Source organism: Podarcis muralis, chromosome 16 (assembly GCF_964188315.1).
Source record: "Podarcis muralis chromosome 16, rPodMur119.hap1.1, whole genome shotgun sequence".
Taxonomy (NCBI): domain Eukaryota; kingdom Metazoa; phylum Chordata; class Lepidosauria; order Squamata; family Lacertidae; genus Podarcis; species Podarcis muralis.
This window is the reverse complement of record NC_135670.1, coordinates 14,391,806-14,460,619: the sequence shown is the minus strand read 5'-3', so window position 1 is coordinate 14,460,619 and position 68,814 is coordinate 14,391,806. Positions and strand designations below refer to the sequence as shown.

Here is a 68,814-nt window from a genome sequence, read left to right as displayed (position 1 = left end):
GAGGGGCCAGCAGGAGAGGCAGAATCAGTAAATACAGAGAGGACCTGCGAGGCCGAAAGGACACCGGAACCAGAACCACGACTGAGCGAGCCGGTTGCGCCAGACCAAACAGCCCCATCACAGCCAGCATCCTTGGAAGACGAGCCAGAACCTGAACCTCGGACCAGGGAACACCCCAGGCCGCAACGCACACGTAGGCCGCCGGCGTACCTCAAGGACTATGAATGCGACCTCCCGGGCAGGACTGGAACTTAGAGGGGAGGGGTGTTATGTACTGAGTTGAATAGGATCCAAACTGCAGCAGTCTGATTGGTCCTAGAACAATAGGATCCAAAAGGCAGCAGTCTGATTGGTCCTAGAACAATGCAGCAGTATGATTGGTTGGCAGGAACTACCCAATCATGCTCCAGATAGAAGTGAATCCACAACCTGATTGGCTTACAGTAGAATTCCGGAATTAGCCAATCATGTGCAGCCCATTGTGTAAATAATGTATATAAAGCAGATACTTTGAGGGGACATGCATTCATTCCTCCTCACCACTATGAGCTGAATAAAGAGCATGAAATCACTTTGCGACTCTGAGTATATTTCAAGTTCCCAGGTTTTTTTTGGGGGGGTGCTGTGTGGTGTGTATGCAGTCCCTAGCCTGGGGATGGGGGACCCGTGGCCCTCCAGAAGTTGTTGGGACTCCAGATCCCAGGAGATATGGCCAGTGGTCAAAGACGAAGAAACAAGTCATAGGTTCTCCATTCATGCTTTTAATGCAGGGTGGTCCAACATGAAGCCCAAGGGCCACATGTGGCCCTCAAGACCTTTTTTGAAGGCCCTCACTCATATTTGACGCTTGGTGGGGGGAGTGATAATTCCCAGAACAGAGCACAGGGGGGGAGGGGGGGTCATTCCATCTAGAAAGCTGCCGTCCTTGTGGAGATGGAACGGTCATAACATTTGTTGACTGGAGTGCCCCACTGGGGGTGAAATCAGATTGCTGCATTAGCAGCACTGAAGGGCCTTCTCCGGGGCGCAAGCCTGGGCAGGGTGTATGGAGGTCCTGGGTTGCCCAGACGACAAGGCCCCCTCTTGGCCTCGCTGATGTGGTTCAAAGGAAAGCAGAGCAAGATGTTTGGCGCCAGCTTGACATCAGGAGTTGCTGGAAGGAGGCATACAAGGTGCGGTCCAACTGTCTTAGGGACTCTGCTCTGGATTTGTGTAGTGTTTACTCTTTAGCCTTTTCTTCTGAAGATATCCTTCAAGGCAGCAGAAGTTTAGGATTAGAGTTTTCTTTCTCCTAGATGGGCTACCTTCCCAGGTGGATGAGCCCCATCTGCCCCTCGCTTCCTTCTACAGCACATGCACAAACCGCTGCCTTCTTCTTCTTCTTTTTAAATAATTTTTTATTGGAAATTTTATTTACAACATAACATAACCCCCCCCCCAATACAGAAATCCACCCTCATTAAACGTGAACATAACATACAATAAGCATAACATACAGTGGTACCTCGGGTTACATACACTTCAGGTTACAGACTCCGCTAACCCAGAAATATTACCTCGGGTTAAGAACTTTGCTTCAGGATGAGAACAGAAATTGTGCTCCAGCAGCACAGCAGCAGCGGGAAGCTCCATTAGCTAAAGTGGTGCTTCAGGTTAAGAACAGTTTCAGGTTAAGAACGGACCTCCGGAACGAATTAAGTACTTAACCCGAGGTACCACTGTACAAACAACCAAATAAGACTTCCTTTATCCTGTATCTGGCCTCCTTATTTACCGTACTTCTTATAAGCTGTTTCCTTTATGAATAATTATTAAGATTTTTCTAATTATAACTTAAATATCCACAAAGCCTCCTGCAGACATTAATCGAAACAAGTCCAGGTATGTATTTTTAGGCACTGTTTTGTGAAGTATTCTCTGCATTTCGACACTCTAGTGTGATCTCTAATTGCCTGTTAATCTAGCCAGTTCAATATACTCGTAACAGTTTGTCTTGCCATTCCTTTTTTGTTGGCACAGTTTCTTTTTTCCAGTTTTTAGCAAACCGCCTTCTTGACCCTTGGACCCACTTTTGGTTCCGTCCGCTCAATCTGCCGGATCCTGTCTTCGCAGGCAGAGGAAGCCCCTAACTTGCTGGGTGCTTGAGAACCACTGGCTATCCTCACCCAGTTTAGCAGGCCAGTTGAAGCCGTTCCCAGGGTATTGCCACTGTTGCATACTGACAGCTTCTAGGAGCCACAAATGAGAGCTGCGTGCAGGATCAGGTCCAATGGTAAATAAGCTACCTCAGAAGGAGCATGGTGTGTCCCCCCCTCCCCAAACACCACATACACCCCAGTCGTCATATTGCATCATAGACTTCCACCCAAAATGTGCCGTTTGGGGAAAGCGGGGAGAAGACTGGATATGCAGAGTGTAGGTGTTTAATCAGTGCTTAAATGACAGGCAATGTCAGGAACGATATGTACAGTACACAGATTAGGTGAACTCAATATCCATACTTAAGCATTTACCTAGCCATATGAAGACACCTCCTTCTTTTTGGCCAGAACTTTCTCTGCTTCAGGTTACTCTTTGGGTAGGTAACACTTTGTCACCTCCAATTCCTCATTGTTTTTACTCCATAGGCTTGTCTCACGCTCTGCATGTCTTCTTCTGAAGCCGATGCAAAACAGTTGCTCTGCGATCCTGCTCAGGCCATGGTGCCATATTTTAATGGAATGGAAAAAGGTAAAACGTTTTCTGTTTCCATAGATAGGGGGGCCAAGTGTTTCTTTTCAAGCACAATGATGGCCCATCAGTGAAAACAGATACCTACCTTTGCTTCCTCAGAGGTGTGCTGCACTCACGATTTCCCTTTTATTTTCCCCGCCCCACAGACAAATACAAGAGACGGAGGGAGATCTTCGACTGGGTGTGAGAGGCAGATGAGATCCAGTTAGTGAGCCAATCCAGAAAATGACTACTAATTTATTTATCCCTTTGGGCTTCGCTCACTAAACTCATCCATCTCCTGGTTAGGCCTTTCAGATGGACCAGACCAGGCATAGGCAAACTCGGGCCTCCAGATGTTTTGGGACTCCCATCATCCCTAGCTAACAGGACCAGTGGTCAGGGATGATGGGAGTTGTAGTCCCAAAACATCTGGAGGGCCAAGTTTGCCTATGCCTAGACCAGACCAATCATAGACCTGGACTGAGTCAGGGGGTCTCTGCTTTGCCTAGAAAGCGTGGGTTTGAGCGGTTTCCATCTTGCCCCACGCCTTTCCAAGGGAAACCCTTCTGTTTTGTGATAGATTGGAACAAGTGGACCCTGAAATCATCCTCTGAGACCCTTCTTTGTGTGGCTCCTCCACAAGAGGTCCAGAGGGCAGCAACAGGAGAACGGGCCTATTCTGCAGTGGCTCCCCTTTTGTGAAATGCTCTCCCCAGGGAGGCTCGCCTGGTGCCTTCATTATACAGATTTAGGTGCCAGGTGAAAGTGTTCCTCTTCAACCAGGCCTTGGGCTCACTAACATCCTATAACCTTTTGATTGTGTTTGTGGGAGGGAGTGGAGAGGTTATTGGTTTGGTTTGTTCTTGTTTTTATTGTGTATTTTGTTTGTATTATGTGTCTTGTATTTTTATGCTGTGAATAGTCCTGAGATTTCCGGATGAAGGGTGGTATACAAATTTAATAATAATAATAATAATAATAATAATAATAATAATAATGGCAATCTGGGGGAAACTTGAATTGCCATTTGCTCCGACTGAGTGCTAAAGAGCGCTTTCCCCCAGGGAAATCAGCGGAACAAGATGAAGTGTTGATAAGCCTTGATGTGGACCATCTAGAAACCCTTTGGAAGAAAGCTTCATTAGTTAGCAAACTTGATTCTGCAGATGGCACACAATCCTCTGGCACAGGAAACGGAGCAGACCGTTTAGGAGCACTCTGTGAGGAACGTTTTTTGCCCCTGACATCCAGTCCTTGCCAGGGTATCTCCCAGGAGGAGCTTTTGAACGGCAAGTGTGATTCGTCTGCCAAAGATGGTTCCAAACAGTTCGCTTTGGGAAAGTTTGGGTTGAAATGGCTCCCTGTATACTGCATCATCCCCTGCGCATCATTATGCTGTTTTCACCCATATGGCTTTGCAGAGCTGGTGCTTCTGCCCTGATGGCTGCTAAAACAAAGCAGCGCAACAGGCTGTACATTGAAATCGACCTAAGATGCGCTCTGTCTTCCATGGTGCCCAGAATCCAAATGCTTGCAACAAGCACGAGGCATCAGTCATTTGGTGTAGTTTCCAATTTCCTGTGGATTTTTTTTTTAAATGTGATTTTTTGAAAAAAAACATTATAAGTATTTTGCTTCATCTTTATTATCAAGCTTGAAAATATAATTTCTAATTAAAATTCATTATATTGCCATCCTTTTGAAAATTCAGATAAAGTAAGTAGGAGAGCCAGGTTTGGAGCTGGAGGGGGGTGGGCATGGGCTTGCTGCATTAGCTAAAAGGGAACATGGGTTTTAAAAGGCTGAGGTGTGTCTATCTAGATACCAGGTGGGTCCCTGGTTGCCATATTGAACACAGCAAGACTCTCTCCATCTGCGATTCCCAGAAACTGGTATTAGGGCAGACTTTGGTAATATGGCGCCCTGAGCCAGGACAAAATTTGGCACGCACCCCCCCCCCAAAACTCTTATTTTCATGCCCTCTTCCCACTCATATTCCATTCTGCGCATGCTCTGAAGCACACTAGCTGTGGCAACTCAATCACCCATCTGACCAGGGCCTACCTCTGAGAAGGTACCCCTATAAAAACAGGTGTCCCTATTTTCCACAGACAGTCCCAGATTTACAGAAGCCGTCCCATTTTCTGATCTGATCCCAGAATGTCCCACATGTCCTTAGGATGCTCCTATTGTCACTGGAGAAATGTTGGAGGGTACGTAAATACAGTGGTACCTCTGGTTGTGAACTGGATCCGTTCCGGAGGCCCGTTCGCAACATGAAAAGAGCGCAACCTGAAGCGCCGTATCTGTGCAGGTGCGCAGCGCAATTTGGCACTTGTGCGCATGCGCGAAGTGCTTCTGCGCATGCACAAGCGGCGAAACCTGGAAGTAACCCTTTCCGGTACTTCTGGGTTGCCGCAGGACGTAACCTGAAAGAACGTAACATGAAGCAAATGTAACATGAGGTATGACTGTATAGGATGATGATGATTATTATTATTTTGTGCCCCCTCGGCTTGGCACCCTGTTGCAGGGAATGACCCACACCGTCCTAAATTTGGCACTGCTGTTATATGGAGGCACACTGTCTTGGCACAGGTTAGTACGCTCACAGAAGTAGGGAGGTACTGAGGAAGGAGCAGCTATAAAATTCCTGGGGAGCCACATCTCTGAGATCCGGTTGTGGAAACTGGCCTTGCAGCCTAAAGGGACGCTCAGATTTCCAGTTTGCCCATCTGCCCCCGCACCACCGCCACCCCCCAATAACATAGCCTGTCAGCAGGATGCGAGGCTTCCGAAAGACGCTGATCACGCCCAAAGGGACTGGCTGTGGCGCCAGTGTAACAGGTTCCTCCGAATACCGGGAGGAGGGAGGGAAGGAGAAACTAACAGGAATGACGATCAGGCAAAGTGTTACATAGTGGGCATCTTGGAAGGCGGAGAGATTCCTGGGTTGCTAATGTTTTGCTTGCAGGGAGCGGATAAAACAAAAGCTAGGATTCCTTTTCTTGTCCACCTTGCAGGAGAATCCACTTAAATGCTGAGAGAACATGAGGGAAGGAGGGTATTCCTCCTCCTTTTGAAGCAAGGCTCCCGAATTTTGTTCCAAGTTTTGTTGTTGTTGTGGAGAGGAAGTAGTGACTAATGGTTAGAGGAGAGAGGGAAAGAATGCCTTTGAGGGGGCGGCATGGGCAGGGTTTCAGATTTGTAATCTCTAAGAACGGGATTTATTCTTTTGTTTCATGGAAGTTTCATTGGTTTTCAACATATTGTAAACATAACCAGGGTAACCCTGCTAGTACAGTGGTACCTCAGGTTAAGAACTTAATTCGTTCTGGAGGTCCATTCTTGACCTGAAACTGTTCTTAGCCTGAGGTACCAATTTAGCTAATGGGGCCTCCTGCTGCTGCTGCGCTGCCGCCACGCGATTTCTGTTCTCATCCTGAAGCAAAGTTCTTAACCTGAGATACTATTTCTGGGTTAGCGGAGTCTGTAACCTGAAGCAAGTGTAACCCGAGGTACCACTGTATATGTTACAATTAAAAAAGTTACAATATTCAGGGCTTTTTATTTCAGAAAACAGGCAAGCTGTGAAAAAAGGCAAATTCTGTGCTACGGATCATTAAGAAAAGAACTGGAAATAAAACTGCCAACATCATATTGCCGTTCTACAAATCTATGGTGTTAGTGCTTTTGGTAACACTGTGGGCAGTTCTGGTCGCCTCACCCGGATATTGTAGAGTTGGGAAAAGTTTGTAAAAGGGCAAACCCAAATGATCAAGGGCACAGAGTGACTCCCCTATGAGGAAAGGGTGCAGCATTTGGGACTTTTCAGTTTAGAGGAAATGTGAGTAACAAGAGACATGATAGAAAGAGGAGACGTGTAAAAAAATTTTTTGCATGGAGCAGGGAGAAAGCAGATAGGGAAAAGCTTTTCTCTCTCATAACACTAGAACTTATGGACATCCAATGAAGATTCGGGACAGACAAGAGAAAGGCTTTCAAACAGCACACTGTCAAGCTATGGAACTCCCTGCCACAGGGGGCAGAGATGGCCACCAACTTGGATGGTTTTAAAAGAGGATTGGACAAATTCATGGAGGAGGTGTGGCTGTCAATGGCTACTAGCAATGATGGCTTTGTTCCTCCTCCACTGTATGCCTCTAAATCAGGGGTCAGCAAACTTACCGCACCTTGGGCCGGTGTCTCCAGTGCCGATTGTGCAGCGGGCCGGAGGGCGGGGGAGCACATGCCCGTACGCGTGCGCACACGCTATTTCCGGCGCACTTCCGGGTCAGAGGAGCACCAGAAATAGCTTGTGTGCATGTCATGGGCCTCTGGATGTGCACTGAAAATAATGCTTGCGCATGCGCAAATAATGCTTGCGCATGCGCAATATTTACTGTGCTCCTCCGACCCGAAAGTGGGCAGCCGCACAGTGCAGCGCTGCTAAGAGCGGGCAGTGGCAGCAGGTGGCAGGTTGTTGCCGCAGGCCGGATAAACGAGTCCCTCGGGCCTTAGTTTGTGGACCCCTGCTCTAAATAGTGAGTTGTGAGCAATCACAAGTGGAGAGCGTTGCGGCTGGGCTCAGGTCCTGCTTCACGGCTTCCCACCACGGGCACCTGGTTGGCCACTGAGAACAGGATGCCAGGCGAGATGTGCCTGATTCAATAGGGCTTTTCATACATGCCATCAGCATTGACGGCGTTTTCCAGAATCTGCTTACCATCTAAAATGGGCATCAATGACAGAGTAACCTCTTTAGTCTGCTAAAGTTGAAGCGTGTGTGTGTTTGTGAGAGAGAATGGGACTTCTAAACATCCCAACTTAGGGGAGCTGCCTTCAAAATCAGCAGCTTATTTTGAAGAGCGGGGTAGGCAGTTAATCCCCCTCCACAAAGGGGTGGGTGGATTTGAGGATCTGGTTTCATATGTGTGCCCCCCAATTCCCACCCTCCCCTGCCCTGCCCTGTATTTTGCCCAACCAAATGTGGCAATGCTACACCAAACCCAGATCTCATGGTCGGCTGAGGTATTCAGAGAGGGCCCCGTCTTAAGGCAGTGGGGCTGATGGGGGCAGGGGGAGAGAGTTGGAGCTAGGATTTCTGGGACACTGCCTTGCCCACAAGTCCATCTCCAGAGGGAGGCAAGCTTTGGGTGCCCCAGCCTAGCCAGCGCAACTTCTGAATGGGGTGTGTGTTTGCCAACCTGCCCATTAGCTAACTGGGAGTGCTTTCTTTGAACTGCCTTCCAGCCCAGCGCTCAAAGGGCTGCGGGGCTTAAGCTGCAGAGGCCACGGAGAGCACGTGTCCCACAGTTATCACGTCCCAGTTAATATTAATTTAATAACAGCCCGCCCTGCTTTTTATAATGTTGGATCTGCTGCTGCTTTCATCTCCACCGTGCAGGCATTGCCTCACCAGCATTCACTAGTGAAACCACCCGCCCCCTCCTTGGGGACAGGAGGAGTATCATTAACTTCATCCCGCAGAAGGGAAACTAAGGCAGGAGGAGGATTGCCGTTTGCAAAACGGGGTCAGAGGGAAGGAGTCAAGAATGTCACGATTGTCAGGCTTTCTTTCTTTCTTTGCATAATTTAGACAATAAAATCAAAATATGGGGAGGGAATAAGAGAGAGAACAAAACAAAAAAAAGATTCTCAGACTTGTTATTAAAATAGCTAGTGAGGCAAATCTGCTGGATTTTGCAGTTTTTGCACGAATAAGTGTAATTGGCTCTTGCCAGATGTGCTGAGGAACAGGACGCTATGGAAGGCACCCAAAGTGACAGTCCTCAAATCCTCTCTTAGCCATATGCATCTTAAGGACAAGAAACTCAAGAGAGAAAGTCATGATTGTCATGAAGTGGAATCCAGGGGTGATTCAAGGGCCCTTATGGCGCGGGTATGAAATCCCTTAAAATACGACAAAATGCAGCATGTAAGGCTCTCTGCTGTTTGTTGTGAAGAGAGCATCTCTGAGCATGTGCTGGATGCTTTTCTGTCACCCCTGGCCAGCATCCACAGTGGGCAGAGCCAAGCGTTTGGCAGGTGTTGCTGAGCACGTCTACGCATGCACCGTGTTGATCCCTGCTGCCGTAATCCTCATCCGAAACTGGGGTATGATCTCCCCTCCAGAACTTGGGTGCAATTGCCAGGCCTAACTTCTATAAATATATAAAAAGGGAGGTGCTGCCTGGCAAACATGATCTCTCTTGCCTTGGAAACCACAGAGGTGTCTAAAAATAGGCACCCTGTGGAGTAAATGGATAGGAGGGAGGTTTGCTCCTGCCCTCATGTCGCCAGAACTTCGGACGAGCTAAAGGAGGACAGACAAAAGGAATCCACCCAGCACATCCCAAAACTGGGGGATTTGTACCCACAAGATACAGACCCTCCAAGTGTCCCTAATTCCCAGGGACAGTCCTTGATTTTCAGAAGCCATCCCAGTTTCTGATTTGATCCCAGAATGTCCCGCTTTTCCTTAAAGATGTCCCTATTTTCATTGGAGAAACATTGGAGGGCATGGAGTTATGTGACCACCAAGCCCAGGAGATAACTACAGTGGTACCTCAGGTTAAGTACTTAATTCGTTCCAGAGGTCTGTTCTTAACCTGAAACTGTTCTTAACCTGAAGCACCACTTTAGCTAATGGGGCCTCCTGCTGCTGCTGTGCCGCCGCACAATTTCTGTTCTCATCCTGAAGCAAAGTTCTTAACCCGAGGTAATATTTCTGGGTTAGCGGAGTCTGTAACCTGAAGCGTATGTAACCTGAAGCGTATGTAAACCGAGGTACCACTGTAATTTAAACAACCTTTAGAAGACATCTGAAGGCTGCCCCACATAGGAAAGTTTTTTTAAAAAAAATGTTTCATGTTTTATATGTGTGGGAAGCCACCCAGAGTGGCTTGGGCAACCCAGTCAGATGAACAGGGTATAAATAACAAGAACAAAGCTGATGATGGAACAGGATGACCCTCTTTTCATTGGAGAACTTTTTGGAGGGCTTGATGACCAGCATCCTCCAACAAATTCATGGAGAATGGGTACTAGCCACAACGGCTGTGTTCTCCCTATACTGTCGGAGGAAACGTGCCTTCAAATATCAGTTGCTGTTAATTATAAGCTTGCTGTTGCCCTCAGCTCCTGCTTGCGGGATTCCCAGAGGCATCGGTTTGGCCGCTGTCAGAACGGGATGCGGGACTAAGTTTTAAACACCTTCTCTTTACCTCAGGTGTTTTGAGACTGGCTGTTTACAGTTATAGTATGGAGCCAAAACCCACGTACATTCTTTTCTTTCTTCTTCACCTGCCTAGGGGGAGAAGGGACTTAGAAGGCCTCTTGCCCAACTACCTGGAGCTGGTAAGTAGGTCAGGCTTTTTGCGAGGGCTGCCTGCCAAGTGTGGCATTCGACTCCGATAGTTAGCAGCTGGTGCAACCTCCTGCTAAATCACTGGGTAGAGGAGACAATTTACGCATGCAAATTGCTCCAGTCCCTGGCAGTCCCTTCCCAGGTGTCTGCCTGGAAGTGTCCAGCTGCCTGGCGATTGGGTCCAGCTGCTGTTGGACTGCAAATCCCACCAGCCCTAGTCAGCATAGCCCGATGGTCAGGGATGATGGGAGCTGTAGTTTGGCAACACCCAGAGGACACCACATTGTAGAGTCAGTCACAGCAGACAAGACTGGGATAGTGCTTTCAGTATGGGACGCGGGTGGTGCTGTGGTCTAATCCACTGAGCCTCTTGGGCCTGCCAATCAGAAGGTCAGTGGTTCGAATCCCCATGATGGGGTGAGCTCCCATTGCTCTTTCTCAGCTCCTGGCAGCCTAGCAGTTGGAAAGCACAGCAGCGCAGGTAGATAAATAGGGACTGCTGTGATGGGAAGGTATACGGCGTTTCCGTGCGCTCTGGTTTCCGTCATGGTGTTCCATTGCTCCAGAAGCAGTTTAGTCATGCTGGCCACATGACCCGGAAAGCTGTCTGTGGACAAACGCCGGCTCCCTCGGCCTGAAAGCAAGATGAGCGCCGCAACCCCATAGTCGCCTTTGACTGGACTTAACCATCCAGGGGTCCTTTACCTTTACCTAGTGCTTTCAGATGGAAACCTACTATTGCAAACAGGTTGTTTGGATTCAATTCACCTTTTCTGTGCGCACCTTTGGCAAATTAATCTCAGCTTAAAAAGTCTGGCAGGGAGGTGCTCTCTGGGGTTTCAAGTAAGGACGGTACAGGGAACTGAACCTGGGACCTTTCGGGAGTGGAGTACATGCTCAGCAAGCTATACCCATGGCCCTTCCTAGCTGATCCCGAGACTGGATTTGTTTTGATGCTTCAGAACTGTCGCCTGCTGTTGGAGGTGTTGATCTTGCCCTTGCCTGGGGCTGAATCCTGGAGGCAGGATGGGCGGGTACCGCTTGGGGAACAGGTCCCGGTGCAAGCTGGAAGGCGTGTTAGCTGAAACAGGAATGTGGAAGCCGAGTGGGGGCAGGTGGAGCGGACACCCAGGGAGTTCTTATCCCCAGCCACCAACCTCAGGCAACCTTTCCCATTTTGCAAAGGCAACAGATCTCTCATTTTTTTTATTTTTGCACAGCGGATGCTGTCAGAGCAGGATTTGGAGGCAGGGGCCCAGAGCTCCCCCCCACAAACACCTCACCAGACGGAATATGGGGGACTCCTCCAAACACAGCAGGGCTGGCTTAACATCACAGCCACATCATACATTAAAAACCACACCTTCCATCGTCCCTGACCATTGGCTAAACTGGCTGGGGACTCGCAGTTGAGCGCTGCTTTGTAGAAACCACTGCCCCTTCCAATCTCACACACAGATTAATTTCGAGCCACAGATTTGGTTGCTGTGAGCCTCTAAGCAGCTACAGAGTGCCACTTACTATTTGGGTATCTGCAATTCGTTAGCTAATCCACGTCGCGGACTAGGGGTGGTAACAGGATGTAGCTGATTAAGTCAACTAGAATCTGCGCAATTCCTTGGTTGGGGGTGCGCTTTCTCAAATGTTCAGCACTCTGCGTCTGGTCAAAAGCAGTCCTTTTTGTGCCCTTACAGTGGTACCTTGGGTTACATACGCTTCAGATTACATACGCTTCAGGTTACAGACTCCGCTAACCCAGAAATAGTACCTTGGGTTAAGAACTTTGCTTCAGGATGAGAACAGAAATCGTGCTCCAGTGGCGCGGCGGCAGCAGGAGGCCCCGTTAGATAAAGTGGTGCTTCAGGTTAAGAACAGTTTCAGGTTAAGAACGGACCTCCGGAACGAATTAAGTACTTAACCCGAGGTAACACTGTAGTTCAGAAGTCCCCTGGTGGCAAGAGGGCCAGGTCACAGGGTGTACTGTGTGGGGAGAGGATGAGCCCCAGCAGTTATCTCAAGCAATAACTTTGGCATGGGGGGCGTGGGGGGGTTAGGAGAGTCAAACTTAGACACTTGTTCCCCCCAGCCTTGTCCAATGCCTGCTTAAGTTTAGGAAGTGCAAACACCCTATGAACCCCTTTCTCCTGTGAAAAACTTGCCATGGTTTTTAGAAACAGAAACTTTCTAAACTGGAGGCTAGTTTCAGATACAAGAAGGGCAACCCCTCCCCTCCCCAGTTTTGGACCGGGGAGCTAACCTGGGGAGACAGGCTCCTTCTCCAGATAAGATCTCCAGAGCAACTAACGGAGGCGCTGCCGTGGCAGCTACGCCCGGCCCTGGGTGCGAAGGGAGGCTGAAGGCAAGAGCAGGCTTGCAGGAGTTTCGTTGAGTAAGGCCTGAGTAACAGTTCATGTAACCGCTCACTTTGCCCCCTCCCAAAAGGTGAGCCAACAGTTTCCAGCAAAAACTGTTTTCTTCCAACAGGCTGCTTGGGCACCGTGAGCCGGGCGCCCGAGAGATGCTCCCTGGAGCTGTTGGCACCTTTCCCTTCCCTGACAGCTGAGAAGCTGAACAAAGGCCTCCTCCCCTTTCTTTATTTTTTCTCGATTGTGCAGTTCCGGATTGCAGGAGAGACCTGTGCTCTGGCCTAGGAAAAGAAAAGGACCGTGTTTTTCCTGGGCCTGGCTCAAGATAGCTGTGTTTTTAAAGCAAGGATAGAGAACCTGAGGGCCAAATGAAGCCCTGCTAGGTCTCAGCGTGGAAAGCTATAGCATTTGCATGGCTGAGATGTAGTCTGCTGTAGTCTGTTACTCGGCCACATTTGCCTCTGGCACTGCACCCCCCAAGTATGTGGCCCCTGGGAGCTTTCCTATGACAGAATGTGGCCCTCGGGCGGCTAAGGGTTCCCTTTCCCCCTTTTAAAGGCTTGCACTAGGGATAAGGGGACCTGTGGCCCTCCAAATGATTTATAATTCCCATCCTCCCTGACCACTGGGCACAATGAATGTCTCAGGTACTGTACAGCCAGTACAGCCTCGGGTTGTAAGCTCATCTGTTGAGGTCCTGAGCCAAGTTCTAGCCTCTTGTGGGCTGCAGCTGTGACTTACCTTGCAGGTCCTTTTCTTTGGTGGCTCCAGGAATGATGGAACATGCTCTCCCAGGGACATAGGGAACAGCTGGTCCATCTAGCTCTATGCTGTAGACACTGGCTGGCAGCAGCTCTCTGGAGTTTTCCTAGTCCTACCTGGAGATGCTGGGGACTGAACCAGGGACCTTCTGTGTGTGCAAGGAAGGGGCTGTGCTTTTGAGCTACCGCCCATCTGTGTGTGTTCTTTCCTGGGCCTGCTTCAAACATAATTAAATAATAATAATCATTTTGGAATTGGTCTCAGAGCATGTGCAGAGTGTCTTTCGCCAGCACTCGTCCTCGGCGGGCTTCATAGGGGCGGGTTTAGAGGAGAGACCTCCCAGGACGGACAGCAATGGCTTTCGGAGGAGAACTTTGGAGCCTTTTGAAATAATGAACCCACCGCCGCTTCTTCCAATTGCTCCTCTCCTGCTCTGCTCCGCCGCTGCTCCGCTTCCCTCTAGCGGCGGCCGGCGGGATGGTCGGGAAGGGAAGTCGGAAGCGCCGCTTTGCCCGGGACCGGAGATCAGCTGAGCGGCTGCAATTGCAAAGCGGAGGTGGAGGAGCGAGCGAGGCCCGCAGGTACGCGTGTGTCGCGACTGGGAAGCTGTTGCATTTGCGTGCAAACGGTTCGAGGGGGTGGGGTGCGTTGTCCCACACTTTCCCTGGCCCCACAGAAGCCCCACCGCCCTGCACCTCCACGAGTCCATGTTGTTTGTAGGTCTCCCTCCAGGCGCACAAACTTTCTGTGGATCCAGACCTGGCCACCCCCCTTCCGTGGGGTGGGGCGGCGCACCATCCTTCCTACAGCACCCGATGGAAGTCACTTTCTCTCCTCCCAGCCCCTCCCAGCAAAGGGGTTTTCTCCCAGCCCCACACAATGCGGGCCCCATTTCCTGAAGCGGGGGAGTATGTGGCCCCCTAGATCCCTGGAGGATCTTGGGCCAGTCCTGCTTCCTCGGCCTGGTCTATCACACATAGTTGTTGTGAGGCTAAAATGGGGAAGAAGGGAACCGTGCACAACCAGCTGGAGCTGCTTGGAGGTGGGGTAGAAATGCATGATGGGAGTTGTAGTCCAGCAACAACAAGAGGCCACAGGTTCGCCTGACATACTATTACAGTATTACATTTCATAGAATTGTAGAGTTGGAAGGGACCACGTGGGTCATCTAGTCCAGCCCCCTTTTGTCCAACATGAGATTTGAACCTACGGCCCTGAGATTCACAGTCTCATGCTCCACTGACTGAACTACTCTCACTCAGTGTCTGCCTATGGCCCAGAATTCTATGGGGCAGCCATTGCAATAACCAAGCATCTTTCTTTCTTTCTTTCTTTCTTTCTTTCTTTCTTTCTTTCTTTCTTTCTTTCTTTTATAGGGTTTTTTGGGGGGGAGGGTTTATAAACAAGAATAATGTTACACAAATAAGTATACCAAATTTTCTCACGTCATTTGTAAATCACAAAAATAGCATAACAAATGTGGAAAAATATCTACAGCTTATGTTTCACTGTTAGTGGTCAATGCATGAGTTCTTGGTTCATGAATTGGTTTAAACAATTAGGAAGAAAAAGGGAGGAAGAGGGGGAGGAGGGCTTTGTATTATTATTATTATTATTATTATTATTATTATTATTATTATTATTGATAATAATAATTAAATTTGTATACTGCCCTTAATATGCAGTTCTCAGGTTGCTTCACAACATAAAAATGCAACCCCTCCTTCCTTTTCCCTTTCATTCTGCAGGGGACACGAAAGTCCTCTGCTGTTTCTCCAAGCAGCTGGTATTTTAGAGGTTGACTGCCCCTGAGGCTGGCAGTTCTACTCATAGACTTGTTCTTCCTGGGCAGAGATTTGCTTTAACAGGACTGCTGCCACAGGAAGCTGCCTTACAGCAAGGCAGGCCAACGGTCCATCCACCTCAGCATCGTCTGCACTGACTGGCAGCGTCTCTCCAGGGTTTCTGGCAGGGAGTCTCTCGCAGCCTTACCTAGAGACACCAGGAATTGAACCCAGGACATTCTACATTCAAAGCAAGTGCTCTGCCACTGAGCCACATGGGCCTATCCACCCCTAGCAGGGTGGTTCCTATTTATGTGGAATCCCGCACTGATGAATTGCTACCAATTTAAGGCCTCTGAAATGCCTTAAATGATGCCCTCTGGGGTGACCAAAGCAGGATGAGGAGGAGGTAGCCCTCCACATCCTTAAGACTAGGGTTGCTACTAAGTGGGATGTGCGAAGGCCCATCATCCATGAGCATGACTAATATTCTCTTTCTTTCCCCCTAGTCTTCTGTCGGCCATGGGGTCCAGGAGCGGGGAAGGCTGGGCCAGCGCAGTTGCTTCTTTCCGCTCATGCCCCACAGCCTTCCTCTCCCATGGGGCTGGCGACACCTTCGTGGCCGAGCTGTTGCAGGAGCTCCGAGGCGAGAGGCTGGGGGAGCAGATCAAGGTACGTGAGACCCACGGCTTGGAGGGTGTTTGTGGTTGACGTGAGAACATGCCTCTAACTTTCCCCCAGCACCCACAAAAGGGTGAGTTGTGAGACTGATCTTGTCGCTCGTTTGGGAAGACCACCTTGTCAATGAGCCGACTAAAACCACTAGTCTGGAGAGGAGGAAAAGTCAGCCAAGAGTCTCGCTCGCAGGTCCACCAACCCTCCAGTATGGCGCCCACAAAAGGTCTTCAAGTAAACATTCCCTCAAAAATCCAAAATGCACGAGATTGGAGAGGGCAGCAACACGCCATTTTGTGTTCCTGTTTCTTTCCCTGCTCTTTTAGACACGGCTGCCGTTTGGGATGTGCTGCATTGCCCGTGGCAGCCATTTTGTCTTAGCCGCACATCACACGGCTGCCATTTCGTGATCGGCTTCCTCAAAATTCGGAATGTGCCCACTGGTGTATAAACTGTGAATCAAACCAATCTGCATGTGTACCCCATGTAAATGCAATGTGAACACCAACAGATACTTATAACATGAGGTAAAAAACAAAACAAAGAGGCAAATAAAAACCTCAAAAGCCCTAAAGAAGGAGGATGGGGGAGGGGAGAGAAAACATTTCAAAAACCTATAAATATTTGCTTGTTTGTGTCATTGATGGCCCACCTTTCTTCCATGGAGCTGAAGGTGGCATACATAGTTCTCTTCCTTCCAACTTTATCCTCACAACGACCCCCCCCCCCCCAAGGTAGAACAGTGACTAGCCTAAGCTCACTGAGTGGGGATTTCAACCCTGCTCAGTGTCGGACGTGCCCTCTCATGTAGGGCCTTCTAAAGACTTTTTTTCTTTTTATATACTTTTAAATTAAATTTTCTGTTATACAATTTAGAATGCTCATTTAAGCATCCTTAAAATATCAATGACTTCCCTTCTTCTCTTTCCATGGTTCATTTTGCATATCATAAATCCCTGCATATTTTACAAAAACTAAACCATTCAGTATTCCATTATTAAATCCATCAAAACTTATTTATACTGTTGAATTTATCTTAGCGCTGCCGAAGTTTTCAAGTGTACACAATTTTTTCCCATATATTCAATAAACGTTTTCCAATCTTCCCTAAATGTATTTTCTTCTTGTTCTCTTATTCTATATGTTAAGTCTGCAAGCTGCGCATATTCTGTCAGCTTAAGTCTAAAGACTTGTTTTTTCCACCTGGCTTTCCCTGACAGCTTCTTCTTTTCCCCCTTCTGGACAGATCTCCATGTTGACCCTCCTTTTGGAGTACCCCACCCTGTTGTGCCCAGATGCCAAGGCTGGGCAAGAGGTGGCCGCGTCCCTCCTCTCCCTCTTCGGCCAGCTGGGCCCCTCGTCCAAGCAGCAGGCGTATCTGCGGTGCCAACTCCTCTATGCCATGGCAACAGTACTGGTGGCCACGGACTCCTTCGCCGAGAGCTGCCAGGCTGCCCATGAATACTTCTCTCTGCTGCTGCAACTGGTGTCCGACCTCAATGACTGCCGCGGGGGAGCCGCGGAGCGCCCCGTGCGAGTTGCGGCTTGTGAGTGCCTGCGGGAGCTTGAGAGCTGCTACCCGGGGCTCCTCTCTCAGCGCCTGGCCGTCCTGCGCTCCCTGCAACACCAGGAGACATCGCCCGCCCACCAGAGCTACACGCTGCTCTACGGGCTGGCCTTGAGGAACGCCATCTTGCGCTTGGCCAGACGGGGAGGCCTTGGGACTCTGGGGGAGCTCCTGGAGAGCAAAGAGGGACTGGTGTGGGAGGCCACGAGGGAACTGGGGGACCTTTCTGTGGCAACCCTCGAGCAGCTGGCCCTGCTCCCCTCGCCAGGCGATGTCAAGGACCTGAAAGCTGTGGTGTCCTCCCTCCTTGACAGCTCCTACCTCCTGTCCTCTGTGGCCCAGAGCCACCTCCTGTGGCAGCTGGCCCAGGCCGTCAGCGTCGTGCGTACACAGTCTCCCGCCATCTTCAAGGCGCAGCTGGTGCGCCTCTTTGGCACGGCGGGGGTGACGCTCCAGCATGCCGTCTTGCAGCTCAAGGGCCTCTTCACCGACAGCCTCTTCACAGCTGAGGATGAGGCCTTCCTGCTGCGCCGCCTTGTGGGTCTGGCCCAGCACCCGGCCTTGCCCGCCCCGGTGAAGCTCTTCCACTTGGACTGCCTCCTGCACTTCCCTGAAAACCGGCCGCTGGGCTCGGCCACGGAGGACGAGGGCCTGCCGGTCTTGCTCACCCCTCGCACCACATCCGGCCTGTTCCCCGGACTCTTCCAGGACCAGGGCACGGTTTTGGCCCGGCTGAACCTGCTGTGCCTTGTGTGCGTGGAGAGTGAAGGCCCAACGGCCGAGCGCGCTGTGGGATACCTCCTGGAGCACGTGTTGACCCTCGGGGGGCTGGTGGCCAGGGGAGGAGGACCGGAGGCCACCCGGCTTTTTTTCCGGGCAGCCTTCCTATTCGCCCGCTACTTTGGCTCCCGAGAGCAGCCAATGGCAGAGCTCACCCAGTGCCTCTTGGGCCTGTACCGCCAGAATTGTGCCCTGGCACCGAACCTGATAGATCTTTTGGACGAGGCTTGGAAGTTTCCAGAAGAGGGCGGCTGGGCCGGCGGGCTGGCCCAGGCCTTGCAAGGGCTCGTCGTGGGCGTTCCCTTGCAAGAGGAGGACCTGGCTTGGCACCTCAAGGTCTTGGCGCGGCTGGCAAAGGAAAAGGATGTCCCTCAGGGCAGCACCATGCAGTTCCTGAGGCGCCTGGTAGCCTCGGGCCGCCTTGGGGGCTGGCGCTCAGGCCAGGTCCTCCTGAGCGTCTGCCGCAACTTGATGCAGCTGCGCCCGCTGCCCGCCCCAGCTCACTTAGCCGACCTCCTGCAGGCTGTGTCTCTCAGCCACTTGGACGTGGACGTGCGAGACCGGGCTCGGTTCTACTACACCTTGCTGGCCAACCTCTCTGGCGAGAAGCTCGGGGCCGTACTAGCTCCGGGAGGTGCTGTCAAGGCCCGGACGCTCTCCTCCTCCATCGTGGCTGACAGCCAGAGCTTCGTGGCCTCTCTAACAGTGCACCCAGTGCAGCCAGCCCCACTGAGGCTGCGACGGGTGGAGGCAAGCGGCAACAGGCCTGAGCAGGCCCCTCACCCTGAGCAAGACGTGGAGGGCTATTGCCAGTGGTTGCTGGAGCCCCGCGCCCCATCGCAGCTCAGCTTGACGTACCAGCTGGTCCACACGGGTCCTTCAAGCCCCCCCTACGACCTCCTGCTCTGCGTGGTCCTTCGCTTCATGTGCTCGGACCGGCATTATGAGCCTGTCCCGGAACTGTGCGTGCCCTGTCTCTCAGCAGCGCGCCCTCCCCGGACGCTGACGCTCACGCTGCAGCCACGTTGCCCCTACCCGACGCAGCTGGATGTCTTTGCTCTCTACACAACCCAGGAAGGCCTTACGCGCTCCAGCCAGCTGGAGCCACTGGAGGTAGCCTTTCCCGATCTCTTCATGCCCCTGGCGGTGCCTTCCTGGAGTTTAGAAAAGCGGCGCCGTCTCTTTGGCGCCCTCTGGCAACGCCTTCACCCCGACAGCAGTGAAGCGGGCGCCGAAAGCCTCACCACCTGGCCTGTGGCACCTCAGTCCCTGCCGTCCCTGGTATGCGATCACTTTTCCCGGTACGTTTTGGCTGAGCAGTCGGGCTCCTACGAAATTGGCATGGCCCTCCCTCCCCAGTACCACATTCTCCTCCGGGTGCAGAGTGTGGGAGAGGCGGCCTGCGTGGGCATTCGCACAGACAACTGGAGACTGCTGCCCTCGCTGAACAGCTACCTGCAAAGTCTCGTGGAAGCGAATTGAAAGAATGGATTGCGGGGGGGGGGGAAGGAAGCCCGCGAGGTAGCACGGTCTGGGCTTGTATATCTGTTAAACATTTTGGCACCCCCAAAATAAATGCATATGTATGGATGTATTTTGCAAGTCTGGTAGAAAAGAGTACTGCGATGACCAAGACCCAGCCAGCCTGGGTTTCTCAAAAACAAGTCATGCCAGACAAATCTCATTTCTTTTCTTTTTCTGATAGAGTTACAAGCTGGGTGGATCAGAGGAATGCTATGGATGTAATGTATCTTGATTTCTGATAGCTCAGCCGGTAGAGCATGAGACGATCTGAGGGTTGTGGGTTCAGACTGCACATTGGGCAGAAAGATTACTGCATTGCAGATGGCCCTCCTGGTCCCTTTCAACTCTGCAGTTCTATGATCAAAAAAAGGGACGTTGTGTGTATGTTGGCAGGAGCCAGCCCAGCTCCTGCCTGCCTGCACTACCTCCTGCAAAAAGTCTCAGTCCTCTTCCTGCTCAGTTCCTCTTTGCACTGGCTCAGCCTCTCTGGACAGGGAATGTGTCTGCTTAAGCACACCCACATTTCACTGGATGCCGGGATGGGACCTTCTCCCTCCCGCCTGTTCTGAACAGAGGCGAGATGCAAATACCTTCTCACTATATGCAAGTGCAGTGGGGGACACAAGTGAGGAACTGTGCTGTTGCTCTCAGGGCTTTCTCTTGGGTATCTGGTTGGCCACTGTGAGAACAGGATGCTGGACTAGTTGAGCCATTGGCCTCATCCAGCAGGGCTGCTCTCGCATACATCCCCTCACTTCTCCTGTAGTGCCTCTCTCTTCCACATGGACATAAGTCTGATCTCCCCCATTCCAGGATAATTTTGCTTAAAAGCCATTATTATTATTTACATATTTACAGGACAGATCTAAATGCACATAAGGCCCCTACTTTCCTGAAGCTAAGCCACTCTGGGTGTTGTCAATGGCTGAATATGTAAGCCACAACCTTCACAATGAAAGACCTTGGGGTCCCTTCCAACTCGACAACTCAAATTTTGAGTCTGACCCACAGAACTCAAAAGAACAGGCACCTCTACAGCCACAGCCGATTCAGTAGAACCTGGTGGCCCCTTCAGGGACCCTCTGCAGGTTGGGTGGAGAGGGGGTAGTCTTTGTGGAGGGTGCTCTCAGGTGGTGTAAATAACCTGGTGCCCTCCAGATGATATCAGGCTACAACTCCCATTAGGCCCAATTGGTGCTGGCTGGGGGTAATGGGAGTTGTAGTCCTACAACATCTGGAGGGCACCAGGTTGCCAGAGACTGGTGTAAACCGTGGTGGTGGTGGGGGGGGGAGTCTTGACAGTGGGCCTGCATTCCTCCAAGGAATTTGTATATGGTTCTTTCTTCCCTCACACTCATTTTACGCTCACAGCTAACCTCTGGGGAGGGAAGGCCTATGAAAAAAGAAAACAGATTTGCCCACGTGCTTCCAAGTATTTGAACCTGCAGCTCGCCATTCCTAGCTGAACACACACACCACTGACCAAAAAGTTGCTCTCCCGCTTAGATTTAAATCTGAGCTGGAACAGATTTTCCCTTCAGCTAAATTTGGACTCCCAACTAAATTGGACTCCAACTCCCATCAGTCCCAGCCTGCATGGCCAATGACCGCCGCCAAGTAGGGATGGGGGTGGTGGAATTCAGTTTGCATTTAAAGCTGGGCTTATCAAGTTCTCATGTTCTGGAGCCAAAACGCAACCACCCATCACACTTTTGCATTTGCCCCAAATTCACTATTTTGCCATACTCCTGCCAAACAAAAATGTGCATGGGAACTGTTCATAAAAACGGGTCTGGGTAAAAGGCGGATCTACACGGATCCTCATGGATCCTCCACTTTTTTTAAAAATAACTCCAACAAATGCAGTGTCAAATCACACCTGGAAGCCACGATTACAGACTGGACTATAAAAAAATGTGGATCCAACACTTTACCACGCTGCAGCACCACAAAAACATGGATCCGAGGCACGGATCCTCATGAATTCATATGATTTTTATATTGAAACAAAATAAAAACACCATGATACTGTAGATCACAACTTAGTCTGTAGGCAGAACCAAAAAAATCAAGCATCCACTGTTTCGTGGGGCCGCAATGGCGCAAAAACATGGTTAAAAAACACGGATCCTCATGGATCCTCATGATTTTTGCACTAGATCAGCCCAAAGTCACCATCAGATCAAATTTCATGGGCACAGCATCCACCACAAAAATCATGGATCCACGGCTTCCTGGCCGTACCATAGCCCAAAAACGTGGTTTTGAAGCACGGATCCTCATGGATCCTCACGCTTTTTGCACTGGACCCCCCATAAATCACTGTCAAATCACACATCATAGCCAGGGGCACAGCCTGCACCACAAAAAACTCAGATCCACGCCTGCCTGGCCATACCGTGGCCCAAAAACATGGTTTCGAAGCACGGATTCCTCGTGGATCCTCATGATTTTTGCACCAGATCAGCGCAAAGTCACCATCAGATCAAACATCATGGCCATGGGCACAGCATGCAACACAAAAATCATGGATCCACGTCTTCTTGGTGAAACTGTGGCCCAAAAACGTGGTTTTGAAGCACGGATCCTCATGGATCCTCATGCTTTTTGCATTGGGCCAGCCCAAACTCACCGTCAAATAATGATTTTTGCACTAGATCAGCCCAAAGTCACCATCAGATCAAACATCATGGGCACAGCATGCAACACAAAAATCACATTCCAAGGGCCACATCCCTGTGGTGGGCAGGGCCCTTGGGGAGAATCCCAGCAGACAGAGAGCTCTGTAGGGCCGCACCTGGCCCCTGGGCCTGAAGTTCTCCACCTCTTGGAAGCAGCTGGAAACTGCTATGTCAAATCCAGCAACTTTGCACATCCTAGAGCTCCTTTCCTTGCGCTCACCCCTGGGGGAACCCCAGATGCCTTGGAAAATGTGCCGCCAATGCAGTGAAGAAGAAGAAGAGTTTGGATTTGATATCCCACTTTATCACTACCCGAAGGAGTCTCAAAGCGGCTAAGAATCTCCTTTACCTTCCTCCTCCACCACAAACACTCTGTGAGGTGAGTGAGGCTGAGAGACTTCAGAGAAGTGTGACTAGCCCAAGGTCACCCAGCAGCTGCATGTGTAGGAGCGGGGACGCGAACCCGGTTCACCAGATTACGAGTTCACCGCTCTTAACCACTACATCCTGAAGGGAGAGGGAAGGGTTGCTTTTTATATTTTGTACCTTTGCTTTCTATATTTTGTACCTTGTACCTAAGAAGGATCTTCATATGTACCTAAGAAGGATCTTCATATTCTTGTATACCTTGAATCTAAGTCAATTTCTGAGCTAGAAATAACTTCACCTGCAAAAAGGCCCCTCGAAGGAATGCAAGATAAGACAGAGACTGTAAGCTAGAAATAGCCTCGCTTTTTCACTTTAGGAATGCAAGATAAACAAAAGAGACACAGACGGGAGGAGACGGGAGGAGACGGGGGGATGCAGGACGCTTAGAAAGACACTATAGGGAACAATAGGGAGGGCTGTTTAGAGGGCTATAGACATGCTAAAAATAAGTTGAAAACTTTCCAGTTGATTGGGAAAGTTTCTGGAGGGCGTGGGAAGGAGGGAGAGAGCCCACTCAAGGTATAAGAAAGTCTGCAGAGGGGTATTTTGGGGGCAGTCAGTTTTCCAGAAATTATTCTGCTGGCTGTCTCCTGTGCACAGAGAATAAAACTGCTTTCCTCCAAAGAAGGATCTTTCCTGGTGTTTTCTTTTACTCTCTCTCTGGATCTGAGGACGCGGGCCAACGATTCCCTGGCATGGACTAGGCTCAGCCTACATCTTGGTTCCCTGACCGGGAATCTGCCCCACCTCAGAGGGCTGGGGAGAGCCAGGCTCGACCTCGGTGGACAGCTCGGATCGGCAATTGCAGGCTCCACGCGCACCCTGCCAATTTGTGGGGGGAGCCAGCCATACCGCTCCGGAGCAAGGACCCAGGTCGAGGGAGGAAAGAGGACGGCGCCGAGGGGACAGGTCCGCAGCGGAAAAGGTAAGCTCCACAGGGTATAGGTGGGAGCAAGCTCCACAAGGATAGGTGTGAGCAAAAAGAGAGCCTGATCAGCTCCGCCAGCAGGGTAGAAGAAGTGCCACTGGTTTTGGTGTCGCCCAGAAAAAGCAGCAAAGGGTGCTGCTAGGGCCCCAGTCGAAGTCTAAGCGCTGCCGGTTATGGTTGGTTGTTGGTTTTGTGCCCAGAAAAAGCAGCAAAGGGTGCTGCTAGGGCCCCGGTCGAAGTCTAAGCGCTGCCGGTTATGGTTGGTTGTTGGTTTTGTGCCCAGAAGAAGCAGTAAAAAAGGTGCTCTTGGGCCCCGGTCGAAGTTGTGAAGCACTGCCGGTTGTGATTTTGGTTTTTTTGGGGGGGGAAAAAAAGGGGTTGGGGGAGGTGCATGGGTTTTTCTGAATGTGTGTGTGGGGACACTCCAGTGAATGTTTTGAGTGTGTGAGACGTTGAAAGCAACGTCTGGCCTGTGACTGAGTGAAAAAATAACGTTAGGAGGAGGGAGTGTCCCAGTATCCCAAGTGTCCAAGTGTTCCAGGGTCATGGAGAAAAAGCAGTAAAACAACTCCCATGACCCCCCTGCAATGCTTCCCTGAACAAATTGAAAAGATGCCACGAAGGGAGAAGATTGGGGATTTTAAAAACCTGATGAAAAAATAGACTCCAACACTTATGTGGAGTTCCTAACCGTCTCCCATGGCTTAAGAAAAGTAGAACTGTGATTACCTGTGCCATGCCAAACTGTGCCCAGTATGGCAGCAAGTACAAGTTAAAAAGCCAGCAGTTTTGCCAGTCCCAGAAGAGAAGTCCCAGAAGAAAAGGAGGAAGGAATAATTAGCCCCCCTCCACCCTATGCAGCAACTGCACCAGGGCTAAATGAGGTTTCCCCTACCCAACCCCCAAGAAAAGAGACTGAGGGAGAAAAGAAAGAGAAGAGGAAAGTGAGGAAGAAGGTGGTATAGAGAATGAAGAATTCAGAAGGTGAAGTGGACAAGTAGTCCAAAAGAGTGTTTCAGTATGTAGAACCATGTGGCTTCTTGAGTTCTAGAAGCAGCACAATGCAAGGATGTGAATTGGCAGACAGAAAGAAACAGAGCAGAAGGCTTTGAGAGCCGCATGGGACAGAAATGTTAAAAAAAAAAAAAAAAGAGAGACAATTAAACCCGAGGGATCAAAGAACCCTGGGATTACAATACTGACCATTGAGGAAATCTGCAAGATAAATGCCCTCAGGGCAGCGGACAATACTGATGTTGCAATTGAGGCAGCTAATAGTTGCAATTGAGGCAGCTAAAACTCCACTTTGATGGCCCCACTCCACTGAGTGTACGACCCCCTGGAGTCATCCGATGCCCAGGACCACAGACCTCCAAGCACCTTAAATCAGAATCCTTCTTTCGAAGAGGATCTGGCCAAAATAATTAGGGGTTTGTCTTCAAACAGCCAGAAAGCCAAAAATGCAATCTCAGAGCGAGCGAGGGTGTCCACGGGAGGGGCAGAGAACGCCTAGGGAAAAAGCCAGTGCGCCATCTGCAGGCAAGAGGGTCACTGGAAAATGGAATGCCCAAAGGCCCCACGCCCGACACACCCCACTCCCCACAGGGTGGGAACAGTAACCAAAGTTCCGATGCCTATGTACCCAGCCATGAGCCTCAGCATTACAGCCACAAGCCCAGCTCTGAACTCCAGAAAAATCAAGGCAGAGGGCAAGAACAGGGATCAGTGCAGGGATACCCCATGGCCTGAACCCCACCTCTCCAGTCCTGAGAGACGGAAAAAACTTACTAGGATAAACCAGGCCCAACAAACGCAGGTTCCCAGAAGCTGCCTGGCCCTGGTCCAACAATGGTTGCTCGGCACACAGAATGAGGTTTCTGAAAATGATTTGCTCAAAGACTGTTGCAGAAGCAAGTGAACTAACTGTTTCTCATTCATGCAAGTAACAGGACATCAGCCCCCCCCCCCCTTTGTGCCAGGCGCTTGGAGGTAGCTTCAGAGCGTTATCTTGAAGGGGTACAGTTAGGGTTACCCCAGAAAGCCCTAAAAACTGTTTGTGAATCCCCCCCCCCCCCGCCAGGCCTTGGCGTACGCATTTTTAAAACTGCATATTCCTCTAAGACAAAAAGCATGAGCTAAGCAGTCTTCTCTGTAACAAAAACGCTGTAACAAACCCAGAGCTGAGAACAGAAAAGCTTTTCGCTTCCCAGATCCAAATAACCTTGGTCCTGGTACATTGACTTGCAACATACTTCTGGGAACAGAGCCAGAGAACGAAAAGCAACATTTCTATGTAAGAACCTGTAAAGGGGGAGAGGAAAAAAAGGGGTTTGAAAAAAGGATAAAACCTGCTTGTAAAATGTTTTCGGTGCGGCCTGTCTTTTGTGAACTGAATCACACAGGTGCCTTCTGCCCCTTCGGATGGCAGAATAAAACGCTCTTTCTCTGGATTAACCCCTTGGTGTCGTTTGGCTCCTTTTGTCTCTGCTCGGGTGCAACAATTATTCCTACCCATGGATTAATAAGGCTACAATCTCTTGGCAGCTATTCCAAGAAGGACACTGCTGCATTCAGCCAGCTACCCTGTTGCCGGTAGGAGAAGGTGAGGAACAGATGCACGATCGCATTGAAGTGATGGATGAAATATATTCCAGCAGACCTGACCAAAAGATGAGGCAAACCCCCACTGGCCTTCATGGTTTGTAGATGGAAGCAGCTTTGTTGAGACTGGACAGCGGAAAGCAGGCTATGCAGTGGTAGCCCTGGAAGACCAGGTGATCGAAGCAAAGTCACTCCCACCTGGAACATCGGCCCAGTTGGCAGAGCTAACTGCGCTTACCAGAGCCCTGAGCCTGGCAAAGGGACAGAAGATAAACATTTATACAGATTCTAAGTATGCATTCCTGACTTTACATGCCCATGGAGCCTTATGGAAAGAAAGAGGTTTGCTTACCTCCAGAGGAAACCAGGTGGCCCACCCACAAGCCTTATTGAACCTTCTGGATGCTGTATGGGAGCCTGAGGCAGTGGCAGTTATCCATTGTTATGGACACAAGACTGGACCAGGGGAAGTGGCCAGAGGAAATCGATTGGCAGACAAAGTGGCCAAAGAAGCAGCCCGGGAACTGGCCCCCGCCTTGGTTATTGGAGCACTGGTCCCAGAAGAGATTTTAAGCACTACTGACAAGCCAGCTTATACGAAGCAGGAAAGGGACACTGCAGACGCTCAGGAGTTGACGTTGTCCAACGAAGGATGGTACCTTACCCCTGATGACAGGATATGGATTCCAGAGTCCCTTTCTCGGCAGGTTACTCAGAGATACCATGATTCAACCCACATAGGACCAGATGCTACAACCAAGCAGCTGGAAAAATGCTTCTATATAGCCCACCTTTACCAACTGGCAGCCCAGATCTCCAGGAAATGCCTGCTGTGTCAAAAGAATAATCCCAGAGCCGGACCACTGGCTCCCCCAGGGATTCAGCACAGTGGAACTGCACCTATGGAAGATCTTGTCGTGGACTTTACTGAATTACCCCGTTGTGGACTGCACCGCTACCTGCTGGTGGCAGTGTGCACCTACACCGGATGGGCCGAAGCATGGCCCACAAAGACTGAAAAGGCATTTGAAGTAACCAGGTGCCTGCTTAGGGAAATCATCCCTCGCTATGGACTGCCAAGGTCCATAGGATTTGACAATGGACCAGCATTTGTTCATGCAGTCCTACAGGGACTGGCAAAAGCGCTCCAGATCAACTGGAAGCTGCATATTGCTTATAGACCCCAGAGTTCTGGAAAAGTAGAGAGAATGAACAGAACTCTAAAGAATCAGCTGTCCAAGCTGACACAGGAGACCGGGTCTAATTGGGTGACCATGTTGCCCTTGGCGTTACTCAGGGTCCGCAGTTTCCCGTCAAAACGGACCCATCTGTCACCCTTTGAAATTGTATTTAGGAGACCGGTCCCATATGTCAGAATATGCAACTGAATAATTAAGTCCAGATATTTTTCCGAGTTTTCTTTTGTCTCGACAGGTGGACCCAGGCTCGCAACCCCTGTGTGTTGGCTGCATCAGTTCGAGCCAGGTGACGAAGCGTAGGTGAAAGACTGGCAGCAAGCCCCCCTACAGCCTTGCTGGAGGAGACCATACACTGTGCTACTTTCTACACCTACTGCTGTGGAGGTTGCTGGCATCACCCCGTGGGTCCACCCTACTCAGTAAAGAAAGCCATTTCAAACTGGACAGTTACACCAGATCCTGAGAACTCCCTTCGGCTGATTATCTCCAGATGCCTGGCAGACGACCGCTCTGCTGATATCACACCGGGAGCTGATATCTCAACGCACAGCTGAAGAATTGGATGGGAGGGGCGCCCGCGGGCAGCGTCCCCAACGTGAAAACCCGTGCCGGGACTAATCCAGGAAGTCCACCAGGACATTTAATATTTTCATAAGGACTTTTTATTTTTTTGTTATCTGCTCTATGTCCCACAGCCCTGACCCCACTGAGCCATACCGCCCTTACTGGCCTGCTGGCCTCTGCTACGACTGGTTCGTCTTGCCGGTGGTAAGAGATGGCGTGCTCATTGGCTATTGGAAACTGGGGTTTGATGAGGTTACCATATTAAGACATCCCACTACCCCGTTGTGGCTCCTCTTCCTCACCACTGTCCAGCACGCGTGGATAGTGCTCATACGGGAAGTTGCAGAGACGGTCGAAATCTATCGAGTTCTGGACCGCTCTTGCTGTTGTGGGAGGGTAATCAACTGTTATCCGGGGGGGTAGAGCACTGTACCAACCTCATCTGGCGGACCAGGTTCTAATTTTAATCCAGGCGATAGATGGGACGGAACCTATCTTAATGCAAGTACTGCAGGGGTGGGAGCCTTAACCAGGTGTGCGTTGAAATTGCTAAACAAGTACCAGTACGAATTGCCACCCCAGGATTTCAGCTTCCATATGCCCTGGTCAGTAGGGAGGCAGCTCGAGAGTTCAATTTACCCAACAGGGTTAGTAGGAAAGTTGACCCACATAGTGGGAGCATCAGCTCACCGGTAGGCTCTCACCCTTGAGGAAGTTCACCATAATGTTAAATCTTTCCAATTGTTGGCTGTGTATGCACATACCACCTTATGCTAAACGGCCAGGTTTGATGCTACATGGAATTCCCATTGGTAACATCTTCAACATAGAGAGGAGTTTGTGTGCTAGTTCATTTTTATTGCTGCATGTTTATCCCAGATAATAATGTCAGCATTTCGGCCACAATTGACCACATGGAAACAATGATAGCTGAAAACCCGCTAAAAACTACAGAAGGTGATCCGTGGAATTGGTTATATTCTTGGTTGCCCGATGGTGGATGGATGGGGAAAATATTTACCATGATGATAGGCCCAATACTGCTTCTATTGCTTCTTTGCTTTTGTATTCCCTGCTTGATGCAATGCTTGCAAAATATGATGGAGAAGATAATGTCTCGCATGATGGGACCTCGCGTGATTGCTTTCATAAGAGATTATAGACCTCTACCCCAGAACGAACCTAAGTATTAGGTTGTTCATGAGAAGAGGAGGGAGTGAAGGGAGAGGGAAGGGTTGCTTTTTATATTTTGTACCTTTGCTTTCTATATTTTGTACCTTGTACCTAAGAAGGATCTTCATATGTACCTAAGAAGGATCTTCATATTCTTGTATACCTTGAATCTAAGTCAATTTCTGAGCTAGAAATAACTTCACCTGCAAAAAGGCCCCTCGAAGGAATGCAAGATAAGACAGAGACTGTAAGCTAGAAATAGCCTCGCTTTTTCACTTTAGGAATGCAAGATAAACAAAAGAGACACAGACGGGAGGAGACGGGAGGAGACGGGGGGATGCAGGACGCTTAGAAAGACACTATAGGGAACAATAGGGAGGGCTGTTTAGAGGGCTATAGACATGCTAAAAATAAGTTGAAAACTTTCCAGTTGATTGGGAAAGTTTCTGGAGGGCGTGGGAAGGAGGGAGAGAGCCCACTCAAGGTATAAGAAAGTCTGCAGAGGGGTATTTTGGGGGCAGTCAGTTTTCCAGAAATTATTCTGCTGGCTGTCTCCTGTGCACAGAGAATAAAACTGCTTTCCTCCAAAGAAGGATCTTTCCTGGTGTTTTCTTTTACTCTCTCTCTGGATCTGAGGACGCGGGCCAACGATTCCCTGGCATGGACTAGGCTCAGCCTACAATCCCACTAGCTCTCAAAGCAGTCTCAAATGAGGCAAAAACAGGCCCTCTGAGCCCGGCTTCGGCTGGGAAGGGCGGGATATAACTAAGTTGTTATTATTATTATTATTATGGTTTGCTCATTGTGCAAATGGCTTTAGATACCTATTAGGTCCTATAAATTACCATATAGCATACAGTATATTCAACACAAAAAATAGCGACAATTTGTTATTGACCAAGAACAGCTGGACATATAAAGGGCCCCATTACCTTTAGTAGCTTAAAGGTAAAGGTAAATTGACCCCTGACCATTAGGTCCAGTCGTGACCGACTGGGGTTGCAGCGCTCATCTCGCTTTATTGGCTGAGGAAGCCGGCGTACAGCTTCCGGGTCATGTGGCCAATTTCCGGGTCATGTGGCAGTTTCCGCCTGGCAGTTCCGCCTGGCAGTTTCTAACCAAGCAACATGTACAAAAATGCAAAAATGAAGGTAAAGTGTGCATAAAAATGCACACCTTGGTGAAAGTAAGCATAAAAAATGCATTTTGAGGGGAAATATAAATATATGGGGAAAGACGCTTTGCAAAAATGCATGCATTAGGCAAAAATACTTAAGAAAATGTGTATGTTGGGAGAAATATGTACTGAAATGCTGATGGATTTTCACGAGGACTTTAAAAATAAGTCCCCAAACTGATGTGCAGGTGGAAACAACTGAGGTTATGCTTGGAAAAATGAGAAACTGGAAGAAACCTCAATTGACAGATCTGTCCCCTCCCTAGACAGAGAACAAAACAATAAATTTCACCCCACCAGGGATTGTGAGTGACTCTTCTCTTTCTTCTCTGCCTAGGAATTCTCAGAGAGCGAGTTTGAGTCCTTGGCCTCTGGATGGAGGGAGAAGCTGCAGCGCTGTGCGGATGGGGACCAGCGCTGGGGGGTCTTCTATGCTCTGAAGCCGCAGTAGCTGCTGCCCTCCCCCCCCAGCCTGGGGCGGTGAACTCCTGTCCAGCTCCAGGAGCTTTTTGGCCCAGCAAGCTTTTAATAGCATTTACTTGTGTTTTCTTCCTACTGCTGCCTGGTCAGCTTTCAAGTCTGGATCCACTGCAAGAGTTTGTAGGAAACTTCACCTTCCAATCTGGATTTTTGCTGGCCTTTCAGTCAGATTACTTGGCTTTGCACTATTCCAGGTCTGTCTGCAAGTGTGGAAGGATTTCTCTCTCTCTCTCTCTCTCTCTCTCTCTCTCTCTCTCTCTGTTTCTTTCCTTCTTCCCTCCTTCTTTCCTTTCTTTCCCTCTTACTGGAATGATCCCCTCCTCTCCCTCCACATCTCTGTTCCATCTGTTTCGGTTATTAAAAACTTACTACATTTTCTTTATTTCCTTGTTTATACCACATTTGTGGGGAACCTCTGTGAGTATGTGTAGAAACTGCCTTGCAGTATACAAAATGTAAAATGCTTATCTCTCGCTCCAACCATTTTTACCTCAGGCCTCAATCTCCAAGCGGTCCCAGGGCATTTTCCTAAAAGGCAATGTGGCCCTCAGGCTCCCAGTTTAGTTATTTGTTTATTTTCTGATGTGCCACAACATTCTGGGAAAATAAAAACAGCGGCAGCAAATTGCTGCCACCCAGATAAACTCTCCCATCACCAGGGGAAGGTGAAAATGCACGCCCATCATTGGAGTACCAGAAATTCCTCATTCCTTGTATACACCAATGACAAAACTCCTTCTCCTGTCACCAACCCCAAGAGGGAAGTATTGGCAGGATTACGGAGCCTCAAAGTTTGGAGAAGTCCAAAAAAATCTCTTAGGAAATGTCTTATTTCTGCAGACACTCTCAAACCTCTGTGTCTCCTCTATCCAGGCAAGCAAGTCATTTTCCTCCCATCCCTGCAAAACCATGCTGTTAGCAGAACCAACCCAGGTTGTCACGTTGAAGTCCTATAAACCCATCAGCAGGGGGCAGCAGCTCTCCATCTGATCAATAAATCAGTGCCGTGCTGTCACAGTCATACAGTATTTGGAAACGGCAGAACATCTCTGAAACTCATGGCTCATGCCACCTGCCTGAACTGTCTGAGAGCTGATGGGTCCCAGTGTTGGGGAGAGGGCTGAACCTGGAGGACTTTGGGCTGGGACAGGGTGAGCTCTCCATCCTAGACCTTACTGTTCAAAGGGTCTGGGGTGTGGGTGGGTCTGTGGATGCCGTAGCCTCCAACATTTCTCCGATGAAGATAGGGACATCCTAAGGAAAAGCAGGACATTCCGGGTTCAAATCAGAAACCGAAACGGCTTCTCTAAATAAGGATACTTGGAGGGTCTGGGATGGCTGCTTTAGTTGAGATTCTTGTATTGCAGGGGGTTGAACTAGATCAGGGGTCAGCAAACTTTTTCAGCAGGGGGCCAGTCCACTGTCCCTCAGACCTTGTGGGGGGCCGGACTATATTTTGGGGGAAAAACAATGAACGAATTCCTGTGCCCCACAAATAACCCAGAGATGCATTTTAAATAAAAGGACACATTCTACTCATGTAAAAACACACTGATTCCCGGACCATTCATGGGCTGGATTTAGAAGGTGATTGGGCCGGATCCAGCCCCCGGGCCTTAGTTTGCCTACCCATGAACTAGATGACCCAAGGGAGAAACCTTCCAACTACAATTCTATAATTCTATGCTGCTTTGCATGTTGTAGAGTATTTATTTTAAAAAAAAAACCAGTAAGTGAAACGGAGCTGGATAGACAAATGATGGCAACTTTCATGCACTAATATTTGGAGACAGGCCGTAGTTCAGTGGTAGAGTGCCTGCTTTGTATGCAGAGCTGTCTGGTTCATTCCCTGGTACCGTTTCCAAAACCCTGGACAGCCGCTGCCAGTCAGTGTGAGTAACACTGAGCTAGATGAACCAAAGGTCGTAACCTAGTACTTTCTTGTTCCCCTGTCCCTCTCACGGGATTTGTCAGCATATAACCATGAGGAAGAAGTGCTCTCCTGGTAACTCTGTGCTGCTTCGCTGTGGACAGAACACATTTTTGTAGAGGCTTGTATAATGCAATATTTTATTTGGAGGAAACGGCAGGAATCAGCCCAGAGGCCATATCTACTGAACAACCAAGACATTTCCCTTTTTATATTCTTTATTGAAAGATTAAAAAGTACATAATTGCAAGTGCACAGTGTTAGATAAGACACAAAAGAAGAAGAAAAGATAGGACCCATGTAGAAAACAAACAAACAAAGTTGTGGTTAACCAGACCTTAACCTAATACAGTATTTATAAAAATGAATTCCAAATATCATTAAATTTGTCCATGGCAAGTCTATGTTAAGGACTAGCTAAGCCGTGTAGCTGCTGGATATGTAACAAGGATAACGCTTCTCTAAAACATATGTTTTGTACAAAAAAAATTCCTTCCAGTAGCACCTTAAAGACCAACTAAGTTAGTTCTTGGTATGAGCTTTCGTGTGCATGCACACTTCTTCAGATACACCATGTTTTGTACAATATTGATAAGTTTTTGGCAGAAGGTAGTAGGGACGATCAGCATGACTGTACAGAATGATCTCAAATTTGCAGAGGGAAATATACTTTTGGATTATACATGGAACCTAACAAAGGGACAATATGAGTGGAATCTCCGTGCCCTTACTATGGCAAAAAGACAGAAAGAATAAAATGGAGCTCTCTTCAACGATTGGATTGAAGATACGCACAAACTCACTGCACACGAACGAGTTGCGTACAAACATGAACAACCAAGACATTTTAAAGAATAATGGCACGCCCACTTTCCAGAACATGCTCATGTGTTTAAGGTGACCATGCGCGCTCAATAATAACACCACCCTTTGCTTCATAATTGACTGTTTCCCAATCAAACATGGCGTTTCCAGGAATATTGTCGTCAAGCAGGGCGAGCTTCATTTCCTCCTGGGACAGCACCCTCTCCCACATCCTCACGTCCAGCAGCTCTCCGACATAGGAGTCGTTGATGTCAAAGCCGCCCCCCATATTGTCTTGATCTTGACCGAGCACAATCGATGAGTCTGCGCTGATGGAGTATCCTTTCTTCAGGCTCCTGGGCGGCAGACGTTTTCCGTTCACCCACAACCTCGCCAGCCCTGTGGCAGAATCCCAAGATGCGCACAAAGTCTCTCTTTCAAGCGACTGTTTCTCTGGGGTCAAGAAGGTCACTGCTTCACCTCCCACGTAGAAGCTGTATTGGTTGGGTTTGTGCTTGTAGATGATGATATCGTTGTGGCTGTTCCGGGTGGCATAAGAGAAAAGGCTGTAAGCACGGGTCAGGTCCGTGTAATGTTTCAGGCACACGGTGAAGGCGGTCAATGGCTGCTTCGGGGAGGCCTTCAAAACCACATGGGCAGTATTCGATGCTTGCGCGAAAATGACTTGCTTCCCAGAGAGGCCTGAACCTGAAGGAAGAGGGAGGAGGAAGAGAGAATGTCACAGCTTTCTTCAATACTTTTTTAAAAAGTTTTTTATTAACAATTTCAACATAGCAAATTATCAAAACAAATCATCTTCACTATCCCCCCTTTCCCCCCTCCCACCTCCACAGCAAACCCTCCTTCCCTCAGCTCCTCTCTCTGATTTCTCAACCTATGTTAACCTCTGCATATTGTAAAATTGTATACATCCTTATATAATATATCTAATATGTTAACCCTCAGTAAATTTGTGTATGCTTATTCAAAACCTGCCAAGGAGTCCAGTTCATTTTGTTGTCTTTTTAGATAATTTATAAAAGGCTCCCATTCTTCCTTAAAGTCACAGTTGTCTTTGTCTCGCAGTTTGCATGTCAATTTCGCCACTTCTGCATAGTTCATCAATTTCTCTTGCCACTGTTCTTTTGTCGGGGTTTCCTCATTCTTCCATCCTTGTGCAATCAAGACTCTTGCCACTGTTGTCGCATACATAAATAAATTCTTTACAGCTTTCTTCAAAACTTTTCACCTGAGCAGGTGCGACAAAGGGGAGATGCTCAAGAGAGCCTCTCACTTCTCCTTGGTTGCTCAGCTGCAACACAACAGCCCTGCAGTGCTGCCAGTGGGTTTTGTTCTCCTGTAGTTGCTGCTGTGACCCTCCTCCTTACTCTTGCAGACCCAGATGGGAGGGAACTTTGGCATGCACCAGGGCAATGACATGTAAAAAGGTTCTGAGCCAGTGCCCCAGCACTCCTCAGGTCAAACCCCCCTCCACCCAGTGCTTATGTGTGTTTTCCAAGTGAAATGGTCCATGCCCTGCTCCTTCCCACCTCACTGTCAGGGACCGTGCTGAGGAGGGCTGCACTGAAGAAGGAAGGTGGGAGCCACCCCCTCCCCCTGATCCTGAATCTTCCCAGGAACAGGAGGACAGCGTAGGTTTGGAACAGTGGTTTGCAGAGGGGCATAGTTCAGAAGGCAGAAGCTGGGAAATACTGGATAGGGAACAGCTAGCAGAAGAAACACTGGAAGCGAGAGAGTTAACAGATTCAGTCTCTGAACAGCATTCATCCCCCATCCCCCAGAAAGTGTCCGAACAGAAAGGGCAGAGGGTACAAACTCAGATTACAAGACGTAGGAATGACATAGATTAATAGGGACTGGGGGGGTGACCCTTAATTGGGAGCACCGCCATTTCTAGGAGACGTGTTCTTTGTTCTCTCGCTGTGATTATTAAAGATTCTAACTGGTAAGACGTTCCTTTCGTTTGATCTTCTTATCTGCTGCCATGGGGGGAGGAAGTCAATTCCCCAAAGCTTGACACCCACCTCCCTGGTCACCTACCTTGCTGGCCAAAAGACTGACAGGCATTGAGGAGGAGGAGGAGGAAGAAGAGAAGCACCTTCATCTTGGCCGTCTGCAGAATGAACCAAGGCAAGGCAGAAGAGGTGTCAAGAAATGGACTTGGGATGGTCTCTTGCTCTGGAAGAGGAAGAATCTTGCTTGAGAGCCCCAGGCTCCACGCAAAATATACCCTCGAGCTGCGAGGGGTGCGGAAGCATGTTTAGGAAACTCCTTTCCCAGGAAAGATTGCCTAATAGTTGCATCTGATGTTTCCTCCTTTAAAATTATTCAGAAAAAGAGGTTATAAAGTGAACTGCACATAAGATAAAAAGTAACTGAGCCTGTAGAAAGGTGGGGCCCTTTCTGGAGATAGTAGAAATGGCCACACTTGCACACTTAGGGTATTTTTCGCTCTATAAGACGCACCAGACCATAAGACACACCTAGTTTTTGGAGGAGGAAAACAAGAAAAAAAATATTCTGAATCCCAGAAGCCAGAACAGCAAGAGGGATCTCTGCTTTTGCTGCGCAGCGATCCCTCTTGCTGTTCTGGCTTCTGGGACAGCTGCACAGCCTGCATTCGTTCCATAAGACGCACACACATTTCCCCTTACTTTTTAGAAAGGGGGAAAGTGTGTCTTATAGAGCAAAAAATACGGTACATTGCTGAAACACAGTCTATGTGAAGGTTGTTGAATCTTCTGCTCCTGGGGTTCTCCTCCTGTTTCTCAGATTTTTTTGATTTTTTTTAAAAAAATACTATACTGCTTTATATTTTTAATAAAAATCTCAAAGCGGTTTACAGCATATTAAAACAATTAAGGAGCCTCTTTTGTAGGGCTGGTGAGTTTGGGTCCTGCCCCCTAGGCCAGGTGGAAAGGGCCTTGCAGGAAGCGACCTTCACGCCTCACAGCTGGGCGATTTTGCCCCCATTTTCTGTCAAACCTCACTGCATGAGTTTGATATTAGATGGAAATGACACAGTAACATATGAAGTCAAAAGCTGAAAAGGGGGGGAAAGGGTTGTGAATAAGGAGAAGCATGGGCAGCATTTTTTAAAAAATAAACATATATATTTTATTGATTTTTACTATGCTCGGTCCTTGCTCCTGCCAACCTAGCAGTTCGAAAGCTCGCTAAAAAGTGCAAGTAGATAAATAGGTACCGCTCCAGCGGGAAGGTAAACGACGTTTTCGTGCGCTGTTCTTGTTCGCCAGAAGCGGCTTTGTCATGCTGGCCACATGACCCAGAAGCTATACGCCAGCTCCCTCGGCCAGTAAAGCGAGATGAGCGCCACAACCGCAGAGTTGTCTGCAACTGGACCTAATGGTCAGGGGTCCCTTTACCTTTATACATACTCACATATCACGATGTTGAAAACCAGATATTGCTCAGCCCTGCTCTATATCGTAAGGATGAAGTGCTTACCCTGAGATAGATGAACTCACTGTGAACTTGATTCTTCTCCAAAGAAGCAATTGGGCAATTGTCGATAAAATATATCACGGTCACATTTGATTTCAAAAGAGGAACGCCCCCCCCCCCCTGAACAAAATGATTGGTGAAAAGGAACTAGAAAGGGTCGTATCACTCCAAAATGCTTGGGTGTTGCTTCAAAACACAACATGGTGTCAGAAGTTCAACTGTATACTGCAGATTAGGAAAGGTACCATGAGGGCCAAAAGGACACTGGCATGGTGAAGAAGCAGAGTCAAAGAAGCTATTAGAGGCAAGAAGACTTGTCCAAATGAAGAGAACATAAGGGAATGCAACTTTGGCAGAAAGAACTGGGAAAGATATATATAACTTGTCCCTCAGTGCTGTGCGGATGGGGACCAGCGCTGGGGGGTCTTCTATGCTCTGAAGCTGCAGTAGCCACCTCCAGCTCCTCACAACAACCTGGCCCAGCAAGCTTTTAATAGCATTTGCTTGTGTTTTCTTCCTACTGCTGCCTGGTCAGCTTTCAAGTCTGGATCCACTGCAAGAGTTTGCAAGAAACTTCACCTTCCAATCTGGGTTTTGCTAGCCTTTCAGTCAGATTACTTGGCTTTGCACTATTCCAGGTCTGGCTAGAAGTGTGGAAGAATTTCTCTCTCTCTCTCTCTCTCTCTCTCTCTCTCTCTCTCTCTCTCTCTCTCTCTCTCTCTCTGTTTCTTTCCTTCTTCCTTCCCTCTTTCTTTGCTTTCTTTCCCTCTTACTGGAATGATCCCCTCCTCTCCCTCTGCATCTCTGTTCCATCTGTTTTGGTTATTAAAATCTTCTTTCCTTTCCTTTCCTTGTTTATATCACATTTGTTTAGTTCAGAGGTGGGGACGCTTTGTGACCCTGTGTGGAAACTGCAGTACAAAATGTAAAATGCCCATCTCTCACTCTGCCCACTTTTAAAACCTCTGGTTCCGCCCACCAGCTAGGAAGTTTGCCCAAAAGGGAATGTGGAGCTCAGGCTGAAAAAGGTTCCTGACTCAGTTTAGTTATTCATTCTGGGGTGGCTGTGATCACCTCTCCTGTAACAGAGGAAGGAATGTACTCTGGAATGAGTAACAAATGTGTACAGAATGGAATGCCAAGAAATAATACCCACTCCTTACTTGGGATGCGGGATGCGGGTGGCGCTGTGGGTTAAACCACAGAGCCTAGGGCTTGCCGCTCAGAAGGTCGGCGGTTCGAATCCCTGCCACAGGGTGAGCTCCCGTTGCTTGGTCCCTGCTCCTGCCAACCTAGCAGTTTGAAAGCACATCAAAGTGCAAGTAGATAAATAGGTACCCCTCTGGCGGGAAGGTAAATGGCGTTTCCGTGCGCTGCTCTGGTTCGCCAGAAGTGGCTTAGTCATGCTGGCCACATGACCCAGAAGCTGTATGCTGACTCCCTTGGCCAGTAAAGCGAGATGAGCGCCGCAACCCCAGAGTTGGCCATGACTGGACCTAATGGTCAGGGGTCCCTTTACCTTCACCTTACTTGTAATAAGAAATAAAGCTGAATGGGCGCCATCTTACATCAGGGCCCTCCAGATATTGCTGAGCTACATCTCCCCCCCAACTAGAATGGTTGGTAGTCCAAGCTGATGGGATCTGCAGTCAAATCCCAAAGGTTCCCCAGTCTTCATATACACTTAGTCCCTTCTGTCACCAAAATGGTACCATTTACATCCAAGGGGGAAATATCAGCAGCAGGGCCGGATTTAGGTTTGATGAGGCCCTAAGCTACTGAAGGTAATGGGGCCTTTTATATGTCCAGCTGTCCTTTGTCAACAACAAATTGTCACTGTTTTTTGTGTTGAATATATGCTATATGGTAATTTATGGACCTAATAGGTATCAAAACCATTTGCCCATGTTGCCATGCAACCAGTCCATGAAGAATGTAGGCACCCTATGTATAGAGATGAGCAAACCAGTGATATCTTAGGGAGCAGGCTAGCAGGTGGGGCTCATTACTTGCATCATAGGAGCCTACACAACACAAAACACTGTTGCTGTATGTAGGTTTTATTTTATTTGTTTTTTATCTTATATTTTGGAAATGTACATGGTTGTTTTTTCCTTTAAATTTTTTTGGGGGCCCCAAAAGAGTGGGGCCCTAAGCTATAGCTTGTTTAGCTTATACATAAATCCAGCACTGATCAGCAAGCTTACAGAGCCCCAAAGTTTGGAGAAGTCCCCCCAAAAAACCCTCTTAGGAAACCTCTCATTTCTGCAGACACTCGCAAGCCTCTCTCCTCCATGCAGGTCAGGCAAGAGTCATTATCAAGAGTTCAAGGATTCAGCAGCAAAAATGCTCCAGGAGGACCAGTGGGGGGGGGGGCTGGAGAGCATTCCAAGGGCGAGAGAGAGAGAGAGAGAGAGAGAGAGAGAGAGAGAGAGAGAGACCTGGTCGCATTTGGCCCACAGCCCTGGTTTCCGACCCCTGCTGTACATCATGTGATGCAGCAAAGGCTCAGCCAAGATTGTTGGCAGCAATGGAGTGGGGGGAGATAATAAAGAGTGTGTCTAAAGAAGCATATATTTAGAGATGTTCAAATCCCTATCCCTGCCTCTTAAATCCCTGCTGTTAGATACCAACCCAGGTTGTCATGTTGAAGTCCTCTTCTATATATCCACCAGCAGGGGGCAGCACTTCTCCATCTGATCTCTAGATTGGTGCCATGCTGTAGCAGTCATACATGGAACCCCCAAAGCTTTGCTGAAACTCAAGGGGGGGTATCTCTCCATGAAGGGGGGGTCTTGCATCATTTGGCAATGTTGAAATCACATGGCATGTCATCTGCACATAACAGGCTAATGGGAGTAAGCTCAATTAAACACAAAAAGACCTCTGAACAGACATGTGGACTATTGTCACGTATGTTAATTGTACATTAAATTCTTATTTGTGTCTGAACTCTTGGTCCTGTAAAGCAGGAGACATTCTGAAGTCTGTCTACAACGTGCTGAGTTTCCATTTGCCTTTTTGTTTAGTGGGGGTGGGATTTCTGCAACACACACACACACACACATTTACCGTGAATCTGCAGAACATAATGTTACTTGCGATCCCAATCTCTGATAGGTGAGGGACTTTGGGGACTCCTGTATTTACCCAGGTTTGGCTTCCTTGGAATGAAGGTCAACAGAGACTATGGTGTCTTTAGGATATACAATTTTATTTACACATATATACGACCTAAGAATCAGACAGACCTTGCTTTGCCTTTAGGTTCTCCAGGGGTGACCTGTCTCTGTGTGCCCCACCTTCTAACTCTCACACACAATTCAGTCTATTGTTATCCTTACCAGCCAAGTGAGAGAGGCTGGGGGGAAAGGCCCACCCATTTTGGTTTTATGGCACAGGGCAACTTCTTTGGGTATGCTGAATTGTGGGACTTAAGCCAGCCAGCCAAAGCCGTTCCTTGCCTTGCACATTCCACTCTCGCAAATACAGGATGGCAGGTTTGGAAGGGGACCCTGAGTTTCATCTAGACTGGAAACCCCTCAACTAAAAAAAAACCTGTACGTGATGGCAAAGTGCGATTCCATGAGCCAGAAAGGAAGGTATGAGGGAGGGGAAAAGAGCCTCTGCCGACCTGCCTGGGGTCTGGTTGTCCAAAGGCACAAGCAAATCTTCAGAATGAATAATCATCAACACACCTACTGTACATTATCCATCAGCTGCTCCCCATTCTTTGGCTGGCTGTATGTGTGACACAAACACATTCCAGGTTTCCTTACAATGGGAGGATTTTACTTCCAACAAGATTTGGGCACTGTTTGTTTGGGATTCCTCAACAGAGCTGAGTGCAGTACTGGGTCTGAGGATTTACGAAAAGCCTTTATAGCCATTGGCAAAGAAAAGTCAGGGTTGTGCTTGAGAGAAGCAGCTATGTCTGCACTTTCCTCCCTTTGTGAGACTTGGAGGGATTTGGGGGATCAACCGAAAGAAAAGTACTTGGGTTACGCTGTGCCTAATGTATATATTCTGCAATCCAGACCCTTCCTCCGAGAATATTCCCTTGGTAACATAGTTTTCTTCCCCTATCCTATCACTGAGTGTGCTCTCTGGCTCAGAGCCAGGCGTCTTGAATGATATTTCTGCCAATTGTTTATATGGGCAACGCTGCATGTAAGGATTACAACGTAAGCTCCCAAAGGGCTACAGTAATCTCCATAAAACATACAAGGACATCAGTGAACTTTGGTACGAGTGCCAGAGAGGGGAGGGGGCCAATCTCTGCAAAAGACTTGCTGCCACCAGCAAATGCTTTTCCCTTGAAGCAGAGGTGCTGCCGAATGATGGTGCTGGAGGAGACTCTTGAGAGTCCCATGGCCTGCAAGAAGATCAAACCTCTCCATTCTGAAGGAAATCAGCCCTGAGTGCTCACTGGAAGGACAGATCCTGAAGCTGAGGCTCCAATACTTTGGCCACCTCATGAGAAGAGAAGACTCCCTGGAAAAGACCCTGATGTTGGGAAAGATGGAGGGCACAAGGAGAAGGGGACGACAGAGGACGAGATGGTTGGACAGTGTTCTCGAAGCTACAAACATGAGTCTGACCAAACTGTGGGAGGCAGTGGAAGACAGGAGTGTCTGGCGTGCTCTGGTCCATGGGGTCACGAAGAGTCGGACATGACAACAACAAATATATGAGAGAGAGAGAATGAAATGTCTTGGACAAATCAATTGCCACCATGCACAAAGCAACCATTAAAGGTAGCCAGGTTTTAAATTTGAGCACACCTGTTAAACTTCGATTCTCATTCACCCACAGGCAATGACTGTGAAGATGATGCTTCTCCTTCAGTGGTCTAGAGTTGTTGGCTACCTCCCTTCATCCCACCTTGACCTGCAAAAAAGAATTAGAGAAGCACATATGGTCTGAGCTTTTCAGCACTACATGTCAGCTTCATCAGCTGCGCATGCCAGTGTCAAGCAATCCAATTAAGAATCGGGGAATTCCAGATGTGAAGTGTGAAGTGCATTTATGTTTTGCAAAACATCAATGAAATCAGTATTTAAATACTGTGACAATCACCTGAAACCTTTCTTCATGTGCCACCTCTGCAAGAGGTCCAGAGGCTGGCAACTCGAGAAAGGGATTTTTATCTGGTGGCTCCCCATTTGTAGAATGTTCTCCCCCGGGAGGCTCGCCTGGTGCCCTCGTTAAATATCTTTAGACACCGGGCAAAAACATTCCTTTTCTCCCAGCCCTTTGCCTGATTCAGTCATCTGTGGCCTTTTAAACTGGGGCGGCAGAGGGTGGGGGTATTCTTTCTCTTTGTTACTATGGCATGTATTTTTGCGTTTTTATATTGTAAACCATCCTGTGATCCTTGGATGAAGGGCGGTATAGACATTTAATTAATAATTTAATTATAATACTACTAATATAATAATATAAATTTAAATTTAATTCAAATTTAACAATGTTAATAAGTTTAATAATAATAATAATAATAATAATAATAATAATAATAATGTAAAAACTTCCTTTTTCCAAATGAACCATGTGTTCTCTGCTCATGTGTTCCAATATAATTGGTGGCAGGTGCTGTGATTTTTCCTTTTCCTTCTTTCTTGCGGGTGGTCTAGTCTTTATCGTCCTCCTTTCCTTCACAGATCTTACTGAATTAATAATGTCGTGGAAATTGTCTCTTGATGGTTTCTATAAATCCAGGACTGTCCCTGGGAAATAGGAGCACTTGGAGGGTCTGTCACTGCTTCCAGTGGGAGTGAGTTCCGCAGCTTAATTATGCGTTGAGTGAATAAGGACTCCCCACCTCCTATCTGTCTCAAATCTTCCAACATTCAGCTTCAATGGGCGTCCTGCAGTTCTAGAGTTACTAAAAGGTAAAGGGACCCCGGACTGTTAAGTCCAGTCACGGATGACTCTGGGGTTGCGGCACTCATCTCGCTTTACAGGCCAAGGGAGCTGGCGTTTGTCCACAGACAGCTTCCAGGTCATGTGGCCAGCATGACTAAGCTGCTTCTGGTGAACCAGAGCAGCGCACGGAAACGCCGTTTCCCTTCCCGCCGGAGCAGTACCTATTTATCTACTTGTACTTTGATGTGCTTTCAAACTGCTAGGTTGGCAGGAGCAGGGACCGAGCAATGGGAGCTCACCCTGTCACAGGGATTCGAACCACCAACCTTCTGATCAGCAAGTCCTAGGCTCAGGGGTAGGCAACCTAAGGCCCGGGGCCGGATGCGGCCCAATCGCCTTCTAAATCTGGCCCACAGACAGTCCGGGAATCAGCGTGTTTTCACATGAGTAGAATGTGTCCTTCTACTTAAAATGCATCTCTGGGTTATTTGTGGGGCATAGGAATTTGTTCATATTTTTTTTCTCTAAAATAAAGTCCGGCTCCCCACAAGGTCTGAGCGACAGTGGACCAGCCCACAGCTTAAAAGGGTTCCTGACCTCTGCCCTAGGCTCTGCGGTTTAGACCTCAGCGCCACCCACGTCCCAGTTTCTAGAGTTACTAGAGAGGGACTAAATATTTTCTCTATCCGCTTTCTCCCTGCCATGCACAATTTTATAAACATCTATCATGTCTCCTCTCACTCACCCTTCTCTCGAAACTAGAATGTCCCCAACGCTGCAGCCTTCCTTCACAGGGGAATCCCTCCAATCCCCCCCGGTTAATTTTGGATCCCCTTTTCTGAAGTTTTCCCAGCTCTACAGTATCTGTTTTGAGGGGAGGCGACCAGAACTTTTTCGCTCCCTGCTCAGGTCTTTCCTTTCTTGGCTGGTAACTGAAAATCGAAAGAGCGTATGGGAGAATTAGCCAAGAGGCCTTGGAGATGCTGACTCTGCCAGACAGGCCAGGGACAGACAGTGGAAGAATCCCTGGCCAAGATCATTCGGGAACACCTCCAGCTTTTCTTCCCTGTCCTCTCCAGCATGGCCACGGGAAACTTCCCTGGGCCCATGCAAAGAAAGGAAAGGAAAATGCTCACATCCCAGTCCTGTATCCCAGAGAGCTCTAGCATTGCAAAGCCGGTTCGTTCGGACTAAGAGAGCAGCTGCATGTTGCAGGTGACCCAAACACGGCCGCTCACCCACCCACCCACTGCAAGGGCCTGCCCTGCCTCTGGGCCCCTCAATCATCTCTCTGTGTGGGTGTCGCAACTGCACAGGGATCTAACGCACACAGAAATCCGAGGCCGGGAGGCCCAGAACAGATTGTGTGGTCAAATCCCAGGTTTTATGGGAGATAACGACTGCCCAGTTTGAGCCTACACGTACTGGATTTCGGTTGCTGAGCCGTTGCCAGGAACTCCTGACCCCGAAAAAGACGAAAGAAGATGCAAACTTGCCTAAAATGCACAGGGGTTAATTTGTGCATGACTTGCACGTGTTGGTTTATAGCTGCAGATTTAGAAATAATTGTGTAAGTTTAAGTAGAAATGCAATACATCTCGCCACAGTGTGGAAGACGTTGTGACCTTAAGCAACCAACTTGAACAAAATATTGGGAGGGGGCACCTGTCCACCCACACTTCTCCCCCTCTCCCCACACTTCTGCAGAGCGCACCTTCCTCTGCCGTGCACCACTGGGTGCAGGCATGCACATGTCTGTCCCCAAAGAATCCTGGGAACCATAGTTTAAGGGTGCTGAGAATGGGGATAAACTACAGTTCCCAGGAAAATCGGTGGGGGGGGGTTAAAGGGAAGATCGCCATGTGCCTCAAATGTAGGGTGTGTACACAGCCTGTCTTTGGGTCCCAGCGAAGCCACATCTGGTCTAGGAAGAGCACAGCAGCTCCTTTGCAACACAGGAGGTTGTGGCCAGGCTCTCTCCCAGTGTTTTGCGCTGCCAGAGATTTGCACCGAAGCAGCCCCCTCTCATGGCGCTGCCTGTGACCCAGAGGTGCGCTGCAGAATGAACACTCTGCTCAGACGCTGGGTCTCTGTCTGAGGAGGGAAGCAGGCAGAGCATGTGAGTACAAAGGACAAGGGATCGTTTTTCCATTTGACACCCCCCCCCCTTAAAGAAAAGTCTCCTTTGGTCCCTGCTGAGCATGGGGGGGGGGGGGAGAGACCAAGAACTGAGAGGACATCTTCCTTCTCTCCCTGGCCCTGCTCCAGCCCCAGAGGCCCAGCTGTGCCCCCCGCCCTCACTTCCGCGGCATCCTTTGACCACCCTGCCCCCGTGCCCCACAGCTGCCGTGGGGACGAGGTCCCAAGGGAGGCAGGATCCGGCCTGGCCTGGCCTCCCTTAGCCTTCTGCACATCTTATCCCTGGGAGAACAGGAAGTGAGACAGGGATGGAAGAGGCTGGGAACTGGGGAGCAGCTCAGCTGGGCTTCCAGCACCAGCCATGGGAGAGAAAGAGACAGCCTTTGCCAAGGAACAGGGAGAGGGACCTGTGTCCCCCTGGATCTCCCATCGGCCTCAGGTGGCACGGCCAGGAGTGGGGACAGGCTGGTCTGGAGGTTTGACTTTCTGGGGTAGCTGTGAGAAAAGAGGACGAATCAGTCTGCCTGCCCCATTCCGATCCCAGCCGTTGCTGCTCAGTCAGCAGAGCAGGAGACTTCTAATCTCAGGGTCAAGGATTCCTGCATTGCAGGCGGTTGTACTAGATGATGTTTGTGGTCCCTTCCAACTCTGTCCTTCTAGACTCTCCTAGAACGAGCATCATTTTGCTGTCTTCAGGTCCCTCTGTTTCAAACAAGAGCCATAGCCCAATGTCTGAGCACCTGCCTTAGAGCACAAGTGGACCTGAGTTCAAACCCTGGCATGCCTGGGAATGTCCCCATCCCAAATCTATAGGGAGCTTCTGCCAGCTAGTGTAGACCTGGGAACGGAGAAATGATGTCGTATACTTAATCCAGGGGTCAGCAAACTTTTTCAGCAGGAGGCCGGTCCACTGTCCCTCAAACCTTGTGGGGGGCTGGACTATATTTTGAAGGGGGGAGAAAAAATTCCTATGCACCACAAATAACCCAGAGATGCATTTTAAATAAAAGGACACATTCTACTCATGTAAAAACACGCTGATTCCTGGACCATCCAGGTGATTGGGCCGGATCTGGCCCCCGGGCCTTAGTTTGCCTACCCATGACTTAATGAGATCATTGGTTAGCTTAGTATTGCCAACACAGACTGGCAGAGAATCTCCAGGGTTTCAGGCACGGGTCTCTCCCATCCTTATTGGAGATGCTGAGGATTGAACCCAAGACCTTCTGCTTGCAAAGCAGACGCCCTGTCACTGAGCTACGCCCCTTTGCCAGGATGATATGGAGCTAGAGGAACTGGTGGTCTAATTCCTCGTTGCCAAAGCCCCATCTTCAGGAGGGGACCCACTGCCTCCCCCCGGGGCCCCCTAACTCCCCCTAACTCCATTTCCCCTCACTGCTTCTGTCTGTCCGCCCGCCCTCTCCAAGTGCTCCACAGGAAGTGAGCTTGTGTGCAGTTCCAGAAAAGCAGTGGGCCCCTAGTGGTTAGAGCCAGCCAGGGCAACGCTCCTGACCCAGAGGTGGGAAGGTGCATGGGAGTCCTCAGCACACACAGAGACTCAGGTCAATGACAGCTCGTAACCTTGGCCACGCCAAAAGTTCTCCAGGCAGGCTGGACCCGAGGACCGTGGAAAGAGAGCGGGCCCAGCTGTTCCTCTGGGTCATCTTGGCTCATGGCCTCTGGAACAAAGAGCTGGCCCAGGGTGGGGCTCCTGCTGCGGGGACAGAAGGGATGAACTCATCAGATTCTTCCCGGGCTGACTCACCTCCCAGGGGGCGGGGCGGTGGGGGGAAAGCACAAGCCCTGCCCTTCACCCACATCCACCTGGCTCTAATCACAAGCTCCGAATGGCTTTCCCACACACTCACAGTGCAGAATGCAGGGCCCCTGGCTGCATGGGCCCACGCAGGCAGCACCTCCTTGACCGGGATCTGCTGCACTCACAAGCCTGACCCACAAAAGCAGAGGCCCTCCCAGCAGTCTCCCCTTGTAAGAACCTAAGGAGAGGCCAAAGGCCAATATAGACCACCATCACCATCCCCAGTCGGGTGCCCTTGGAAAGCCAACTAGCAGGACAGCAAAGCAACAGTCCTGGATGTTGCGTATTGTCATGGACTGGTTGGATGCAGAGGAATGGCAGCAGGAATCAGCTAAGGAACCTCCAAGGGAAGGAGGCTCAGAGCCCGGGGGGTGGTGATGAGTGGTCAGAGAGAGTAGACGAGGAGGAGGAGGGGTCGGAAGCTGAAGAGGCACCAGGTTTTAGTGAGCAGGAAGAGTCTGTGGCAGAGAGAAGACTAGAATCAGAGGCAGAAGCTGAAGCAGGAGAGGAGGGAGGCCAAGAGGCAGAGATACATCAGGAGGCTGTCTTCCCCTCCTGCTATGACAAGCTCCCCTTGTCCCTGGTCTCTCAGAACCAGGAGAGGCATGAAGAGGGAGGAGGAGGAGTTAGCTTCATGCTGGCACAGTCTCAGATTGCTTTGGGGAAAACCCTAGAGAGGAGGGGACTTAGGCAGCGACCTTCAGTCACAGCAACTGCTTCCTGGGGGGCAAGACTTAGTGGAAACAGGTTGCTGCGCTCATTAGGCCTGACTCCCCTGTTTTGCTAATAAAGAGTTAACTCCAACTTGCACGGTCTGATTTACTGCTGGACTTGCTCCTGTCATCACGAAGGGATGGAGAAACTGTGGCCCATTGTTGGACTCCAGGTCCCATCAGCCACAAACAGCATGATGGGAGTTGTAGCCCCAAAACACCTGGAGGGCAGTAACGGCTAGTGGCCACTGAGAAAATTAGCTGTTGTGAATTTATCTAAGCTATGAAGCCATCCTGGGATTCCTGTCCAAGAACTGTGGGTGGGCCGTAGCTAAAGCCCAACCATTTATATGCTAATAGTCCTGGCCTCAAACCCTGGCATCTCCAGGTAAGCGTGTTTGGTGGAACCTAGGAGCCCAGCTGACAGCCAGTGTACCTGTGGCCTTCCAGATGTTGCTGGAATCCTTCGTCCCAGGAAGGTACCAAGCCGAAGACTCACAGTCAACACATTGCAGGGGGGGTGAGCCTTGGGGTCTCTTCCAACTCTGCAATGTTATGATTCTATGCAAGAGCCCCCACCTGCCACTTTGACCCATGACAACTCAGTACAGAGATGTTGAATTGCCACTCTTGAGCTCTGCTCCACCCATATGAATGTGCCCATGGTAAACAGTGCCGCCGTGATTATAGAACAGGAAAGGGGAATCTGTGCCCCCCCAGGTGTTACTGAATTAATTACTCTGACCATAATCCCTGACCATTGGTGCTGCTGGTCAAAGTGGATGAAGACAACATCTTAAGGGTCACTGGCTCCCTACCCTTGATATAGGAGGAAAGGTCCTTGATTGTAAAGGGGTTTGAAGGAAGTGAGGAAAGAAAGAAAAGATCATTACACCCAGATGCTATTTCCCCTATCCTGAAAACTCTTCCCTCCGATTCCACAGGTGTAAGGGCCAGTGATGGAAAGCTACTCTGCCCATGCTCAGGAAACCCTCTGCTCTTGTGTAAGAGCCTGATGTTGTTAGCCTGACAGGTTCACAAGCCAAGCCCTACTTAATGCCACTGTCTGTTTCCAGCTCAGTTTTCTACCTAAAGTTTCAGCATGGATATTTGGCGGTTAATTATGGATAATTATGGATATTTGGCTCAGTGGCTAACGAGGTGGGCTTGGGGCTCAAACCAGCATCCCTTTACTCTTCAACTCCTGAAACATGGTTGTGTTTGCGCCATGGTGCAGAATAAAAGCTCTGCACATGTTTGAGGTCACTCTCTTTTTTGTTATGAATTTGCACTCTGTGCTTGCTCAGAGATCGAGCCGCCCTTGATGGTTGCACCATATGATTCCCAGCTTTGAAACCAGTTTCCGGAGTTGGTGACATTGCTCCCTCTCCTTTGAAGCAGCAGAACCTGAACAGAGTGCACAGACAGCACATTTTTTGACAATGCCAACTCTGCTTCCCAGATGTTACTCAGGCTCTTTCCAGTCATCTGCCGGTTAAATTAGCTGCAACTCAGCTCTGAGCTTCAATAAATTCTTCTACTGTGGACCAGCCCTTAGAGAATACCCGCAGGGCCCTTCCAGAAGAGTCACGAAATCTTTGGCTGCGTGGATCGGGGCTTAGCAGTGTACCTTCCCACTCTTGTTGGGACCCCAGGTTGCATGACACTCTGCCTCCCCCCACATGCACCCCTCTTTCTCTGCACAGAGAGCCAGCGAGAACAGAACTGTGGTTCTTCATTCACATTTCACATCTTTAGGCCTTGTGTGTTTTCCTGTTTGTTCCTTGCTTGTATCTGCTAAGTGTATGGGATGAGATCATACAGTCCCCATCCAATTCCACTTTGCATCCATTTGAGGTCCAGCCCTGATTGCAAAAGCCTGCGGATCTCCACCCCTTTAGAGCTGACAAAATAATGCACATTTTGCCCAGGTTTCCCACCCTTCCTTGTGTGTGTTTGTGTGCCTGTGTGTGTGCATGTGTGCACAGCATACATTTAAAAAACATTTAAAGCACACACATGCATGCACACACACACACACACACACAACCAAGTTTGTGTGTGCTTTAAATGTATGCTGCATACGCAGAATTACCACTCACATTGCTACAGTTCCCAGCACCCTTACCAAACTATCATTCCCAAGATTCTTGGTTGTGTATATGCTTTAAATGTCCTTTCAATGTACCGTATGGTGCATATGCAGCCTCCGTGTGTGTGTGTGTGTGTGTGTGTGTGTGTGTGTGTGTGTGTGTGTGGTTTAAGTGAGACACAGCTGCAATCCCTGTGATTGCAACTTCACTGTGTCAAGCTGCCATGATTTATTGATTTGTTTATTTCATTTTTATCCCACCCTCCTTCCAAGGAACTCAAGGAGCTGAGTTCTTCCTCGCTCTCCGTTTCACCCCCACAACATCCCTGTGAGGTGGGGCAGGTTAAGAGATTGTGACTGACCCAAGAGGCATGACCAGAGTTCTGGGACAAATCCCAGCCGGCCATAAACACTCAAGGTGCAAAGGGCCCCTGAGGAGTCCTGGAGAGCAACTTCCAGCCCTTGCAGACAATACTGAGCTAGAGATGGACTCTGCAGGAGGAAGAACATGCTTGATCACAAAGGTACAGCTCCTCTCCTAATCCTGCCAGCGGTGACCCCAACATCCTGAAGCAAGAGGTTCCAAAGGTCAATTCTGCAGTGCAATCTGTGGCTAAGTACTTTCCAAAGGACCTTTCCACTGGAGAAACATCATGTCAATCATTTTAAAGCTGCGCTGTTTTGCTCTTTGACTGGGTTGTGTTGTTGTTGTTGTTTTGGTGGGGTGGGGAAGAACTCAGGCTGGATCTAGACACATCCAAGAAGCGTTTCAGATAAATGCGTTGCAAACTTTGTATGGGAAATCAGGTTAGCAAAAAACAGAACTCCACAGCGCCATCTCTTGTCACAGTGTTAGAATGCATAAACAAGGCATATAAAGCGCTCTTTCTTTGCCAATTGTAGCTGAGTCCAGTCTCCTGTTCTGCTGATAACCCTCCCTTCCCAGTCTGTCGCCCTGATCCCAGCAACACCGCAGCCCCAGCTTTTGGCTCGGTAGAGTCTATGATGCTGGGAATGATGATGCATCAGGTACCCCACCCTTTTCACATGGGGTGGGGGCTGCCTTGCTGATGCTTGAAAGGGCTGGAGCTTCTCTGGGCTGGTGGTCATGTTGGGAGGGATGCAATCTGGGTCTGGGGACATCTCTGGCAGAGAATCAATCCAAGACTCAAACGGCAAGAGGTGGAGAAATTCAGTGATGAGAACTTGGGTGGGATGGAGGCAGAAAGAGGCATCCATGCATTTTGGGGCTTAACCCTAACATGGAGTGAACCCTTTTGGCTCTATTTACTTTGCATCTGGGTGAGGATATTCCTGAAATAAGAGTCTGCCAGGCTGAAATAAGAGTCACAGCAGGCAGAAATTCAAGAGGAGAAGCTGCCCTCCCACTCCAGTTAATTCAGCTCCACACTTTGGGGAAAGTAAAACCTGTTACGGTGGTACCTCGGGTTATATACACTTCAGGTGACAGACGCTTCAGGTTACAGACTTTGCTAACTCGGAAATATTACCTCGGGTTAAGAACTTTGCTTCAGGATGAGAACAGAAATTGCAAGGCGGTGGCGTGGCGGTGGCAGCTGCCACTGCAGCTGGAGGCCCCATTAGCTAAAGTGCTGCTTCAGGTTAAGAACAGTTTCAGGTTAAGAACGGACCTCCAGAACGAATTAAGTACGTAACCAGAGGTAGCACTGTATATTTATTTTCTGCTGCTTTGTGCTTTGTGCCGCTATTAAATATGGTAGCATCTTGCCAGGTTGGGTGAGTGAGGTCCGATAGCCTTCCTTCCCTGAGTTCCCAGAGCTCAGCTCTTGAAACTGCATGCAATACCAGGAAGACATGGGCATTTTCTTTGCAAATTGCTCGGGGAAGACAGCATCCTTGAGCATGAACAGAGGGTGCTCTTCCTTTGCAGCTGGGTCATCATCACAGCCAGGCCAGACAGAGGGCTTCTGAAATTTGAGCCCCAGCACCTCTTGCAAACTAAGAAGGGGGGGGGAGAGATTCCTTGGCACACAGTCCCCACCCTTGAAAAGTAAAGATTCACTCCCCTCTGAAAAAATACCCTCCAGTCCAAGACACACACACACACACACACACACACACACACACCCCTCTCCTTTCCCCCTGCAAACAACCCCTCCCCATTCTTATGGGGCTGGTCTAGGGTTCCATATGCAGCAGCAGGGGCTGAGATCGCTGTCTGGATTGGGGGGGGGCTTCCACCCCCAGAGAAGGAAAGAGAGAAGGAACTCAGTGTCCCACACCCAACCCCAACCCCTGTGGCGCACGATGATGTCTCTCCCACCCTCTCAGCCTGGGGCAGAGCCAAGTGGGGAAATGGCTTTTGCAGGACAAAGGCTGGAAAGGACCCAGGAGTCCTGACTGCCAGCCCCCCCCCCCCCCGCACAAAGCCCCACACTTCCCTCTTTAAAATAGGGGGCAGCAAAAGAAAAAGAAAAAGATCATCTTCCACCTCCCTCTGCTCTAAAACAATTAAGTGCCACCATCTCTGCCAGAAAACGGGGAATTGAATGATGAGCCCTTTCCATGTGTTTGATATCTCAAGTCATCGCCTGTTGGGACCCAGGAGTTCTCAGGGAGAAAGGCCCACAGCCCCCGCTTTTAACCATGAAATGCCCTGGCTTGAAGCATTTCCCCTCTAACTGCTGTACCCTACTCCCTTTGGGATGTGGGGTGGGGCAGCTAAGGGACTCATCCTGGCTCCTGTCAAGACAGGCAGACATGCAACTGCCCCCAGCCCTGAGCTGTCGCACACAGAGATGGGCGTGCCACCTTCACCTGTTGAATTTATGCCTGTCCCGCAGCAGTGAGAGGCATAGAAGTTTGTGGGGGAGGGATATGACTAACTTCAGTGGTCCTTCCCATTTTCCTCCCCGTTGAGATATCTTATGGGGGGGGGGCATGTATGAATTGGCAGACGCCTTCCTAAATTATTGTTCAGTGCACTGATGGGGAACCTCCGGGCGAAACACAGCCACCTTTCCCAGGCCTGACGCCATGTTCCCCAGGGGAAAGGAGGCTTGTGGGGGGGGGTGTAGCCATAGAGACAGCTCTGGAGTGAGGTGAGGAGTCCTCATCAGGGGCAATTTTGGGGTGCTGTTAAGAGCAGCAGAATGGAAAGCGTATAGGTCTGAGCCACTGGAAAGCTCTCTACTCCCATGCAAGCCCCACCCTGAACGAGGCAAGAGCTGCCAGCCTACTCTTGGTCTGGTGAGAGCCTGCCTTTGGCATCTCACTGTCCTCTGGTAGTCTCCATTGGAAGAGTTTGGTTCTGGTACTCAGGGACTACAGGGGCACCGGGGATTCCACCTACCGGTAAGTAAAGCATGATGGAGGTATTGAGGCAACCTTTCCATGCTCCAAATCAGCTGTTTATGACAGGTTCAATATAAAGTGAAGCCCTGTTAAATAGGAAGTAGTGTCTTTGAGAATGTACAGAGTGCCATCTGTGCCCACCATCACAGTCTCACCAGAACCAGTTCCACACATATTCCTGAAGTCTGAAGGGTTCAGGCTTACAAGCCCCACAGTGTTTAGATTAGGACCAAGGGGTATCGGGTTCAAATCCACACACAGCCAACATGGCTTGCCTTCAGCTCTGCGAACCTTAAGTTCGCCATCCTTCAGCCTAACCTGCCATGTAGGGTAGTTGTGAGGATAAGAAGTGCCCCCCCCCCAGCAACTTGGAGAAGTGGGGCATATATAAATGCAAGGGATTAAGCTTCTGGTTGGCATTCGACGGAACTTGGGCATTGCAGGAGGGAGCGGTGCCTAGTGGTGGGAGCTGCTCCTTCCTAATCCAGAGCTTCCAGCCTCCATTGATTCTCAGGAAGGCTGAAATGACAAAACTGGGATTTATTTTTTAAAAAAAGTTTGAAGAAGAAGCTGAGCTGTGGGGGAGAGGATTAGGAGAAATACATGAGACAAAGCAGACCATCTTGTGGGCTGGATTCAGCACACCCCCCACCCTGCTCAGGCTCACCATTTGGGTGGGGGCCACCCCGGTCACTAACAGCAACACGGCCGCCTGCAGCAGAAAGGACTGAGCGTTCCTCCTGACCTCACAGCAACCCTGGCCAGGGGGAACAGCCAGCGAGCAGCAAGGGCGGCCGGCAGCCTCCACCCAGCCTGGAAACGGAGGACTGGAGGAAGATGCCTTATACTGAGTCAGCCTCTTGGGTCCATCTGGCTCAATACTGTCTGCACTGACCGGCAGCAGTGACTCTCCGTTGTTTCAGACAGGAGTCCCTCGCTGATCCCTGGCGTTCTGCTTGCTTGCCAAGCAGATTCTCCGCCTCTGAGTTGCCTGCCTAGAGATGGAGGAATAGCTTTGCCACACAGCGCTCTAACCACTATGCACCTCCCCCCCACACACATGTGCATGCAGCAGTGGCTGAGAAACAGGGTTGCCAACTGCCCATCTAGCCCCCGCTCCTCTGCTGTTTTGTTTTGGGGGTTTTTTATAAGATATTTATTAGCGTTTTACATCTCCTCTGCTGTTTTGCTTTAGCACAACAAGCAGTAGAAAGTCCCCAGCTAACTTCTCCAACGAGAGCCTCGGCTAAAGGCAGAGGAGCGGGCCCAAAGCTGCTCAGGTGGCCGCTCTGGAGTGCCAGCGGTGTGCTGTAATTGGTTACCGTGTTGGACTGGGGCTGTCGGAGGCATGGGGTCAAATCCATACTTCTCCAAAAAGCTTCCTTGGGTGATCAGTGTGCCAGGCACTCTCTCAGCCTAGTCTTCCTCATAGGGTTGTTGGGAGAGTAAAATAGGGAGGGGGGAGAGAAAATCATATACATCACCTCCAGCTATATGGGACTATAAATATAATAAATATAATAAAGTGGAGGGGGCAGACTCAGACTTTCAGCACATCCCTACCATGCAATAATTACATGGGGTGTCATATTTGGAACGTCTATATTTATTTAGCAAATTCATCAAGTGTGCTGGTTCTACTTCCAATAGGGATGGGAGCTGCACCTGTTGAATTTCTGCCAATTTTAAAGCCATGAAAGATGCCCCAACTATGGGAAGATGGAGGGATATGGCAATCCCACAAACCAGCTAGCCCTCCTTATCCCTTTCCCGCATCTTGTGTGCAGCATCTTGTATAGCGTCACCTCTTTTGACCTACCTTCGTCTCTAACCACAAGGTGCTGCTGCTGCTGCTGCTGCTCGCAGACCTAAAAGGGAACCCTGGCGTCCCAGTTCCCAGGCCTCGCCCACCCACCCCATTTCCTGGCTCCGTCCCTCGGCAAGTGTCTGTGTGTGGGCCGGATGGCTGATTTTCCCACCCAAGCGCTGCTCGAGCGCAAAGCCCGTTAACAAGGACGCCCGCCCAGGGTCTTCAACGCACACTCTCCCGTTGCAGGAAATTGGGGTGGGGGAGGGTGTTGTGTTTCCCTGAGCGATGGATTCCCCTCCCCAAATTTGGGGCAGGGGGTTGGAGGAGACCAAAGGAAGGTTCAGCTGCAGTTTCAGAATAAATAAACACGTGGGATTGAGCCTCTGCAGCCTTCTTTGTCTTCCTCCCGGGGGGGGGGGGTCGCTGGGGTTGGCAGACCTCTGCACATGCTCAGAGGCACTCTTTTTCTCTGGCCACCAGGATGCTGGACGAGTGGGGCCACTGGCCTGAGCCACCGGGCTCTCCTTATGTCCTTATGAACCTCTCATTTATTCACACTGTTCTAGCCTTTTTGGCAACCAGTAACTTGGAAGGGGAAGAGAATGGACAGAATTTGAACCCCAGACCGCCAGTGTCAGGTAGAAAACAGCCAGCCATCCGGATTCTTTCAGAAACTTGCAGGACAGTGCTTTGCTCTCTCCACATGCTTCCTCCACAAAAACCAGTCATTAATTAATTTCTTGCTATTTGAGGGCTTGGTATTGAAAAGTGGACAGCAGAGCTGCCTAAATTAAAACTGAGACTAACTTGAGCAAGAGCTTGTGGTGTTGTTGTTTTTTTAAAGGCTCAACTAAACTGGTGCTAAACTGGCCTGGGAAACACACCTTTCAGTAAAATTAGCAGATGTACGCAGGCTCTCACCAAACACAGGCCGGCTGGTGAATGATAAGAGGTGGGCATGGCGAGGCCCTCAGCCAAAGAATTAAACTAGTACCCTTCCAAGTGGACAATACCCTGGGACAACAAATCTCTGGCTGTGGGCAACAGGTGAGAGATGTCCCAGAGTTACTGCGGGACACCTGCCATTTTAATGACCCACAATGCCCTGGGGCAGCATCGCTAAAATGGTGGGTGGTTTCTGATATCCAGCTGCTGAGAACAGGTACGGGTGGGAAGGATAAATGTTGGAGCTGATGGTGGGTGCTGGTAGGGTGTTTGGGCCCGGCAGCTGCCCCAAGGAAGCGGGTGCTGGCGGCAGCCCTGTGCATCAGAAAGCATAGCTATGTTGCACTTGCTACTGGTATATGTGCTCCCAGGGGAAGAATAATAGCTCACTGGAAGAAGATGTACAGTGGTACCTTGGGTTAAGAACTTAATTCGTTCCGGAGGTCCATTCTTAACCTTGAAACTGTTCTTAACCTGAGGTAGCACTTTAGCTAATGGGGCGTCCTGCTGCCACCGCCACGCCACCGCCTCGCAATTTCTGTTCTCATCCTGAAGCAAAGTTCTTAACCCGAGGTACTATTTCTGGGTTAGCGGAGTCTGTAACCTGAAGCGTCTGTAACCCGAGGTACCATTGTACTTTGCATTGAGAAGGCCCCGAGTGCAATCCCTGAAACCAGTGGCGTAGCGTGGGGGGTGCAGGGGGGCTGGCTGCACCGGGCGCAACATCTGGGGTTAGGGCAAATCCATGGGTTAGGGGGCACAAATCCACAGGTTAGGGGGCGCAAATCCACGGGTTAGGAGGCGCAAATTACTTGCCTTGCCCCGGGTGCTGACAACCCACGCTACGCCACTGCCTGAAACATCCAGGTAAAATGGACCAGCTGGCAGGTGAGGTGAGAGATTCTGAAGAGCAGCTGCCCAGAGAATGGAGTAGACTAGGGGTGGGGAAGATTTTCCAGCCCAAGAACCACATTACTTTCAGGGGCACACATGCCAGTGTTGGGCAGGGCAGTGGATGTAACTTTTACCTTTTGCATAGTAGGCTTGTTTTGACACTCTGTTCTCCATCCAGGGAAGCAAGGGGTGTGGGAGATGAGCAGCCAAAACTAAAAAATGCATATTCTTGCTAGTTAGCATGAGAAGGGAACAAGTCTACAGAGCAGTACGGCTGATAGGTAGATACTCAGACCATAGAAACGCAATTGGTAGAGAGGACTATGTGTGATGTCATTTCCCCAAAGGAACATGTCATACTTTCTCTTTCTCTTCCTTTGAACCTGTATTGGATTTGAACATAACCTCTGCTTGCTACAGCTTTAGACACATGCCTGAAGCTGGTTACACTGTAAATAGAAGTATTTTGCCTGCATAGTTTTTACTGCTGCCATTGCTGTCAACCAATGCATGATTACAAAGTAAGGTAATTTTTTATTTTTAAACTTGCTTCCCAGGTTGTTCCCTGATTCTTTGTTAAGCGGGGTAAGAAGCCAGCTTACTTCATTTGACTGGACTTGCTCAAAAGAAGACACCACAGCTTAATTCCCACGCTTTTAAATTTTGCTGACAAGGATGGGATTTTGAAACTCTCTTTAAGCCACACACATGGAGGGTCAATTTGCAATTGATATCTCTTCTCCTACCCATTAAAACCCATCCCACAAGGGGCATGGTCAAAGTTTGGTGTTTGGTGGAGTTTTGGGGGTTTTTTAAAAGGCTTTTTCAAAGGTTTCCAGAGGTTTAGAGGGTGTTTGCAGGCTTTTCCAGTGGTGTTCCCAATATACGTGATTTCCCTGCGTAAATGGGGAGTTGCCTTTAAATGTAATCAGTGAAAGGGACTGAGGGGAGGGAGCAAAAGGAATGCACTTGTAACCCCTTTTCCACACCCTTCCCTATTTCAGGGCTCAGTTTCAGAACATGTGAGGTAATGTCAACAGTGATCCTGAGCATGCAAAGAGTGCCCTTCCTCAACTTCCACTTAGTCATTAATTCATGAGAAGCTAAGAAGAGCTTGACTGCTGGATCAGGAAAAAGGCCCATCTATAATTGTGGACAGATGAAAGCATTAGCAGGATTTTAACCACACTTGTAAAGTAACAAAACTTATGGAGAATTTAGACTGATGGAAAATTTGGATATGAACTGATATGTAGTTGTAAACATTGTTTTTAGGAACCATGGAGGGGAGAGGGTGAAGTCTCAAGATTCAGAGTAACTCATTTAATGGATTCTTAATTGATTTTGTTATATGTTTATAGATATATTTTTAAATCAAATAAAAAATTTTACAACAAAAAAAGGGAAAAGGCCCATCTACTCCACTGTTCTCACAGTGGCTGGCCAGACATGGGCATAGCCAAGATTTTTGTTGGGGGGGAGCCTCAGTTTGCTATATATTTTTATTGATTTGGGGGGGCAGCTGCCCCCCTCCAGCTATGCCCATGTGGCCAGACGCCCGTTATGGGAAGCTGAATTTCCCAGGTGCCCATGGGAAGAACAAATCCAGACTTCCAAACCTCTTACTCCCCCAAATAACTCTAGAAACACTTTCATGCCCGTTTGGAATCAAGGTTCCCGTGCCTTTTAACAGCTGCTGCAACAGCAGGCATCAATTCAACCGGTGCAGTGTGTGTCTCCCCAATAAAGTATGACAGTGAGGGGGGGATGAAAGTCCTGCAGGATCAGACCAGAAGGGGCCCATCCAGTCCAGCATCCTGTTCTCACAGTGGCCAACCAGAAGTCCATTCTGGGATCCCTGCAAGCAGGCCCTGGATGCAACTGCAGCCTCTGTCCATAGAGATAGGAAGCTCTATTGGATGAATTTCTGCCTGTGGTGGAGATGCTGTAGCCACAGAGCCCCTTTAAAAGGGGGAGAGGGACCCATGGCACCCCTATAAGGTCTGAAGGGTGATGGGGGCACTGGGACGGGGCCTGTGTGGGGAGGGGGCAGCCCATCCCTTCCAGTGTACAGCCGCTGCCCCATCTGTTCCTTATTAAAAGTCTCCAGAAAGCTCACATTCCACCCTAAGGCTGATATTAACCCTCTCTGCGCCATGTGCAAGGCAAGCACATTCCTGCCAAGGGCCCCCACACCACACCACCCCCAAGAAATTGCAGGAACTGGGCCTCCTCATTCTAGCCACACATCATCAGCTTTAACTCATGTTGAATTTGCCTGGGAGAGGCTTGGGTCTTCTTCTTATTTCTTTTAGGGGGAGGGGGGTTTTCTGTATCACGCTTGGTTTGAGGGGAGATATTTGCGGGTTTTGTGTGGGGAGAGAAATAACAGAGCCGGAGAGCTAAGTGTCCCCAGACACCCGACACTTGCACGCTCCAAAAAAATATTGGCATTCTGACAATGAAGAGGAGGGATGGGAAGGAATGAGTTAACTGGAGGGGCTTGGAGGGGCATGTTCTGCGCCCCCCTAATAGCACACATTCCTTACAACCTCACAGATCCCCCCCCCATCTCCTCAGTATCCTTAAGGTCCAGGAATTGTTTCCTGCTGAACAAGTTCTTAGATCTCCCTCTCTAAGCGTCACAAAGGGTTAACATGTTCCAGAGTTTGTTGGGTGCCCCACAGCCACCGAGCCCCCCCACCCACCCAAAAATTAGGCCAAGTGTTGCATTGCCACCACACCCATCCATGCAAACTACAGCCAGACTTGGTTAGGCTGACTCATGCAGGAGTGTGTGTGTGTGTGTGTGTGTGTGTGTGTGTGTGTGAGTGTGATATAGCAATCCTGCTGGGGGTGGGCTGGGAATAGGAAGAGAGGGGTGGGCTTCTTCATCTGCTGTGATCTCAGTTTCTCTGGCTTGCTAAAAGCTACTCTCACGCCCTCAGCACCCACAGTCTAGGGCAGTGTTCCCCAACCTTGGGCCTCCAGCTGTTTTTGGACTACAATTCCCATCATCCTTGACCACTGGTCTTGCTAGCGAGGGATGATGGGAGTTGTAGTCCAAAAACAGCTGGAGGCCCAAGGTTGGGGAACACTGGTCTAGGGGGTGAACCTAATTTTTGCCCCAGAAACTGTGATGAACAGCAAGCTCAGTTCTGCAAGCAGCTAAAGGATCATAAAGGGCAGAAAGCCTCTAGGCATGAGCAGAGTGTATTCCATTCACCTCCAGGTAGCTACATAAACAGACACATCTGATGTGTTTTTGCAAAAAAAGGGGGGGGTCACATCTTACTGGGTTTGATTTCTAGGATGGCTTCTCTGAGCCTGGAAGTCACAGCAAGTCAGCAAACTATGAAAGCCAGTTTTCTGTGTGGTCCTTTTACACTAGCAAAGTGACTACCTCTCCTCAAATGTGCAAAGCTTAGACAGACTCTCACCAAGTCCACTGTTCCCTATTTGCAGCCTGTCGCCATTTCCCCTGGCTTCCATCTTAATTGGGCTGCTAATACTTCAGAAAAGGGGTGGGTGTGGATATGGGAGACAATGATGATGAAGACCTCCGGGGGATGGGATGCGGTCCAAGTTACCATCCAGACTCCCCCCCCCCCCCTTTCTCCAAAACTAGGGGCTATCAACAGGGCAAGCCGTGGGAAAGATCCCTGGGAGGTCGCTGTGTCAGTTGTGGTCGATGTTTCTGGAAAACCAGGTCTTTAATTTTGAAATTATGGGGTCTGGAAGAGAGGCACAACCCTCTCTCTCCTCTGCTGTTTCTCCCCTGGAGCCTGATCCCACTGGCCCCACTGCAAAAAAAAGAAGCAGCCCACTAGTTATTGTCCCTCTCTCCTCCATGGGTTCCCAACCCCCCTTGTCAATATATTATATATAGCATTAGAATGCATGGACCATATCCATTTATCTCCCTTAAGCTCCATTTACTACTGTATGTATTTTTGCATATTTATATTGTAAACCGCCTTGTGATTTTCAGGCAGAGGGCGGTATAGGGATATAATAATAATAATAATAATAATAATAATAATAATAATAATAATTCCAGACTTGATGAGGTGCCCCTGGTCACTAATCTCACCTTCCCCTCCCTCCTCTTAACAGACCAGAATCCACTTGCTTTCCAGAGAAAGAACCAGCACCCAGATCTCCTGATCTCCCTACCACTTGGCATATTACTACTCTTCAGCCAACTAGTCCTCATGTCCCACCAATGGCTACCAGCCGGCCCAGGACTCTAAAAGGGGTCACTGTTGCCACCCCCTAACCATTGCAGCCCCCCCCCCACTAACCTAGGAGGACTCTCCCTGCTCTGAATCGGGTCACCTTAACCTAATTCTGCCCTGAGCGCTATAAATATGGGGTCCTCTCAGCCACTCTCTCTTTCTTACCCCCCACCCCGTTTCCTCCCCGCCCACACCACCACCACCAACTGTTCTCATAAGACTCTCCTCTCATTCCAGCCAGGTGGAGGCGCCAGCCCTTTTATTGGACACACTGAAGAAAGAAAGAAAGAAAGAAAAGAAGAAGGAACGGAAAAAAAAATGAAAAAGAAAAAATAACCAAGGGGGAACAATTCCCCCACAAAGGAAAAGTACATCAGCAGTCACGATCAGTGCAGACCCTTTCCTGGCATGCAGAGATCTGCGTTTCCAACCCCCAGCCCACCTCGGCCCCTCCATCCTTCCTTCCTCCCTTCTCCCCACCCTCCACCCCACACCTCGCCTCTTTGCAACAAGACACACGCGCGCCCTGCTGGCACCTGGGCCAAAGGGGAAAATCTGCCCTCCTCATTGGAGTGCGCTTTCTGAATCTGCCTCCCCCCTCCACTGCGTGGGTCTGGAATGCACTTCTTTCGCAAAGGGGGAGGGAGGGAGGGGCGGGTGCAAATCATGAATTGGGGTCCCATCCCAGCGTGGGCCTTTTCCTCATCCCACATCCGAACTGAAGAAGGGCATGGAGTTTTTTGCCTGCAATGAGAGGGGTTCTTGTGACCCAGAGGCTTCAGCGCAAGAGTGTCTCTCCTCCCTCCGGCCCCTCTGACCAGATGGACAAGGGGGTGGCGTGGGGGGGGGGAGAGGCATTGGTGTGGGCCCAGCCTCCCCCAGCTAGATACCCCTTTTCCTAGCTTGTGTGCACTCCAGGGGCATTAAAGGGGTCCTTGGCATCCTGAGGCAAAGGAGCCCATTCCTAGGGGCCCGAGGTCCCTTCTCCCCACCCCAATAAAATATCTGAGTGGGCTGGGCTCCCCTAAAGTTGCTGGGTGTTGCCATTCAAATGGTGCGTGCGCGCCTCGTCTTGTGATCGTGGGGCAAGGCTTACCTGGGCCCCCCAATATGTTATTCAAGTCGGCACCCCTGCCCTGAGGTGACAGTGCGTCCCCAACTAGCAGGGTGTGCTCTGTGTGGCAGATCAGAGAGAACTCTGCACCCCCCACCCCCTCCACGGTGTTGGGGATGGGCGAGCCTCCCTGGCAGAGAGCGCAAATGCAAGAGGACTGGTTACGTTTTGAAGTCGCACGCCTCTCCATCTGCCGAAGGCTTCGCCCCCATCCCCATAAGACCCCCAACGTCAGTCTCAGATTGCCCAACTGTGCCCCTGGAGGAGGGATGGGGGGGATCCTGCGCGAAACCCTGGAGAGGCGCTGCCCGTCCAGTGCTGATCTGGAAGGGACCCCTGTTCTTAGTGTTCCTGGTTCAGACGTTCCCAGCATTGTATGGCGTCTCTTGTGTCCCAGCCAGGGAGGGACAGCTCTGGTCCAGTGTCAAGAGTCTCTTTGCCACAGCAGCCTTCCAGCTGGCCTGGCCTGGGTCCCTGGGCTCTCTTCCCAGTAGTTCAGGGACAGAACATCTGCCCCACATTTCAGGAAGTTCCAGGCTCAATCCGTAGTGGCATCTCCAGGCAGGCCCGGAATTATCCCCCATCTAAAACCCAGGAGAGCTGCTGCCAGTCCGTGTAGACAATACTGAACCAGATGGACCAATGATCGGGTTCCTACGTTGCTCCAAGCCAAGGAAGAGGCCTCTGTCGTTTCCTGGTTGTGGTCAGATATAACTGACCACATGTGGTGTTGGTTTTCTGAGGATCCAGCTTTCCTGCCAGCTGTGAGCAGTGGAGTGTTCTGTGCCAGCCAGGCGTGGGGGGGCACAGCGCAGCTGGCCGGCCCAGGGCTCAGACGCTGGTTCTGCACGTGGCCGGCTGGCCGGGCCTGGAGGCCGTCGGGGGAGCCCCTTTGCCCGCCGAGCTGATCACCCACCGGTAGCACTGGGTGACGCTGCGGCTCTTGGCCTGGGCACCGCAGCGGGTGCAGTAGACGATGCCCAGTGCCAGCATGATGACCACGAAGACGCAGATGGGCACCAACAGCGCCACCAGCAGCCACCGGTCATCCCTCCGCTGCCGCCCGGGCGCCCCGTCGGGGGTTGGAGTGGCGGGGGGAGCAGAAGTGGGGGGCGCTGCTCGGACTCCCCCGACCACCGCGGGACCCTCCTCCTCACCAGGCGAATCAGCCGAGACGGGAGGGCGGTGGAGGGGAGGCGGAGCAATCGTCGGAGCGAGCGGGGCCGTCGGGGATATGGGATCCGCCAGCAGCGAAGGGGGACTCGGGGTGTCTCGGGGGGCGTCCGTTACGGGGAACGGGGAGGGGGATCGGGAGGCAGTGGGGAGGCCCCAAGCAGCGGTGGGGGTGGAGTTGGGGGGCATGCGAGAACGTCGGGAGGAGGGACTGGCGTCTAAAAGGGGCGCGGTCGACTTCGGGTTTGGGGGTTCCGTGGCCGGCAGCATGCGGGGAACCAGGCGGGGGTCTGCGGGGAAGAACGGAGAGGCGACTCTGGCGTCCTGGAAAACGGAGAGGTGCTCTGAAAGGGCCAGGTTGTGATCGCTGTCATCCTCTTCCTCGACGCCGTCCTCGAGCTCGCCCTCCATCTCCAAACCCAGCCCGTCGTCGAGGTGGTGTAGGAAACCGGCTCCGCGGTAGCTCTGGGCGGTGGCCATCGGGGGTGGGTGGGGCGCGGGGCTGCAGGTGATGCCGTCGGGCTCCAAGTCGTAGCCCTCGGTGCAGTAGCACTCGAAGCCCCCGACGTAGTTGACGCACATCTGCTGGCACACGCCGGGGATCTGGCACTCGTCGGTGTCGGCGCAGCGGCCGGGCTCCTCCTCCGACGGGCTGAAGCCCAGGTGGCAGCGGCACACGAAGGAGCCGTCGGTGTTCTCGCACTGGTGCTCGCAAGGCGCCTCCGCGCACTCGTCCAGGTCCTCGCACAGGTGCCCGTCGCTGCCCAGCTCGTAGCCCGCGGGGCATTGGCACCGGTACCCGTCTGCCGCCTCCCCGTCGGCCACGCAGCCGAACTGGCACGGGCGGCCCCGGCAGGCGTCTCCGTCGGCGCCGCCGTCGTGGTGGGTGTGGGAGGCGCAGGAGTGTCCGTCGGGGAGCAGGAAGTACCCGGCGTGGCACTCGCAGGAGTAGCCCGAGCCCTCGTCCAGGCAGAGCTGCTGGCACCCACCGTTGTCCCCCTCGCACCAGCTGTGCTGATAGACGGTCTCCCGGCACAGCGGCGCGTCCTTGGACCAGGCCACGCTGCCGTCCTCCTTCTGCATGCACAGCACCGACACCGCCGGCCCCGCCCGGCCGCAGGTCACGGCAGCCACCGTGCCGAAGGGAACGTAGCGGAGGGCGCCGCTGGCCGGGCCGAACGGGGTGCTGTAGGCGACCGTCGAGGCTCCTCCACCTCCTCCTCCTTCTTCTTCTTCCTCCTCCTCCTCCATCTCCTCCTCCTCTTCCGCCAGGCCCGCGCACATCCCCTGGAAGGAGAAGCGGCAGAGGTAGCCGTCGACTGGGACGGTGCACGAGCCGTCGAGCCACTGCAGGTCCAGCTCGCCCAGCACCACGCACCGGGGCGCAGCACAGCTGGGTCCGACGCCGCTGCTAGGCGAGCGCGCCCAGTTGGTGTAGGACGTGTCTTGGTCGCCCGTCGTCCAAGTGAAGCCCCGCAACGGCCGTTGCGGGAAGCACTGGCGCGGCTGGCGCTGCAGCCCGATCCAGAGGAGCCGCTGTGGGCCTTGCGCGTGGCCGCCGCCCCCTCGAACATCGCGGAGCAGCTCGGCCACCTGGGCCGCCTCCTCGGGGTACTTCAGCGTGGCCAGGTTGCCCCCCAGCTCCCGGCACCCGCGCCAGGCGTCCAGGAAGCTGCGGCGCTGGAAGTAGACGGCGTAGCAGCCGTCGGGGCCGCAGGCGGCCTGCGCCTCTTGCGCCCCGGCGCCGGGAAGCCGCCAAGCTACAAGCAGCAGCGCCAGCAGCAGCAGCCGCGGCCTGGGCCGTCCTCGTCCTCCTCTTCGCCGGAGCATCGCCCTGCCCTGCCGCGCCGCTGCCGTCCAGCGCTCTGACAGCCCGGGGGCCCCCCATTCCCCTTCCTTTCCCCTTTTTCCCAGCCAGGGTGGGATGGGGAGGAGCCGCAGACGGAGCGGGCGTCCCACTCCCCGCCTTTGCCCTTCTAAGGCGCCGATCTGAGCCCCTGCCAGGAGGGAACCGGAGTCGGGGAAGAATAAGAGAAGGAGGAGGAAGAAGGAAACCTCCAGCCGCGGCGGGAGGCAGGCAGGGAGGGAGGCCACAGACAGACGGAGAAAGACCCCCACCCGGAATCCTGCCCCGGCTACTTAGCAGAGAGAGACTCGCAAAAGCAGCCCGGACCCTCTCATTTCTTCTCTATCTTCCTCCCGCCCCTTCTCTTGCTTTCTAACTCAGGTGGGGAGCTTTTTTCCAGACAGGGGGCCACATTCCTTACTGGGTGACCTTCCAAGGGCCGCCTGGTGAGTGGGGCCACAAGCAAAAGAGCACAAGGAGAACCCTCAGGTCCCCCACCCCTGCTCTAACCACTAGGTCCAACTTGATTCTGAGCCAGTGTGACCTCAGCTGAAGTACTGCGAGTGCAGGATGAGAAGTCCAGAAGCAGATATAGACAAGTTGGTTCAGCATTGGATCATAGAATTGTAGAGTTGGAAGGGACCACATGGGTCATCTAGTCCAACCCCCTGAAATGCAGGAATCTGTTGCCCAACATGGGACTCGAACCCATGACCCTGTGATTAGGAGTCTCTTGCTCTACTGACTGAGCTATACTGATTCAGCCCCCAAATGTAGGCTTGGGTTTAAAGGGGGTCTGGAAAGGTTGCAAATACCTTTCTCTAGCCTGCTGTTGTTGTTATTTAGTCATTCAGTCATGTCCGACTCTTTGTGACCCCATGGACCAGAGCACGCCAGGCACTCCTGTCTTCCACTGCCTCCCACAGTTTGGTCAAACTCATGTTGGTAACATGGAGAACACTGTCCAACCATCTTGTCCTCTGTCGTCCCCTTCTCCTTGTGCCCTCCATCTTTCCCAACATCAGGGTCTTTTCCAGGGAATCTTCCCTTCTTATGAGGTGGCCAAAGTATTGGAGTCTCAACTTTAGGATCTGTCCTTCCAGTGAGCACTCAGGGCTAATTTCCTTCAGAATGGAGAGGTTTGATCTTCTTGCAGTCCATGGGACTCTCAAGAGTCTCCTCCAGCACCAGAATTCAAAAGCATCAATTCTTCGGCGATCAGCCTTCTTGATGGTCCAGCTCTCACTTCCATACATCACTACTGGGAAGACCATAGCTTTAACTATACGGACCTTTGTTGGCGAGGTGACGTCTCTGCTTTTTAAGATGCTGTCTAGGTTTGTCAGTTTTTGTACAGCCCGTGGCACAAAAATTAAAAAAAAATGTACACAGATTTCCCAGGGACATGTGGCCCCTGGAAAGTGGCCCCGAAGGGAACGTGGCCCTTGGGCTGAGAGAGCGTTCCAGTTCAACCAGCAGAGGCTCACATTTTAGGGGTGTTCCTCCCTGCACTCACATTCACACGCTGCCATGTGTTCCTCTTCCAGCCTCTCCATTCAGACTGATAGGGGGGGGCGGGGGCGGGGGGAGGACTGGGAAGGTGCAGATGTGGCACAGGGAGGTCGGGGTCCCTCGTCAACAGCAAGGAAATAAGTGGAATTCCTTTTGCATGGGAAACGGCAGGGGATATTTTTTTGGGGGGGGGAGGGATGGGATGGAGCACATATATTGCAGGGAGGGGGGCTGCTGGGGAGGGAAGGGAGAGGAGAGGAACCCTGCAGTTATTGCCAGCCTTGAATCAATTAATGCAAAGGCCTGCTAGAGAAATGAAGCTGATGCTGGCAGAAGCCCCCCCACCCACCCACCAGACCCACCCGCCTTCCCTCGACCTCCTATCTCCATTGTGTAGAGACTTGGCTCTCTCCCTTTATTCGCACAACCGCACACAGGCCTCTCCCGGCCATTCCAAGTGTGCAGGGGAGGAGGAAAGGAGGTTTCCCCCCCCCCCCCCCACACACACAATCCCAAGACGTCCTTGAGATGGGATGTCTCTGGCTTGGCTAAGGCCCATCGTTCCCCAGCTGCACCTATTTACCAGGGAGAGACCCTGATCTCTGCTTTGCGTGTCCCCATAAATCACGGCCCGCCTGTTATCGCTGTTCCTGCCCTCCCAGGAATGCCTTGTTAAAATGGTTTTGGCAGCGCGAAACCGTGTGGAAGCACCGAGCTGGGTGGGAACTCTGAAAGCGTCTCCTCGGCAGCAGGGGTCGCCAACGTGGTGCCCATGGGTGCAGTGGCACCTGCAAAGCCTCTGAGCTCCTGCCACAAGTCACTGCTCACTTGGTCATGAGGTGGGGTGTGTGTGGGTGTGGCAGTATCCTGTTTCTCCCTTGAAAAGCGCATAGAAGGAAGGAGGAAGAGTGGTGATCTCTCCCACTTTTGTGCTCTTTCGGGTTTATGTGCTTTTCCAAGCGCAAATTAATTCTGTTGGAACGGATCCTGCTTATAATTCTGATCTTTGGAGAAAGTGAAGTGCATGCATGTAAGCCTTCTCTGTGTGTGTGTGTCTCTCCAGGAGTTGGGAAATCTGGGGGAGTGGGTGTGAATTGACTTGAATTTCTCCCCCCATCCTTCCCAGCCATGGGGAGAGGCCCAGGCAGCAGAAGGCCCCCCCCCAAGGCAGCACCCCCATGGGCACCCTTCTCTGCCCTCCCCCATCTCCACCACTGGCAGAGAAGCAGCACGGGCGTCTGTGCTGATCTGGGGTGAGATTGTGCCCCTTTCCGTCAAGATCTCGCCAAAATCGCATGAGATCTTGCAGCGTATGCGAGGTCTCATAGGAAATCAAGCAATCTCACCAGAAATCAGTGCGGGCACTGCTTCTCTGCCAGCAGCTGAGGGGGCAAGGTGGGCGGCACAGGCAGCAGGGCAGGGCAGCACCTCCTGTTTTGTCTCAGGCCCTTGCAATGAGGGCAACCTCAGACACACCTCGAGTTGGAAGTTTGGGTGCAACCCAGCCTGCGAAAGAGGGGTTTTTATGGATTTAAGATAAAGTGAGGAACCCCCAGATTCCCATAATGTACCCATCTCTATGCTGATCTCTCCCTTTTCCTGCTTATTGTGGTTTAGGTTGCATCCTGTCTGCAACTTCCTTGTACGACTCTCTCTCAGACCTGGAGGTGAGAGGTCACACTTGACCCTCTTGAGGAAAGAAAAGCAGCAAGTGCTGTGTGCCTGTGACTTGTTCTTGTCTAAACTAGCTAGTTGACAACTAGACACCTCTTCTATCCAAGTAGTGCATTTCCTATAATAAGCAACTTTTTAAATTTATTTTCTGCTCTCTAACCAAGATTCTCAAAGGCAAATCCTGCTTACTTTGCATTCCAAATGGCTTCAGTATGCAATTGGCCCAGTTCTCCCATACAAAGCTCTCTTAACATAGCTCTGGGTCATTTTTGCAGCCCTAAGAATCTAGGGTTGCCTTGGCTCAACCTTCTTCCAAACCAGTCTTGTATTTTAATCATGCTGCTGAAGGCTTCGTCTTGAGCTTCTCGCAGGAGGGATTCATCAGCGGAAGAGTATCTGTTCAGCAATTGCATGGTATGTTGGGTAAAAAATAACTAAATAACAAGAGACATTTATTCTCATTACTTGCAAGCCCCACACACTGTTTCCTTTGGGTCATTGTCTCTCAAGGGGATGATGAAAGCAGTAATTCATTCCATGCAACACACTCTCCAATGAAAATAGGGATATCCTATTTTTTGTTGTTGTTGTTGTTGTTGTTGTTGTTGTTGTTGTTGTTGTTGTTGTTATAACCCGCCCATCTGACT

At 50.4% G+C, this 68,814-nt stretch overlaps 2 protein-coding genes and 1 pseudogene across 3 annotated transcripts; 1 reads left to right on the top strand and 2 right to left on the bottom strand.

The window, feature by feature from the left end:
- The first annotated feature begins 13,661 nt into the window (after positions 1-13,661).
- AP5B1 (adaptor related protein complex 5 subunit beta 1) lies at positions 13,662-19,608 on the top strand. 2 transcript variants are annotated; one of them, XM_028710511.2, is made up of 3 exons: positions 13,662-13,793; positions 15,506-15,668; positions 16,918-19,608. In XM_028710511.2, the coding sequence occupies exons 1-3, from the start codon at positions 13,690-13,692 to the stop codon at positions 19,498-19,500; spliced, it is 2,850 nt and encodes a 949-aa protein (XP_028566344.2). In that variant the 5' UTR covers positions 13,662-13,689; the 3' UTR covers positions 19,501-19,608. The 2 variants fall into 2 exon arrangements, with proteins under 2 accessions (XP_028566344.2, XP_077776178.1); XM_077920052.1 differs by lacking the exon at positions 13,662-13,793 and having other exon boundaries at positions 15,611-15,750.
- A 13,856-nt stretch (positions 19,609-33,464) lies between these two features.
- LOC144325875 (C-reactive protein pseudogene) lies at positions 33,465-35,633 on the bottom strand (annotated as a pseudogene).
- A 25,446-nt stretch (positions 35,634-61,079) lies between these two features.
- On the bottom strand, positions 61,080-65,311 carry CD248 (CD248 molecule). Its single transcript, XM_028710258.2, has one exon. It carries the CDS (start codon positions 64,963-64,965, stop codon positions 62,794-62,796), a length of 2,172 nt encoding a protein of 723 aa, XP_028566091.2. The 5' UTR covers positions 64,966-65,311; the 3' UTR covers positions 61,080-62,793.
- Positions 65,312-68,814: the final 3,503 nt, after the last annotated feature.

Coding starts and splice junctions, on each gene's coding strand:
- AP5B1 (XM_028710511.2), top strand. CDS start 13,690: ATGGTCGGGAAGGGAAGTCGGAAGCGCCGCTTTGCCCGGGACCGGAGA. Junction 13,794..15,505: donor GGAGCGAGCGAGGCCCGCAG/GTACGCGTGTGT, acceptor CTTTCCCCCTAG/TCTTCTGTCGGCCATGGGGT. Junction 15,669..16,917: donor GGCTGGGGGAGCAGATCAAG/GTACGTGAGACC, acceptor CCTTCTGGACAG/ATCTCCATGTTGACCCTCCT.
- CD248 (XM_028710258.2), bottom strand. CDS start 64,965: ATGCTCCGGCGAAGAGGAGGACGAGGACGGCCCAGGCCGCGGCTGCTG.